General features: G+C 40.4%; 2 protein-coding genes across 2 annotated transcripts; both read right to left on the bottom strand.

Annotated features, from left to right (window-relative positions):
• KIAA0408 (KIAA0408 ortholog) lies at window positions 519-8,093 on the bottom strand. The gene is made up of 6 exons (XM_021391999.1): window positions 7,959-8,093; window positions 4,913-5,254; window positions 4,504-4,583; window positions 2,437-3,799; window positions 1,676-1,782; window positions 519-636 (listed from the first exon to the last, which is right to left on the bottom strand). The coding sequence occupies exons 1-6, from the start codon at window positions 8,091-8,093 to the stop codon at window positions 519-521; spliced, it is 2,145 nt and encodes a 714-aa protein (XP_021247674.1).
• SOGA3 (SOGA family member 3) lies at window positions 8,128-48,565 on the bottom strand. The gene is made up of 9 exons (XM_021391998.1): window positions 47,912-48,565; window positions 45,102-46,012; window positions 44,595-44,819; window positions 40,952-41,110; window positions 21,724-21,792; window positions 19,926-21,101; window positions 18,229-18,562; window positions 12,029-12,135; window positions 8,128-8,156 (listed from the first exon to the last, which is right to left on the bottom strand). Exons 2-7 carry the CDS (start codon window positions 45,954-45,956, stop codon window positions 18,452-18,454), a joined length of 2,595 nt encoding a protein of 864 aa, XP_021247673.1. The 5' UTR covers window positions 45,957-46,012; window positions 47,912-48,565; the 3' UTR covers window positions 8,128-8,156; window positions 12,029-12,135; window positions 18,229-18,451.

Here is a 59,191-nt window from a genome sequence, read left to right as displayed (position 1 = left end):
GTTGGCATATAGGTTGTAATTTCAATGTCAACACTAGCACAGTTTGTCTCTTCTAAATACAGACCTGTGTACTTCCTAGTCCAATGCATGCACCTACAAACACATGATCATGCATACAGCCTTATGTTCTGCTGTTTGCAGAAGAGTCAGAATATACAGCACTATACATTGTTTCAAATCAAAATTGATTGGCAAATTAAGAAAGATGCCACTCAAAATAAATTCTTTGTGAGCTAGTACAAAAAAAAAAAATGGAGAAAACCAGGGGTATCATTGTTTCATCTCAATAAAAACACTGAAGACCATGATGATGACCTAAGATTCAAAACGTTTTATCCAGCATGTGATGGAGTCACTCTTGAACAAGATAGGACAGTGTAGAGCTGGTTGCTACAACACATACCGAGCACAGTTTTAATGAGGTGCAGAGCTTTCACAACACCATCCAGCCCATTTCTGGGTTCAGACAACTGAGGTCTCTGACCGAAAGGAGACAGAGCAGTTGTATGCTGTCCTTCTCACAGCTGGCGGTGCTGATGGTGATCTGGATGCCCATCTGGAAGGTAGGCGTCGATTTGCTGGTCGGGCTGGCCGGGAGAAACCCTTCCCACTTGAACATTTAGCTGGCACAGATATCTAGAACACAAAAGCAACTCCTTGGTTTAATGAGTAACAGCAGAAAAGTCCTTCAGGGAATGCACTGGGAATGCAGGAAGACAATTAGGGTGACCACAGAGCAGGTGGTCCGAAGCTATTAAAAGGAAGAAAGTAATGCGCAGAATGCAAAAGAACAGTTATTTCTATGTATAGGGATTCTCACTTCAGTTGCAGTTTAAAATATGCGGACACAAGTGTCAGACACAAGGAAAGGGACAAAATGTTAATGCAAGTCAAAACTGAACACTCATTTTTCATTTCCTTTCATTTTTGGAAGTGCCAAAACTGAACATTCATTTTCCAGTTCCTTTCATTTTTCGAAGTCTTGTGAATGAACTCTCAGCATCTTAGAGTATGATCTATGTACTTTTTAGTTACTTTTTGATAGTTTCTATTTCAGCAGACACATTTTGCTAAGAACTCTCTTTCTATTAGCACAGCACAGAGCTGTTTACAGTTGGTAAATAATTTAGAATGATTATTTATTAATGCAGTGTCGTGTCTGCATGCCAAGCCTTATATGTACAGGAAAAGCAACAGACCTTGATCTTACCTATAGTAATATAAATCTGAAATAATGAAGATAAACCTCCATGCTTCATGCCAGGTATAGTTTTTCATATCTTTGTGACATGAAAGCTGCTGGACTGAGAATGAAACCACGAACAATCCAGGCAGTATTCTACACTTACTTTATACAACATAAATGGCAACATAAAGTGTGAGTCTGTGGAGAAAATAATCCAGCTGGTTCAGTAAAGTAATTCTGGGCTTGCATCAATGCAAATTCAGTCATTATCTGATCATTATTTCTTCCTTACATATTTATTGTCGAAACTCCATTTTCCTATCAAACTTCCATGGGATGAGAAAGAAATCAAAGGCTTCATGTGTTTTCCTCTTTGCTGTAACAAAGATTTTTCTGCTAAGCAAGAGGTTGCATCACAGCAAAGCTGACATAAAAACACGCAGAAGAAAATCTACATGCTCAGATTCTCAGCTGTTTAAATCCACATACCTCCACTGAAGTCTGAATTTGTGACAGCGTAAAGCATACCAGCTGACAGTCTGAATCCATCTAAGTTTCTCAGCTCTGAACATATTTACCTTCTCGTTTTTGAGACACTAAGGGGCACATTCATTTGTGTTCTTAGGCCAAGGAGCTCTTCAGGAAAACAGATTTTTCCTTCTCTGAGGCTTGTTAAAAATCTGTAACTTACAGTATATTTAAAAAAAAAAAACAACAACATCTGTTTCTTTTTTCATTAAGAATGTTGGCAAAGGCAGCACTTCTAAACTTTTGCAAATACAATTCAGCCAAATATAAATTAATTAGTTATGCCATACTCTTCTGTTCTTGTGAGCCTACGCTTGAATTTTATGACTTTATATGATTTATAAATCATTCGAGAAGGCTTATGAAACAAGTCTCCAGCTAAAGGAAGAAGGGAGAGAATTAAAATCTGATTGTAATTTTCACTAGTTCAAACCCTGAACTGCTGTTAACACCTAGTTTTACATAGAAGCAGCAGAGGCTACAATCTGGCACACAACTTCACTAGTCATGCCTACTTAACACGCTTCTGCCCTCTCACAACTCTATTATCTTTAGAGGAAATCCTTCTGATTCACCTAGATCCTGGCCTAAGGTATCAATTTTTATGTAATTCTTGACAGTATCATGATAGTCTGCCTCACTTTAAAATCTGAAGCTAACTGAATTAATTAACTGAATTAATAACTGAATTATATTGTTCTTGCCATTCTTCTGAACCTTACCTCTGGTAACTTCTGTCTCTCCTTTCCTTGCTTCAGTTGCTGCTCAATATGCCTGGCTGAATTTCTCAGAAATTCTTGCTTTCCTTGCTCAATCGGAAGCATTTCTAAATACTGATTCAATGTCTCACAACCCCCATCATTGGATTCAGAGTTTGCCCATGTCCACTTATCTTTGCAGTATTTTGCATTACATGGAGAAGTCACTGTAGATTTTTCATAGTTTTTCAAAAGCTTTTCAACAACACCATAGTTTGATCTTGAGTCAGCTGAACGCGGGCGACCGGATAAATTACTCGGCCTCCAGTCATGCTCATGAAGCATGTGTCTATAACCACTAGTATTTGGAAGTCCATTTGTTTGCTTTTGTTGCCCTACTGTTCTGACAGATTTGCTGGGGGTGCTAGTTTCTTGTTCTTTTGCTGCAGAGAATTTGGGATTTGAAACACAAGACGTATCTACAGTTTCTGTCCTGCTAACAGCAGAGTCACATGGTGGGCTGCAGGGTTTGTGATCTTCTAATGCTGTCCGAATCACCTGGTTTTCTTGCAAAGTATTGTTACGTTTATCTGTGTGAAATACAGTCCGGTTAAACTCATCAATCTTTGCTGCTAAAGTTTCATTTCTCTGAGTCTTTCCCAAAGTGTAACTGGAGTCTCCCAAAAGATCATTGTGCAGGGCAGCAGGGGCATAAAAGTCATGACTGTAATAAGGACTGCAATGAGACTTGGAATTTTGTTTCTGATGCATTCTGTTGCTATGGGCCATATTTTCATCTGAACAACTCTTCTGGGTTGACAGTGGGGAAGGCTCACTTTTGCTGTCTTTACCAACATCGTATGCCCATGTGTTGTGGCAGAAACTTGGTACATTGAACTCATTTTTGGTTACAGGTATTGCAGCAGTTACCATGACAGGACCTTTTCCAGCCTGCTCCTCATTTGCACAGGCCACTGCAGTTTCATTTTGTTTTATAGATGAAGGATTTGTCAGTTTCCTTCCAATCCTACAGTCCTGAACCTTGCAATTGCTTTTGATGCCTGGATCTCTCATTGATGCTTCAGAAAACTGTACAACTGCAGAAAGTGAGTTTGTTAGGTGCCGAGAAGTGCTTCGTGGAGGAACTGGTGGAGCTTCTTTCTGTTGCCGAGGTCTGAAGTCAGCTCCTCTGCTGCCAGTAAGACTACTATAAGACATGTCCTTCAAAACCTTGGTGGAGCTCATCAGATTCTTCCTATTGTTATGCTCCTCTCTTTCAAAAGCAACTGAAGACTGTGATTCATTGCTGGACAAATGGTTCTTCTCAGGCAGAATAACTGCGTTTTGGGTTTCTTCAAACTCCCCCAAGAAAGGAACTGACTTCATTCTGGGCATAAAAGGAGAGGTATTTCAGGAATAAGCAAAAAGGGTATTCCCTAAGGGAACCTTCAGCATGGATTCATGTCCCTATGAGCAGGTTATTTTAACACTGGCTGCTTAAAAACAGCTTTCGGGAGCTGTTTTGCTGCAGCTGATACAATTTATCCAAAACAAACAAGAAGAATTTGAAGAAATCTCAGCACAGGGAATCTTGTGTTCCTTTCCCTTGCCACTAAAATTATTTGCTTATTTTCTTAACTATCCTACAGCAAGGACTCCCTGTCAGGTATTCCCTGACACATCTCCAACATTTAAGGCTAAATCTGGGATTAATGTAAGAAACTTCCCAGCCTAACATACAATATTCTATAGAACCACACAACAATGGGATCAGGGCAGACAAAAATATCTGTTCCTTTTCCCAAGCCTCTATATAGCTATTATAAACATGTACAATTTAATCTCATACAAATACTTACCTCATTTTGTAAGTTCTATAGATAATCTTCATTTTACTAGTAAAACATGGCCTGTACCATATTTCAGCACATTTCATTTGAATGATTTATGCTGAGTACTGAAAGACTAAGAGGATAGAAACTGATCGGCTGCTGATAAATTCAAGAGCAAACCTCCCTTCAAAGTGAACAGGAACACAGACTTATTATTTGTTTTCTTCCTCTAAGATAAAGAGTCCAAATATGCTTTTACCTTCTGTGGCTAGACTTCTTCCGAATTTCCTCTTGATAGCTGCATAATTCTTCACTAACTCTGGCAAGTTCTTTAAGAGCCTTTGTAAATATAAGCATAATTTTTTAACATAAGCATTTTAAATAGCATCTCCAGAATTATTTTAAAAATTGTGGTGATTTGCATTTAATAGTCATAGCAGAGGAAAGCAACATAGGGAAAGATATAAAAATGCTCTCGGGTTATGAACTGAGGTAAAGTGAATGCTATAAACACATTTAAACAGTGAGAAAATGCACATCAATAGCAAACCAAGGAGAAAGTAGAGACAGTGCCTTGCTGGGAGAATAAAATCAGGTTAACCCCAGCAGGCCAGAGCTCTCAGTATTTCTTCACCCTTGTAACTGAAACATGCTAATACTTTACTTACTACATTGAGATCACCAATATAGCTCTTGGCATTTTTCTTGGAAGCTTTAATGCTGAGGCTGTCTTCAAGCTCCTCATGGTTCTCAAAAGCCAGGTTGTCCATTAACAAAGTATCGTTTTTTCTCTTGGCTTTGATTTCCTTGCATTCAGGTCCCGTTTTACTCAGCAAACTCCCCTTTTCCATCCCATCATTTACCACATTGTGTTGATAGTTCAGCTCCACTGTGTCGCTCTTTTCTGAAGTAGGAGAATGCACAGACAGCTGCAGCATCTTGCTCTGAATGGCCTTATTGTCATGGACATTCATATTGTTCTCCCTTCTAAGTTTTACCTCCTGGTAAAGCTGAAGAAACAACAGAACCTTCTATTAAACCACAGTACTCTGATGAACTTTTTGAAAAATAAAAACAACCATATATTAATCTTCTATTTCAAATGATGCTTCACTTGGTAGCACTGAGTGGAAAAATTTGATACATGTGTTAGTAGAAAAGTGTTGAGTCACACAGCATGATAGTCCATAGGATATTATTGTCACAGGATGTGGAAAGGGAGGTTACCATTTAAAACCCTTTGTCATGGCTTTAATAAATGGCTGGCACACATAGGATGGGATTCCAAGAGATCTCACGAGGCCAGTGTCCCACCAGAAACTGATTGCCTTCCAAGTTATATCAGTGCATTATGTGGTGAACACAGCTCTGACCTGCTGCATGGGGAATGTGAACGGATGTGAAGGAGAGAGAGGGCTCTACGTCACAGCCTGGTAAAGTATATTAGTTTAAGGCAGAGAAGTGAGTTCTCATCACATACAGTGCCATCTGCACTAAAGCAGACTCTTCTGGTTCTCAGACAAATGGAATGACTTCAGTGATAAATGAGTACTCCAGAATGGGAGTACTCATTTGGCAATGTGCCGTCACCATCCTATTTTCTTTCTATCTGCTGAGAACCAGTGGCTTTACTAGTAGATGAAAAGGTACTAATTCCTGTCACCCGGCATATTCAAACCAGAGAACTGTGATAAATTATAAAGTAGAAAAAATAGCAACATCATAAAAACCTCTTCTGCTTACATTATAATTTCTAGTGCCAAGAATCCCATGGTTCCTTATAAACATTCATTCTTAACTTGCTCTTAGGAAGAAAGAACAGAGCAAGCACCTCTGAACAGCCATCTGCCTGCTCTCTTGTTGTGCACTGTCCTTTTGGAAGGACAGTGAAAAAGAATGACAATGTGAAGAACATGGGGCCATTTCATGAGTAGCGCTGTGAATTAGAAGTACTCTCATATTCAGAGACTTGACACTTAACCTCCTCTGAGGCTTTCAAAATTCACTCTCAAAGCCCAACTATTCAAGAGACCTGAGGGCTAAACTTTGGAATATCCAGTAAATAAGGGCCTCATCTGGATTCAGCACAGCAGTAAGAGGGAAGGATACTAACTCAGCAATACAATCTCTTAAACCCCCATGGGCCTTCCTGGAGAAATCCTTGAATGAAGTTAGTATTTGGTGAGCTTAAGAAAACTACCAAACAAAATTACAAACTGATAAGGTAGCACAAGCCTGTTTAGGAAAACCCTCTGCAGATGACAGCATTTAAAAAGGGATCTCCTGTTTTCTCCAGACATGTCTTTCAGTGAAGAACTGCCAGGCAACTGAAATCAAGGGCACCTACAGTCATAGCTTAAAAAGGGACCTTAGGATGTCAGTAACCTGGGTATCATCTCTAGTTTTGTGTGGTCCCTTATTTCCTCTCAGCTCCATTCCATTCTTCATCTCTTTTCCTGTTTATCACATTTTCCTAATCCATATGCTAATAAAACATTGAACAAACATGGCCTTCATGTCCATTGTCACAACTACTAATAATGTGAACACCTTTTCACAACACATTACCATCATTCCAAAACAGCTCATAAACCTAACAATATTGCATTCAACTACATACACAGGTCACATTAATAACTTTTGAACACCTTTACCTGGATTGCGAAATGAGGTAAGACAGCACAGAACTGTCCTAACACAAGACATAACGTAGTGAAGATTGTCACACCAAAATTTGTAAAAACTTCAGTTAAAATATAGGAGAGCTGACATGAAGTAACATTGCATGCTGAGGACACTATATGGCTGCAGTTCATTTTCCATCTCATACTTCCATGTGAGCAGTCTCTGCCACACATTCCTGTGTTGCTCAGCCAGAGGGAGGTGTTGGCAGAGAGTAAGCAAAACTACTCCATGTGTATATCAGCATGAAAAATGTGGAACTCAGTGATGAAAAAACTTGTCTCTATGTACTGCCAAGGCAGATTAAATTTATGTGTTTCAGGATGCCAGAGGGTTCTACTCAAGTGACAATTTGGGGATAAAGAAGTAATAAATACTTATCTAAATTATTTCTGGAAGGAGACGCCTTAGAAATGGCAGAAACTGAATGTTTGTTAGTATGTGTAAACACAAGTGGTGTCAGATCTTTCGTGCTATTTACTGTAGCCATTTTCTCTATTAAATGTTGTCCATAAATGGACAAGGTTCTTGACAGAACAATTCTGCATCATACAGAGAATGATGTATTACATTCTTTTTAACATTACCATTTATCCTACCAGACTTGTGCCATGTAATGCCTTTTTTTTTGCCAGAGAATTGATACCTAGATTTTTTTTGTTACTGAGTATGCATTTTCCTATGCCTTGTACATTCAGATCTGTTTAGCATGTCTGTACTTGAAAAGGCATGTATAAAATGAGCACCATGGCTCAATGCCAGAAGAACTGGCACAAGTATATACAGCCAACAATACAGCAAACTTAACACAGAGTTATGTTTAACCTCCTGCTTCATATTTCTGAGTATTAAATGAGTAATTGCAAATACTGATTAACACCAGGCTCTGCATCCTACCATCAACTATTACAAAATCCCAGTGACTGACAGGAAATAGGATATAACTCAGAGAAAAACAGATTGAAAGTGGTCTCTAGTCACTGAAAACACTCAAGTAAAAATGTTAGTGTTCAGAGTTTTGTTTTAAAGTACCTCTTCAATTTTCTTCTGCATAACTTTCCATTGACATTCCCATTCTTTCCTTTCATTGTCAAATTTTTCCAGCAGTTCCATTTTCTCTTTATTCCAGTTCCTCTCAGTGTTCTCCAGTTGTTTATGCAGGTCCATGGTTATAGTCTGTGTAACAGCAACAAGACAGCTCTGCCTTTATCTTTCTTCCTTGAATGTTTCCTAAAAGATTATCAGAATTAGTCTTGTCTTTCATTCTAGCTTCCAGCAAACAAACAAACAAACAAAACCTTACAATAGTTAGTTTAAATGTGTTTGCAGGAGACAGCAGCGTAAGACTGCACAACATATATCTGCAGGGTGACAAGAACATGGAAGAACTAAGCATTGCAGGACAAAAATCCAGAGGCAGACAGATCCGATCTGAAAACTGGAGGAGGGATGCACAACCAGCATCACAGGATTCACCAGCATCTTCCACTTCAGGTTGTACACCATGGCGACTTCATATCATTGCTGCTACACCTCACTATAAACCTGCTTTCCGTGAAATCTGACTCTGTGTGATACTGAACGGCACCTCAGGACCTTGGGATCCTGTAAGGTCTGTCCTTGAGGGTGAAAGCTATATTTACATTTGTTCAAAAGACAACCACAACAGTAAAAGTATCATGTTTGCTGATGCACTCCTTTCACACATGCATTTAGCATGAGAAAGACTGACAGTCTTTTGGCAATTGAAGACTGTAAACTTGATACATGAGAAGAAAATTCTCATGGCTATACGGACACTTTAGAATATATGAAGAAAAACAGGAGAGAAAAGCTAGAAACAGGTAACAAGCACATACACACAGGCCTCTATTAAGAGTTTATGTACTTTGGGTTCACAAACATACACAGTAACCATCAGATCCAGGACCAGCATAGGGAAAACTGGAAATAATTATCTGATAGCACTAACACAAACTTAGTTCAAAACCTTACTCAGAACATTAACTCATTTGTGGTTCCGTTTCTTGATCCTCTTTAGGAATCTTTAGTTTCTTATTATGTGTTGATGAAAAATTATTAATATAACTACTAAATGTTTTAAGAGAAGTATTTTGGATCTGCTCATTTGACTTTGGAACAAAGCAGTTACAGACTTTATGGGCCTAGTACTCTTCCTGCTTTGTTAGGCTTGCAACAGAAGTTCCAGTACTGCCAGCACATTCACCATGTCAGCAAGGCCAAAACAACACTCATTCAGTCACAGTGGCTTCTGCAGTGTAACAACTGGTACATATCCATTGATGCTCAAGTCATTAACTTTGGCTCTCAAAGCATGCTGTTGTGTTACTTAGGTGGGCCTGGAATCTAGTTCTAGTCACAAAATGCCTCTGCATTGCTTTGGTCTCCTTCCAGAAGCCAAGTGTACAGGAAGGGAAATTAATTACCAAAAAGTGAACAAGGGGTGAGCTCTGGTTTACCTTTCTGGAACTTGCTCATTTCCCCAACTGATAGACAGTGACTGTCAGCTCATGGGAACTGCCCATTTTACCACCCACATCTTCTTTGATGTAGTACATATTCACACTTGAGCTTCATGTAAAGCTCTTCCTCATCCCATGTTTTATTGGGTGAGACTTGTTGATTCAGCTGTGGCTACTATGTAGTCAGCTCTTACCAATGCCTGCATTATTTCAGCTGACTGGTAAGCTCATGCCAATCCTGGAGTCAGCTTCTTTCATGAGCAAGCGAGCAGATCTCAGCTGAGCCCAGAAGGTACTCAGGTCTTGGTGCCACAGGAAGTCTTGCTGCAGCACTTCATCTGGCAGCCACCCTGGGGCCAGTCCTAGCCCACTGGTTGTAAAACCGTTGACCCCAAGCACCTTGGGACTGAGGAAGCAGTTGCCAAAAGTGTCTGTTAACCTGTTTCATGGCAACATAAATCAAGTCACCGTGTAACTTGATTTTGGAGCTTACTTTTTTGATCTCTGATTCACAGCTGCCTGGGAGCTCTGAAATGATCATCTGCCCTTCTTCTACCTGCCTAAAAATGCATGCAGTAGCTTTACAAACACCTAAAACTCCCTGAAATTAAGAACGGCTCAAAGACAACACAGCATTCTCATTATAACAGAAGTCAGGCACTAGTTCACTCATGGTTTCCTAGAGAAGATGGCCAGGCTACAGAGACTGCACCTCTCCAGGCCAAAGCTTTGAACCAGACTTCAGCATCAACCAAAAACAACTTACAAAAGAATTCCACTTCACTTGAGATCTGTTGCAATCTAAGCATCTATTGCTAAATAATTTTACAACTACTTCAATACTTTCCAACTTTCTTAGTTCAAAGGTTGTAATTTTTAGTAGTCATTCCTTTTTTTTTTTTTTTGCTACATTTATGCCCTTACAACTTTTCAATACAACTCAGAGAACTAAACAAGTAACTTCTCTACTTACTCTGCTCCACTGAAATCTTCAAATGCATGTCACAATGAAACAAAAAAATATATGTAAGCTCTGAAAAGTCATGAACTAGGGAGGCTGGCATTATCTGTCTGTAACATTAAGAAATTGTGATTTTACCAGTGCACCATTGGTAATAATGTCTGTGATTCAATGAGCAGCATATTACTTGAAAGAAACTCAAGACTATACATGATATTTATATATATATATGTAAGAATAAAGATTTACTCCTTTCGAGCATGCCTATCGCATCGAAGAGGCCTCTGGTGGTTTTTTCATGCTGGGAGCTACTACTGCTGTTTGCATTCGTCTTAACAATTTCCAAGCTGTTTCATATAAGACTGTAATTACAAAAAGAATTGGAGATAATCAAAATGTAGTCAAGTCTTGGATGTGGTGAAGAGGTTAGTTACAGAAGTTACAGGTAGTTACTTGTAGCTCTAAGATTCACAAGGAGCTTGTATTGCTTCTTATTCTTCTCTGATTTCCTGTTGTTATAAATTCTGAGAAGAGAACTGCTGCCATTGTACAGCGGGTAATTTCCTCAGAGAGTTTATCTCCTTTTCCTGCGGCTCTGTTCACTTTTTTCTTGGTCTTTATTGTTTGTTTGCATGCTTTTTTATTTTCTAGTAGCAGTAAAATCCCATTTGTACTTCAGACAGTATACCCTGTCTGTATGGTGCACCAAGATGTCCCCATGGGTACTGCATATGGCTTACGCAACACAAAAGGATGTCAAATGCCACATTTTAATCAGCCATGTGGATCAGAGCAGTATCTGTGCTCTTGCAGTATTGATATATTCTGCATGTCCTAGACAAGGTCAGAAGCTCATTACAGCAATCAACTTCAACCAAATAATTTTGTCTACATCAGCCGCATTTTCTCTTAACTTTTCCTTTAGCTCTCCCTCCTCTCAAGAAAGAAAAATGGTTTAAGCTACTATTTGACGTTACTGTTACTATTCCTCCACATCTTACCTGTGTCCTTTCTATCTAACTATGCAGAGCAGTCTGAAATCAACTGCTACCGACTTCTCAAAATAATCTGCAGTGACATTGTCTGAGGAGACATCAGTTTTCAGCAGAGATTGATTAGACTGGTTGTGCCCAACCATTCAGACACAAAAATCTTCCATTAATTTTACAAAAAAGAAAAAAAAGTCAATTAGCAATTAAACTGTATTTCCAACAAGTTGCTATGTTTTCAATGACTAAGAAAATCATAAAGTAATTATTGTTCAATTGTATAAGAAAGCTGAATGTCACAAATACTGAACACTTTATCATTAGAAAAAAGCTGCATTTGAATGACAGAAAAAGAGAAAGAGAGAAAGAGAAAGAGGGGGTGAAGAGGAGAAGAGAGAAAAAGTGAAAAGAAAAAAAAGGGAAAAAAAAGTGCTCAAAACGATACCTGTTGTCCCTGTTCTGTTGCTATATCTGTGCCTGTGCTAAAAAAAAACTGAACTAATGCCAAGTCTTTCTCTAAGAATAAAGAATATGTACAAGATACATAAAACATCAAATAACATATAAATAGCAACACCAAAGAGATATTTAAATAGTAATTAGCAAATTGAAGGTTTATTTTTTCTTAATTTTAACTACTCAAAGATTTCAAATAAGCCATAGCCATACCTTTCATGGAATTAAAAATCCTTGAGAAGTTTTTCCGTCCATTTGTAAACAGCAGCAAAAGCAAGGAAATGCATAGCTAGCTGAGATCCAGTTCTGCGAATCTTGATCTTTAAAAGAAATAAGAAAGCTAAGCAAGATACAACCTTTTGGTTGGGCAGCATTTGCAACTCTCTGTGAATAACTCCACAACTTTTGCAAACTGAAAAACAGTTCCGTTCAGCATCATCCCAGCAGCTGGCTTCCACGTGACGTCAGTGCACGGAGGATGGCTTTAAAGCCATCTCTTCCAACCCCCAGCTCTGTAACTTTATATCTGCTCATATTTTGTGTAAACAACTCCAAGTCCAGGACATTTTTAGGCTTTATAGTACAGTCCAGTCTTTAAAGCTTGCCAAAGCAGACAGTGTTAACATTACAGCTATGACAATAGGCAATTTTAAGTTGCTTTTATTAGAGTCCATGTTGTGAAGGAAGATTCTTTTCTGCTTCCCAGCCCCAGCTTCTAGGGTTATACTTTTAGTATGATCATTCTGAGCTTTGCAACTTGATCCTCATAAACTGCTTTGTAAGGGGAGTGTGTTTAAAGCAGTAGTTTTGTTGGCTAATAGCTATCTGCAAGAGCTAAAAGCAAACCACTCCTCCCTAAAATCTTTTTTTTTCCTGCATTCATGCACTAGCACTTAGAAAGGGCAGAATTACTGGGCATTGTGTAATCCTACTGTCCTGCATTCTGGAAATGGTGACAATGGTTTCTTTGGGATATACTCAAATATTCCTGCTACTTCATAAGGATTCTGGATTAGATTCTCTCTAGCTTCTTTGTGTCTCAGCAAAGCAAAGTACTTGAAATTGGATGGAGAATCTCCTTTGCACACAGAAACTTATCCCCTGACTAGGAGTGCCCACAGCAAGTGTTGGCATGAAACATGACAAAAATGACCCAGCCAGTGAACATCCACAGGAGATCCTGGAGCTGCTCCACAGGCAGAAGTAGCCCCAGCTCCCTATGTCTCTGCTGACGCCACACCTTGTGCAGCCGAGAAGCTTCGCTGTGCTGCATCATCAGACTGCTCTGCAGTGGCACAGCGGGGGAGGGGGACCCCAGCCATGGCTGCATACGTCCCACTGCCCTGTTGGTTACTCATACCTGTGGGCATTCCTTGAGACCCACCCCAGCCATAAAACTCACTTTAGGGAGTGTTCATCCCTGTGTGTACCTGGAGAGAAGCCACAAAGTACTTGACTGAGGTAGTATACAATTCTGGACAAATTCTCTCATCTAATATCTGTGTTCAAATACACTAGGCAGGAGTGACATCTATTTTTGGGGCAGAGCAGCTGATGACAAGAGGATCTTTGAGATGGAAGACACAACATGAGGTTTCACACCTCCTTGCTGAGTCAGCACTCTCCTCCTTAGAACAATACATGAGATCCATACTCAGCATAAAGACTGTAGATCTCGGTGCATTTTATAGGAAATAGCAAAGCAGGTTTCAGGGAAAACACATTTTTTCTCCTTATATGGTCTAGCTGTATTTATATTACTTGGGTGCTTATTCTGCCCCTACGTGACATAAATAATGGGACTTGGGCTATTAGTGGAAATTTCAAAGACAATCTCAAAGTGAACTAAGATGCCCAAGTGCATGACTGAACGTCCCTGAAGAAAAAAACTCAGCCTCTAACCACAGGGGAATTACAATTTCCCATTCATAATGCAGAAGCGTGACACTCTGGGGAGGTTGCTTCCCAGCAGGCCAGCTGGCATGGCTGACAGTGGGGTCACATGCCCAGGGGCAGCCCAGAGGCACAGCTGGAGTCTGGGTGCCATGGCTGCTCCTCCCCAGCACAGCTGCACCATGCAAAAAGATACATGATCTGAAGTCTTTTAATGCTGATTTCCCATCAGCATTAGCTATTATGCTTGTGTATTTAATACTGCTAACTCAGTGTCCCTCATTGTGCTATGTGAAGACTTTGAAGTACAGCAAAGCAAAATTAAAGGAAATAATGGACTAAATCTCAGACCTGAGGTCTTACTCTGGCAAAATCCTACATTTCCTTTGGCGTGAGGAATTAAAAACGCATGAGGCTTTGTAAAACAGTAGCTTGTAGTAAGCATTCTCTTAATTGACAAGAACATCCCTCTATGCTCCTCATACCTTCTGGTAACTGCAAAGACACTCGGAAAGACTTTTCCTCCTCCTTACCTGATGGAGGCCAGGCAGAACTACAGTCCTGCATGGCCGCAGGCTCTGTTTCACTCACATTGTTTTGCAGGATGATGCACAGAGAAAGGAAATTTCTTGACCTACCCACAGCACTGGAAGGACATTTCAGAGACAGATTTAGGCTGGGTAGGCAAAACTAAATAGTGCTGTGCATAGGTCAAACTGCCATGCTAAACTCCTTCTAATAAGGGAAAGACAAAGTGAAGTTGGGAAAAAAAAACAAAACAACACAAAACGAGCTATTAAAACCTGGGTTCATTGAACCTGATACTCCTAAGTACAGTAATAATGGATTTTGCTTTGGAGGAAAGTAAACCATCCAACAGAGACAGCCCACCTTACAATAAAACTAGAAAATGCAGTAAGACTGGCTTTCTGGGCTCTGGCACAGGCAAATTAAGTAGGAAGGCCATTGTAGGTTAATTACATGTGACAGTCTGCTTCCGTAAGCAAAGCATTCTTTGTCCATACCTGGTACCAGCTCTGCTTGTGCTAGAAGTCAGCACTTCAACAAAACAAGTGCAAGGTCATTTTAAACAACTCCTCAGCTAAATTTCTCTTCATTGTGCAAGACTGAAGACAAAGAAGTGTGAGTTTTAGCATGGACTATAACCTGACTACATACTCAGCAGAGTGTGCTCTAGTTAGCAGTTTGCATTCAAGATCATTTCAGAGCATCTTTGGTCTTGCTTACTAGCTCAGGGACAGCATATCCATTTTGCCCTGTAAGCATGAACCAGGTAACAAGAAAGAACAGCAGCACTGCTGCCATTGTAGTCAACACAACGTTACATCGGATCCCTATAAAGTTATGTTTTACACCTCAGTATTTTTGTGAAATACATCTCAGCAGTGGATATAGGTCAGGAAATGCGCAGCCACGAATACAAATTCTGTCTCCTCTAACCATCATGCACTTCTGCAATCGCATATATCTTAGTGGAGAAACACAGCCAACAAAGTGTTATGTCACTTCTCCAAGGGTACATTGGAAATTGGTGACAGATTCTTTAGATATTTACTTTAAATAGAGCCACTGTAATTTTCCCCATAGGCAACTGCATGTGTAATGGCAAAAGTTGAGTTTGAATATCACTACCCCCAGCATTATATCAGAGACAGAAATGTAAGCCAATGGGAGTTAGGCTCCTGCTACTTACGCCTTTAAAGTCTCCTACTTGCCTATCAAATTCTGAGGTGATTAAGGGGAAGGGCACATAATATCCTAAAGCTCTGCTTGTTTTTGTAAACAACTCCGAAAGTTCATGTGCAGTTCATCTCTTTTTATAACACATATTTAGACGGCCACAGTTTTGGCCATTTTTTTTTTCTGACTATGGGCACATTTCTGCACTATAGCACCTGCTCACTTCTGGTTTTGATACTGACGCAGTGGTGACATGTGTCAGCAGACACTTATGCTGTCTCTAACTGGAGCTTCAGGCATGGATATTTTTGGTTGAAAGAAATATCACTGGATCCTGGAGAAGATCTTTCTAATATCATGGGAATGTTTCAGTAAAAGTAAAGAAAATATTTAAAGAGGTATTTTCTCAGAGTATTCAGAAATGCCTCTAAATAGGAAAGAAAATATTTCTCTGGTTGCATTAAAGGAAAAAAAAAGCATCTATATTCTAAGTGACAAAAATTTGTCTGATTTAATTCCAGTGTATACAAATGTAAAAGTATCAGAATTAGATCAGTACATGCAAGATCTCTTCTTTTTGAAAGAACATGAAATGAATTCCCGGTGAACCCAGGAATCAAAAATCTAATCTTTCAGAGAAACTAAGGCAATCTTGAGCCTGAAATTCAGTAACCTTTTTTTTTGAAAGGATAGAATATTAATCCCAGTATCCAACCCAAATTCAGATTTGTATTACTTCTACTCCACAGAACAAAATTCTGCATCCATTTCAAAAAGATTTTGATTATTTTATGTTCCCTTCGTTAATAGGTTGTGCAGCTTTTTTGTGTAGTTTTAAGATTGTAACATTTATTCCTTAATGTAATGTGTTACCACATTTATTTTAATAGCCCTATTAGCAGCAGTAAATATTACATCTCTTGTTTTTACAGGACTCGTGCAAGTCCCTGGCTGTGCTTCAGAGGAACTGTATTTCATCAGTGAAATGCCTTGAGGTGACTTCTACAGGTAAGCTGCAGTGGTGATCTGTGAGAGCAAACGTACTTTGTAAAGGTTAGTTAGCTATGTGATGTACATGTTCTCACTTAACATCTGAGCTTTTTGCTATAAAAGCATACTTCAAAATATTAATTCTACTTTGATTAAAAAGAATCTATGATTTGTTGTTGAAGCACTTTCCCTTCACTTGAAAAAAACATATGTATTTGGTTAACTCAGCCTCCTCTCATCATGAGGATAACAATAAACATTTCTTTACTCTGCAATACCACTGTATTCTGCCATTGCAGCACAGTTTAAGAAGTTCTTTGTTTCAAAAATGAGATTTGTGAATCCACTATTGGTATAACTGAGATCTGAACTGGTAGGTGACGTGCCAGGTAACGTGCCATATCTGGCTTGTTGCCATATAAAAGCAAAATCTTCTATTTTTCATACTGCTCTTCAGAATTACACACTATGCGGCAGATAAGTTGATGAATCAGCAGTGTTCAGTTCGGCTCTTCTTTGCCTGACTCCCACACACTCCCGATAGAGGATGCAAATGTGTTCAGCTGAATTTAGCTACTCATCTCTGAAGTGGACTTTGCCCACTACCCCTGTAAGTGGGGAGAATCCGCAGCCTTTCTTGACAAGTAGAATTATCACATTTCTTTGTGAGACCAAGCCACTTCTGTTCAGCACAACACAGAGGACTTGTTTAGCTAAGTGTTATCTTCTGGCTATTGACAGATTCTGTACTGATTTTATTAGTTTTCTCAGAAACTGTTAAAATAGAGAAAAATGGAGGGCTGTGCACTTCTCTGCAATATTTGGCATGAAACAGATAAGCAGCTCCAATCTGTCCCTTAAGGCTGAATGCAGGACATGAAAAACATGTTTCATTTCTCACTAGGATTTTTCTGTATCAAGGTTTGCAGGGTTCCTCACCATTCTCCTTGCTCATCACAGACTTAAAAACTGTGGGAACCTGCTAAAATGATTTTGGATGCTTCAGGATCCCTTCATTTCAGATTGTAAACTTTTTCATTCTCATAAAATAAATTCTGTTGTCCAACCAGTGCCTACCTGGTAATGGGTTTCTTACAAAACATTGTCTCTCTGCTATTTCTTACAGTGGGCTACAGCTCTCGGCAGGATTCTGATCAGCTGGAGAGGCATGGAGATTAACTCTTCTCATGTGGGAGCAGGTTAAGTGATAGCATAGAAAGGGAATCCTTATTATCAGCTAGAAAAGCAGCTGCTTTATTTATTACCACTTATTTATTATTTTATTTATTGTTTTGGCATCAGACAAGGCAAACAGCATCACCATCTACAGTTCAAGTCAGACTGCAGTGTGGCCACTTTTCTATAGCACAGTGAGAATGCAGCCAACCTACATCTCTCAGCAGACTCCTTGCTTGCTCTGCTAGCATCCTCCTTGCGTATCTAATTCTCAGAGGCCCCAGCCCCTTGTCACATTTCCACACACAAGTATTCTATATCAACCATTCTTATTTTGTCCCCAAAGTAACTGTCTAATCTACATAACACAGTGCAGAAAAATACCATCAAAACCACACAAAATGTATACAAACTGTGAAATTCAATTGCAGAATGCATATGGTTTTACTTTTCATTGGTGGCTAGAATGCAAATTGTTTTTCTGGGAGTGGGAAGAGAAAAGGAACAGACTCCTCATACCAACTCTGCATAGTTCTGTTTTTCTTCTGATTTGGTGCAAATTAATGATTATTAAATTGGTTCCAGACACTCAGGAATATTTCATTCAAAAATGATAAAAAGCAGAGAAAGTGAAAAATATTCTGCTTGCTTACCTGGAACACTATGGTGAGCAGGTTTCCTATTCAACTGGATTTTTTTTGTATTTTTGTATTTTTTCCAGTTTGGGGGGGTTTGTTTTGGCAAACAAGTAGTCTTCAGTGTTTTTACAGCAGTGGCAATTACAGAAATTATGTCTCTTGCACGTCTTATCTTGGAGGGTGGACAAAATAAACAAACTGAAAATAATACTACAATGAACAGTAAATGATGAATGGGTTACAGTACAAAAAACAGTGTAAAAAGGAAGACAAGTTTAAATATTGTTGTGTATGAAAGGGATGAAAATAATACAAGGATGAGAATAAGTAAAATGATAGGCTGGAACATCTGGGAAAGTAAATACAAAGACAAAGAGAACAGTCAATTAATGGAATACCAAGTCCAAAGTTTTAACAAAATAAATAGTGATTCAGAGTATGCTTGTAGAGAGACCAAGTGCCCATCTCCCATTGACTTCAGTAGGAGTTCTGCATGGTTAAGCCCTGAAATGCCAATTTCACTATTGATGTTATTTGTTTAGAGAATATACCAATTGGATTGCTTTGAATTTGTATCAACCCATGCAGTGCTCTGCCTCTGAGTTAATGGGAACTCTACAAGCTCAGAGCTATTGCTAGATCAGAAAGTGAGCATGCCAAATGTCTTTTCTGTTTGATTTCATGCAGTACATGTATAGTAATTGATTAACTTTAAACTCACTGCGTCTGTGACTTTCTGATACAAGGAAACAAAAGACTAATTAGTCAGCATAGGGATAAGAAATAATAGCTTTCAGCTTCACCTGGCAACTAATTTAACTGCAAACTAGCAGGACAGCACACATAAATTAACACAGCAAGAGACTTACTAAAACATCAGGATAATACCGTGACCAATAACAGCATTTGCCAACTATAGGACTGCATAATAAGATAATGGTAGGTAATTTTCATTTTTCATGGCAGAAGATCTTGAGTCAGCAAGGAATTTGCTCCCCAAAACCTCTTTGGGACAACTCTGCACGTCACATGCAGGATGGTTGTTGGCTCTTTCCTTAGGGGATAAGAGAAGAATAAAAAAGAACTGCAGAAAAGATGCTAGTCACTGTTGCATGTAAGCAGTGACCCATAACCTTTCAATGAAAGATACAGCCAGTTACAACAATTCCAATATCCAGTATTCACACACCACCATGCAGTTCATGTAGATTTTTCACGGTTTATTTTTCTCTGTGGTTTGTCATATCTTTATAATTTTGGAAATCAAATGTTTTCTCCTGTTTAAAATTAATAAGATTTTGTTTATATTCATTTAACAAGAATCCAACCACCAAGAAAACAACCGTGTTCATTTATGTGCAAAAACTGCTATCTGCACTGCCTTTACTGGTAATCAGTGCAGCTTGATTGCCATTAACTCTGGCAAGTACAGTTGCAAAGCCAGAAGGAGGAGTAAATTCTTCCACTTCCTACAATATTCGTACCTAAACTATAATTCTTTCACTTTCACAGAGACCATTTATTCACCATTCACAAATAGGCCCCATGGTAGAACAAATTTGCATATGGCCAAATAAGGACTTCAAATAATTTAATAGAAATTTTTGTCCACGTTCTAGTTTAGGAATTTTAAGGTGCCATACATCAAATTTTAGTCTTAATTCATTTGGCCAAGGTTTTTTACCTGTAGGCCATAATAAGTAAAAGTCTACCTGACTCACTGACAAAGGTTCGTCTGCACTCCGATCATCTGAAGACTTTGGAACTTCGAGTCTGTCAATGAAAGTCTGGAGCTCTTTCCTGAATGCCTTCATCTGCGCGTTGATCCTGTAAAGAAGCTCATGCTCGCGTATTCTGCTGCCATCGTCTTCCTCATCCATCAGTCCAAACAGGTCCCCATTAGCAACATAAATTCTTGCCTCTGTTATGATGGTGCTCGTGTCAGAAATCAAGCGATCTATTGTCTTGCCCAGTCGCTCAGCTTCACAGCGAATGTCCTTCATCTGCTGCCTGTCAGTGAAGTTTTTCTGCCACCCAGATGGTGTTGGATAAAAAGATCTCGTGGGTGTCAGGCACCGGATATTTCTCACCTCTTCTGAGTCACTTTCCCCACCAATGGGACCTTCCCTCTTGCGGTGAGGGGGACGGGAATCATCATCGCTCTCCTTTTTTCCTGCATCGCTTTCTGCATCACTGTCTCTGGGGCTGCCACGGATCCCAAGATGAGAGGCTAAATCATAGCGTTGCATGTTGGACATGAGCACTCTATTCTCATACTGGAGCTGCATGACTTTGCCACTCAGCTCATTGATCTGCATTCGTGCAGCTTTTAGCTCCTCCTGCAGTGCTTCAGTCTTGGCGTTATCATGGTGCCTAGAGCTCTCATGGGCTCCGGACTTGTATTTGTATTTGTTCAGCTCAGCTGTTATGCGTTTGTTTTGTTCTTCCAAGTCAGCTACATTTCTCCTCAGCAATTCTGTCTCATCTTCTACTAGCTGCAAATGCTGTCTTAATTCTGACAGGGATTCACTCTGTTCTCCCAGGAGTGGATTAGCGGCCCCTGAGAAATCGTCTCCTCTTAAGTCATCAAGCTCTGCTTTCAATCCTCTATTTTCTACTTCTAGCTCCACTATTTTCCTCCCAAGAATGTTAGCTTCCTCCTCCACAAGTCTCAACCGAAGCTTGAGTTCAGCTTCTCTTGTGGTAGGTGGACCACCTGCTTCACCTTTTGGCAAAGGGCTGTCCAAATCTCCATAAAATGATCTGTATTTTTGCAGCTCATGTTCAAATCTGTCCTTCTCCTTATCAATCTTAGCCATTTTCTTCCTCATCAAAGCTGCTTCTTCTTTGACAAACTGCAGCTGGCATTTCAGGTCTTCATTGTCCTCCTTAGAAAAAAAAAAAAAAAAAAAAAAGGAAAGAGAAGCATTTGAAGAAAGTTGATGTAAAACAGGAGACATCCAGTGGATCATCTTAAATTACAAGATCAACAATTGAAGGTATATGGCTTTAGATACAAAGAGACTTTCCTGTGATCATTTTTTCACTGATCAGTAAAGTAAATAAGGGGAAGTAAATATTTAAATTTAAAAAGAGAAAGTCTATTTTACTTGCCATTAAACCCTGTGCAGCCCCCAGAAAAGACCCTTTGTGGGTACCTTGTAAAAACAACTTGCAGCACTGCAGTAGATATTACAGTGTTAAAAAATCCTGAAGTCTGTACACAAACGGCCTATAATCTTAATTCACTGGTGCTCCATTTACTTGCTTTGCCTAAAATATTTGGAGTACATGAAAGCTGGTGGGTTTTGTTGCAGCACAAGCAGTTCATTTAGGTAGTCCTCAACATCATGCCACCTGACTACAGATTGGGGTAAGAGTTCTCCATTTCTCAGCATGTAGAAAATCAAAGATCAGAGCAAACAAGCAAGTGCGAATCTGAAAATCACATTTCCAGAGTGTCCCTGAAACCTCCACATAAGGATCCAGATTACTGTTGTTTCAACATACCTCTGTTGGTGTTTGCTGTGACTTTTTTTCTGATTTTTGTAGGTCTTTGCTACCTCTTCTTTTCAACGACTGCTGAAACAAGAACAAAGTGAGAGGCACTGCACATTTCACTGAAGAGCTATGTAATTTAGTCATTCTGTTTAAACATAGTGAGACAAATACAAATATAAAGGCAGTAGCTTCTTGCAACTCCTGTGATGTCAAATACAGAGGGGAGACACAGCTGTCTAAAAATGACACAGCAGAAGTTCTGCATTAGTAAAGTATTGGTTTAATCAATCTGTTACTTTTTTTATTCAATACATTTTAAGACAAACACATAACAAATGCTTAGCACCTATATCATCACATATCATCAAGCAGCTACCTCCAGTGGTAACCCAAAAAAGTGGAAAACTGAGGCAAGCAGTAAAACCAGTGTCATAGGTAAGCCACACAAAGCAGTGTCAGTGACTTCCCCCAGCTAACCTGAGCGTATCTACAAGGACATCTTTCTCTGCATCCCACCCACAGGCTTCAAGCTTGCAGTATACTGCTGCTACAGCTCTCCTAGGCATATACTGCAGACAAAGCATGCAGAAAGACACATACATCTGGTCACTAGATTTGTTCTGTTATCCAAACATAATCAATGCCTATTTTAAGTTGCTTGGACTACAAATTCCTAATGAAAGGCAAAGCAAATTTACTTAAGACCAGCACAAGACAAACACATCTACCCACACCGTACAAGTGAGCTTTTTTGTTTGTGTGTTTTCTGCTAGGTAGCCAAGGTGAAAAGAAATTCCTGCTTTTTGAGCAGGATGCACTGTGTTCAAAATCTACTAGAAAAAAATCTTGTAACTGCTAACAATGAAAAATTCATTAGTGGGCAAGTGGTAGCCATGGAAAACAACTGGAGCAATTTCATTGTCAACATGCAATACAGATCACCAAGAAAACAGCAGGAGAGAGGAAAGTGAGTGAGAAAATATGTTAATACATAACATCTCACCTTCAACTGTTCCCAGTTTTTATGCTCCCCAGGTGAAATGTAGCCCTTGCAGCAGGCAGTGATACAACCACCTCCCTCTGTGACTATTCTCTGGTACAAGCAGCCTTTGTGCCACTGAGTACTGAGAAACATGCATTTCCCTGTGCCAGCCAGGGAAAACCCAGATATATCCAAAAGACATGCAGTTCCATCTAGTGGGAATTAAAATCTGTTCATAATTCTCAAGGAACAAAGCACAATGTGTGAGTATACTGTACACTGCTGTTAGTACCAATTATTCTCCTTCTGCAGATCAGCTTCATTACGAATACTATGCTCTGAGGACTGCTCCCTCCAAAGGAAAACTTGGAATATCACATAAGTGATTCACATATAGACCTAAGAAACTATAAAAGATGAGGCTTTTTGATCGAATTCACTATAGAGTTATAGCAGAATTAAAATAACCTCAGATTCAGAATTGGAACTAGAATTCACAGATGGAACCACCAAGAACCAGAATTGAAATTTTACATCTCTTGAAAATACACAGAATGCTCTCAATAGATAAAACAATAAAACCAATTAAAGATCATTAGTATGTCAGCTTGATACTTATGAATCAGAGGATTCCAGAAGAATCCAGAAAAGACACAAAAAATAGTTAAATTCATTCATTTTTTCCCATTTAAAACAAAGCCAACAATATAGGGATTCACTCTACAAATAAAATTATTCTTCTCCAGGGTCACCCATTAGTTACCCTACTGTAGAATCAGTATGCGCATCTGGAATTTTTTTTTATTGCTTTTCTTTTTGAATTGGTAGATTTATAAACTTTCAGAAGTGCAGATTCCTGCTATATGTCACCATTAATCATTCCACTATAAAAAGCTCATTTTCAAATCAGCTATCACTGCAAACTTTTGCTTGCACCAGGTTCTTGCCAATGCCATCCACAAATAAAGTAATTAGAGGATAATTAAACTATATTTCTGTTTGACTACCTAAATTCCTTCCTGCCAAGCCCAGCATGTCTTCAAACAAAATGAGGTTCTGAAATGCTGAGATAGAACTTCTTGTGTACCCTACAACAATTCAGAAGATATGAGATTTATGAAAAAGTTTCCTACGACAGAAAAAAATTTAAAAAGAGAAAGTTCAGAGGGAAAAATTATTTTCCTGAGTTTCACATAAAACTAAAAACTTGTTTTTCTCCTTTCAATATTTTTAAAGTTCTTTTTTGTTGTTGTTGTCAGCATAATAATACATTTTTAACTACAGTAATAGTTGTGACTATTTAATGACAAGGCACTACTTTCTATTCTGCTATACTCAAATTAAAACATCCCATACACAGAGCTTATATTGTCCATCAATGAAATGATGGTGCACAGTAACACAATTTTAAAGCAGAAAGCAATGAAGAATATACACAAGTCAATGAGCAGAATGACTTCTGTAAGTAGATTTGACCAACTGGTATTGACATAATCTCTTTTCTTGTGAAAAACACCAGGAGATGATTTCTGATCACTCGAGGGTAAGATATCACTCACACACCTGAGATAACAGATGACACCTTCAAAACCACACTGCCCCATAAACATCATTTTAGGACACTGAGGAAGTAGTCATGCTGAATAAAAAATGCTGCATCTCAATCAGCATATTCTGATATAAATAATCAATTTTTTAGAGATTTTTCTGGGGTACACATCACAATTTACAGTGGCTACTTTTTCTATCATTTCTCTCCAATCCTGTACTACTGCTGTCTTCCAATTTAACTGTCAATATGTGAAACAAATTATTTCCAGTAATGAAAAAAAATACATCAGGGCAAAACAGAAAGAGAAAAAAGTATTGAAATAAACATACTGCAAAAACAAAAATAGCAGTTCAGACTCTTGCTAGTGAATGTTCCCATTCTCCCACTGGATACTATTGGAACTGCACGCCACTTATTATGATATACTAAATAATGTTACATAAGGCCAGTTTAGCCACCTTCATGTACAAATGCTGTCTGTTCAAAAAGCTTCATGTCTGCTTGTCTTCTAATATAATTCTCCACTTGTTTGTATAATTCTCCTTTTTCCGTGTCACAGTGTACTGCAAGGAATATTGTTATGCCACTGAGGGCTGCCTCTGTTGTTTCTCAAATATAGCAAAAAAGTCTGCTCAACAAATTCTAGAATTTCTTTGAAAGTTTGTAACAAAGGGTAATTTAAATTATATTCAGTTCAGTCTATTTAATGATTATGAATTGAAAAAAAAAGAAGACTGCGTTTGCACTACCTAATCAGTAATGCTTTCCAGAGAGCTTTATGGTTTTAACAATCTTAAACCAAGTCACCCATCTTCAGGAGAAAGAAGAATAAGCAAAAAATGTACATCATACTGTTTCTACAGTGGAGATTTTTCTAAACTGCTAAAGTAGTAATGAAATATTTCAGCAGGGCTAGGATAATAAGACCAGCAGCTATGGTGTATATTATTGTGTTTGTGTTATATAAGCTCTGCTTACTTCTGGATGCCCAGGAGGTACAAGTGGGTTTGACCTCTTCTAGCATTCACTGTTGTGAGCACACATAAGGTTGCATTAATGTTCTGGCGATGCTGAGAAATTTCCACAGTGTAGATAAGGCCATAGACAATGTTTGCATTATATGCACACCTGATCACATGAAATGGGCAATCCTGTTGTGATTTGCAGGAGCACCAATTCTCCAGTGACCTTCACTGGCCTTTATCCAATGTCTTGCTGGAGATGCTAAGCACTTCTCAAGACCAGATGGCAAAATCCTTTTCTTGCCAGCCTTAAACTGCAATCCAAATGTGCAGTTCCAACCACCTAGGATGCTGAGTGCTTCAGAGTACAAAAAGTCCTGAAATCTACTTTATAAAATCACAGCTGAATGAAATAACAGCATCATGCTGCGCTGAATAGCAAAGCTTTAAAATGAACTCATTTCTCACTACTTGACTGTGCTACAGGAAATCTCTCTGCAATTAATAAAGAAAATGAATAAAAACATACCACAATTTTTCAAGACTCCTAGATTGATTATTTCAAGTCTGATCTGAGGGTAGGTGATCTAAAAATCAATGTAAGCAGTGTCAACGGTTTACGGGCGTTAGGCCCGATTCCGTGACAAAGGGGACGGGGGACCCAAGGGCCCACGTCCCGGGAAAAGGGGAAAGGGGAAAAGGGTAGGGAGATGGCCCTGAGAGCAAAGAACAGCGGCAACAATCTGAGGAGAAACAAACTAATTTACTAAATAAAATATCGGAATGCAAAACAACACACTATAATACAATATAATTACAATTTAAGCTGATAAATCCAATACAGAGAGAGAGAATGTCCCAAAGTCAAGGTAGGCCTTACTCTACTACCAACGATAAGACGGCTGGAGAGCAAGGTGCTGCCAAGATGAGAGACGGCGGAAAAAGGGACGAGGTCTCGTGATCTGCAAGTTTTTATACTGCGAGCTTCTATCTTTTCCCTCCGGCTGGAAAATGGTAACAAAGGAGCAAAGTACCGTGGGGACTGTAGTAGTCCTTCTCTTCTGAGAACTAGGTATGTCCACTACATGATGTTATGATGTGGAATACCAATAACCGAAAATCACAAAACCATGACAAAGCAGACGCAGGAGGAATTCTCAACATACAAAAGGATTTATGCAAGCACAAGGTTCCCCTGCGAGCTCTCATCCCTGCTCACAGAACAGGCCAAGGCACACGGTGTGCAGCTTCTGAATCTCTACAGCTGCAAGTCACCCTTCTCATTTCCCCATAGCTGTACTGCACACTCTTGTAGTTAGCTGCCTCTTAACCACTGTGACAGATCTACAGAGCTTTCAAATATCAGAGCAAACCCAACGCCATCTTTACAGTCCTTAAAAGTCACTGAATATTGAACAACTTTGGGACTGCATAAACTTGCCTCTGTCTGGCGCAGAGTGACCGTGATCAGGGAAATGGAAATTTGCCCCCAGACTTTCTCTGTCCTTGCCTTTCAGGCAAGCAGTGTCAGTTAGCTTGTGGAACTGGATCAAAGCAGACAAGACAGATTTTTCAGTTTACTGCCACCGACTAATTCAATGTATTAGCACATATAGGTAAAACAAAATAGACACTCTCCATGTTGGTAAACTGAAAATACACTTTCTCCTCAAAACAATCTTTGTTTTTAAAATGCCCTCTTTACTCTGCAACTCTACAGGTCTTTTTCAGATACAGACTCCTTAAACTATCAGCCACTTTGGTGGTTGTTTGCCAACAACAAACTCCACATACTGGCTTTGTCTTTGGCATAAGTACATAGAACCACACAAACACTTTTTTCTTTCTACTCTCCTTTAAGGGCAGTTGTCACAAGTATTCCAGTATTTGACTTGCTTCCAAAAGTGGCAAGAAAATGCAAGGGATAAGGGAAATGCAAAGAAGCATGGCATCCAAGTCCAAGAACCAAACGCAATGCTGTAAGTCTAAGCATATCCCTACCAGCTCTAGAAATGCTCTCTTCATATTAAAACTAGTATAACTGAAAACATTGCTGAAGAACAATATGAAATAAAAGCAATCAAAGAGAGAATAATAGTTCTTACCTAGTCTTTGAACATCTTCATATTTTAGAAAGAGTAGCCACCCTGCCATATTTGTATTATTTTACTTGCACTTATGAATTACTAGTTATCATTTTCAGATCCTTTGCCATTATTCATTTGTCAGATTAAACAGAAAAAAAAAAAAGAGGAAAAAAAGCATACATTTGCACCTTACCTAGAGAAAGCCTTTATATTTTGAAGGAAAAACACATTGATAAAGCAAATAATGAGAACTATGTGAGTACAATCAGGTAAAAAGCTGAAAGCTGCCTTTTAAAGCTCTTCATATGATCAGGTTAAATAGCCAGCAAAATCTGACACTTTGTTTTCTGTGACTGCACACTCCCTCATCTACCAGGATACCTGAAACTAGTGGAAGCAAGTTCTCGGAAAAGGAAGCTGTCTTCTGCCATTTGAACCAAATGGGCCTCATTATGGATGCAGAAATCACAGGCAGCCTATGCTCATCTCTCTAATACTGAAATGCAAGAGTAAATCTCAGAACACCATGAATACTTTGATGAATACTTTGGAGTGAAAACACTAGAATAACGTATCTTGTTGTACAGTGATGCTAGTTAAACCTATTCTCCGGGGCTTGTCTAAACTGCCAGTTATTTGTCAGCTCAGTTATTTGTGTTTTCAGGATGAAAAGAGTCAGTCTTCTTGTTAGGGTTTGCACAGTGCCTAATACAACGCACACCGGTCGTTATCTTGGACTGTCAGTATGACAGAGTGTATGTCAACCCAATTCAAAGCTCCACCATACAACAGCAATAATGACAAATCTCACTCATGGACACGGAAGTTATCAATTAAATATATTACAGATTTTTCCAAAATTAAATAGAGTTTTCTTTCTCACACCTATTTTCACATATAGAGTTTTTCAGTCTTATTAGAAGAATGTCTTCAAGGAGATGACAAATAAATTGTCACAAGAATACAGAAATGCCAACAATCTGATAAGGTTCATGGCCTTAGTTACAAAAATTCATGTATACTAACTAGCCTTTGGTTTATATATCTCAACAAAAAGGCTACCGTGAATATGAAAAGTAACGAGATGGAAAAAAGGAATGATTCTACACACAGTGTGCACCTTCACACAGCTCACCGGAGAAGTATACAGAAGTCAGTTCTGCAAAGTTAGGAGCCAGCCACATTTGTACAGCTGCACTCAAGCTTACTTCAAACTGAAGAGCTGTGTTATATGCACAGACAAGTCTTATTGGATTCACAGGGTAGGGTTACATCAAGAATACGCACATTAAGTTTGTAAACACACAACAGGAAAAGGAGCTTGGTAGCTCACCCTTCAAGACTGTGCACCTCAGACAGCACTTCTGGTACAGGAACATCTCACATAAAAATCAAATTTTAGAGTCATTTGAGAGGATGCAAAAACTTGATATATTTATTTAGGAAAAATGCAAGGGGCTGGAAGCTAAAATGGAAGGAAGACATTTTAGCAGTTTGGACATCCCCATGCCCACCTTTCTCACTCTGTCTGGTATCTGTTGATCATAAGGGTGTGCACAGTGCTTTTCCCACTATTTCTACCATGCAAAGATGGAGATGAGGCAAAGCAGAATATAGCAGCACTGGCTGGAGCAGGGGGTCCGGTGACTCCACTGACTACAATAGGCTCAGAAGACCTGTGACTGGCCCCCATGCCACTTCCTCCTAAGTGGAGATGCTTATTCCTCGCAAGGGGAGGGGCTTTGGATCTTAGGCTGACCTGAAATCATTAAGTAGAAGTTGCCTTAAGACTCTTATTTAATAGTTCCCTTTGCTATGACTGAAAATCTCATTCTGAAATGAAATTTGACAATCTTCACCTCATTATAAATATTTGATCACTGGGATGCATTTTTAACTAGCCTCCATGAGCAAACATCCAACCCTTCTGCATTTATCATAAATGTCACTGAACCAGTGGATCACCTGCAAATTAACAACACAGCAGTCCTAATGGGGTCTCAGAGGAATCAATTCTTGTCCTACACTAATTAACATTTTTCACTGCTGCCTGGAAAAAATATAAATCGTGGATAAAGCCTGAAGATAGAGTAAAGGTTGGAGAAATGCTAAATAGTGAAAAGAACAATCACTCATGTAAAACTAGATGCAGTGAAATAACATCTGTTTTAAAGGACCATCAGTTGAAATTATGTACAAATTTAATTTTGTGACTGTATTAGGCTTACATGGCAAGGTTTTGGTAGCAGGGGGCTGCAGGGGTAGCTTCTGTGAGCAGAGCCAACCACTACCCTGTGTCAGATCAGAGCCAGCTCCAGCTGCCCCAAAAGTGACCCACTGCTGCCAGAGATGTGTCATGAGCAACGCTGGTTGTGCATGTGGGAGAGCAGATTGAAGAAACAGAAAAAACTGCTGCTCAACAGCAGCTGGGAGAGGGGAGTCAGACACATGAGAGAAACAGCCCCGCAGGCACCAAGGTCAGAAGGAGGGCAGAAGGTGTTGCAGGCTGGAGCAGCAGTTGCTTGCAGCCCAGCAGAGGCCCATGGTGAGGTAGGCTATCCCCCTGCAGCCCATGGGCACCATGTGGAGCAAATCTCCCTGTGCAGTCATGGAGGAGCTTACAATGCAGCAGTGGATGAGGCCTAGAGGAGGCGCAGGCCATGGAAAGCCACCACAGGAGCAGACCTGGGCTGGAGTTGCAGCCCCGGAGAGGAGTCCACAACGGAGCAGGAGAAGAGGGAGACCGTGAAGGAGTGACAGAGACAAAATACTGTGGGTTAACCCCAGCTCCTATTTCCCATTCTCCTGTGTCTCTGGGGAGGAGGAGGTAGAAAAGGGTGGAAGAGGGGAAAGTAAACCCAAACACAGTTTGCTTTTATTTCATACTGCTCTAGTCCGTTGTCAATGGGCAGTAAATTACATTAATCTCCCTTATGCTGAGCTTGTTTTGCCAGTGATGGTAATTGGTGAGTGATCTCTCTGTCTTTATCTCAGCCCATGAGCTTTTTTTCATCAGATTATCTCCTCCTGTACTTCTCAGAGAGAGAGCAGTGTGGTGGTACTGAAACCACCACAGTGACCAAACAGCTTAATTTAGTCCTACAATGTAGATATAAGGGTCCCTGTGCAGTCTCTACAAATGGCTGTGATTCTCCACAGAGTCAAACCACCTTCACAGTAGTGAAATGAACGACTTCCAAGTAGTGCCCATCTTTCCGCTTTGAGGAAGGACAACTTCCTGACTTAGATTAACAACTTAATTTTTAAATGGCTAAATGATGACAACACTAAGCATGCAGATTAAAAAAAAAAATACAACCATAACAAACAAAGCATTGATGCTGGACTCTTTGGTTTAGCACAGTAATAAGAACAAAACTTTACCAAGGTCTGGGAACTCAGCAACACCATAAGGAAAATGAACCTTTGAAGTGTATCTATGTCTGTGTATCATCAAGGCAATGTTCCAGTTCAAAACTCTTTCTGGGGCACTGTTACTGGTGTTTCTAATGAGTCACTTAATCAAAGATCTAAATTGCAAGCGTCTGTAAAAATTAAAATAATTCAGCCAAGCCTGAATTATAAAACACTCTTCGTAATTAGGCCACTTTGATGTCATCATCAGTCATGCTTTACAGAGGCGCAGAAACCTCTCATTACACACAGCACTGATGGAACAGATGCCTTGCAAATAGATTCTAAGTGCAAGTACTCAACTGTGACCTAAGCAAAGAGCTTGGTTATTATCCTAACCTGAATTGCTGAGAAAATCAAATTCAATTAACAAAATCATACATCTACAATCACATAGAGCAAAACAGAATCGGTATCCACAGGCCTCATTCAACATATCTCAGTATGTGCTATTGTTAATACTAGCAATGGAAAAAGAAATTCACATAATATGTCAGTACATCTCAGCAGAAACAAACACTTCAGAAAAGTTTACCAGCACATCTAAAGGGTAAACCTGTTGCCCTTTACTTCAGAATAGTAAATGCACTCTTCAGAATTCATAACTATGGAATGTCATAAAGATCTGGATCATAAAATGCCAGCAGGCTGCACTTCTTGATGTTACAAATACTACAGTAAGTGAATAAAGATCAGAAGCCTGACGTTCTTCTTCCTATCTAGTATCAATTCCACAGAGTTTGGCTGACTCCAGCACTCAGCACACCCTATAACTGAGTATTCTCTCTGTCAAGTGACTCATCTCTATTTAATATGCACCTACCACAGAATATGGCTATAAACATATTCAAATGTAAGAGTCTGAAAGAAGGTGGCTCAAGATGCACCATTCTGCCTTCCTAAGTGTAGTACACTTACAGGGCAACTAAGAGGTAGCACACTGGTCAGTGTAGAATCCCATTCCACAATCACAGTCTGTACGCTCATACAGGCCAGCCACAGAAGCTTTTCACTGAGCAGTAATCCTCACCACTGTGGCAGGTATATTTTCTCTGCTGTGCTTTCATTTTCATAAATCATTCCCCTTAGTACACATGAGGTAACTGTCTGATAGAAGGTTTAATGCTCTGCACACACACAGAGCTATGATGCACAGAACACTAGTTGCACAAAACACTATCAGTGCAGCATGGAAACTTGACAGTACACACCTGGGTCTGACCTCCTGTTCACTGGCAGTGTTTTGCCTAAGAAAACAGCTTCACAGACTCCAAAGTCTGTTTTTGTTAAACAGGCAATCTGCAAACAATTTCTTTTCTCCCAGAAAGTTATCTTTCCTATGCCTGTGCGTTCTGCAGAAAAATGAGAAATTAGATTCCGCTTGTTATTGACAATCACGGGCCACAGAAGCGAAAAATATCAAAGAATCAAAAAATAGTTGAGGCTGAAAGCAACTGCTGGACATCTAAGCCAATCCTCCTGGTCAGAGTAGAGTCAATTAAAGGAGGCTTCCCTCTGTCACACCTTGGAGGGTTTTGAATATCTTCGAGGAAGGAGAGACAAGAACTTTGGAAGAGAAGGACCAAGATTGTTCTGTGACCTATTGAAAAACACCTGAAAGTCAGTGCAGTCACTGTTGATGACAGTCACAGATGACACACATTCATGAGAGGAAAGTCCAGTTTAATGAACTTAATCTCCTATGAAAAAATAATGAGCAGTATATTGAATAGTAAATGCAGCAATTTCTGTGAGAGTTTTATTGCACATGGCTCTGTAGTCTGTTTTCCCATTTGAGGTCTTGCCAGTCTCTTTTGCCTGTTTTTACACTGGAAACTACACTGACATCACTCCCTGAGGGACCACGACATGCTTCACAACAACAATCTGCATTATGACATGACAAGGTTATTATTTCTCGTGCTGGCAGCTGAGTTCAGCCAAAACACAAGAGCAGTGCTTACCTCCATGGTGCTAGATTCTTCTTACTCTCCTAACTCTGGGACAAACCACACAGGGTCATGAAGCTCTACAGAAGAGCCATCAGGAACACAGATAATTGAAAGATGCACTATGTGCAGACTAACTAATAAATCTACTAGGTGACAGAATGCCCAGTTTTTTGTTTTTTTTTTTAACTGTAGACTTACTATCATTAGCAAAGAACACTAAAACTGTTTCATGTAGATTCACTAAAGAGCTCAAGATAAGACTACGAGGAAAAAAAACCCTTGAAGACAATAGTGAGAACATGCACTGAAAAAAACAGCCATGATAATTTTCCCCTCAGTCTGAAACAAGCTCAGCTTTGACCTTTTTCAGCACACTGAAAACATAGGCGTTTCTTGAAGAGACTGATGAACTTAAGCAGAAGACTGAACACAGTGGTATAAAGGGCAGAAATCATTTATTATTCTTATTCGTCAAAGCCTTAGTAGGACTTCCAGTAAGATTATAACATTTGGTTTATATTGATTCTGTACTATAGCATGTATCTAGACTTCTGGTTCAGCACTCAGAAAATGATTCTATTCCAAGTGATAGAAACCAATTTCACAAAGTCATCTGGATTTCTTTAAATCTAGAGAATCCTGGCCTATATCTAGAGAATCCTATATTCGCCTTTATGCTCCTGTTCCAGTGCAAAGAGGTTGAATTTGGCCTATTATCCAATTTCTTTCTTTAAGAAACTAAGCAAATCATACATAGTGTCTTATGGAAAAAAAAAGCCTAAAACAACAACATATCCAAGGACTTGCCAAAAATGAAAAAATAAGTAAAAATAAAATTACAGTTGGAATTTAAAAAGCATAATCTATTATTAAAAAATAAGCAAAATAACAACCAAAGAATCGATGTGGATTATTTAACTTATACGTTTATATATACTTGAATGTCCACTTAAGTAAAAAAAAAAAGTACTGAAACAAGGAAATGCAAAACTAAAAACTTGTCTTTTGTAATGGAGCACCATTACAGAGTTGTATAAAACGAAATATCTTTTCCTAAAAAATACGTAAAGCTTACAAGTAGCACCAACGTGAGATTACAAGATGGCTGAATGTAAGCCTATTGACACTAGTTTTCCCAAACTTTCCTCCATTTGTTAATGTGGTATGGTACTTTGAGGCCATTACTGAAGTCATTAGCAACACTGCCTATGTAGGTAATGAGATAAAAGGCCTTCTCTCTACTTCAGATCTCAAGGAAATCATACCCTAAGGTCTGCAGTAACAGCAATTTGTATTTTCCAGCCTGCTCATGAGTGAGTTCACACTCATAAACTTTTCTGTGGTAACCAGTCACCATCCACCAACCTGAGCCACAGTTACCACGTTGTTCATTACTCACTCAGACAACTGAGCATACCAGTTCTGCTGGCATTGTAACTGCTGGTGATTGCCCCTTTCCAGTAAATCTCAGCTGTAATGAATTCACATGACAGCCTTGGATTGGATTTGATGTTCTGTGTTTCCCTTTGCCTAGTTTTTACACCAGTAAATGAAATAGTCAGGAACTGTTCTAAGGATCTGATGCCGACCGACACTCCACAATTAAGTCTATTTTCAGCTAAAATGACAACACAGCTAAACCTTCCTACAGCTTCCTACCAAACAAGCACGACTGCATCCAAACTGTCAGTCAGGAACGAGCTCTGCCCCAGGCTTGACTACAAACCATGAACAAACTCTGAAGCAGTGGTAGCCGACCCACGTCAAAACCATCCAAGGGGTATGCTGGCAACCACACATCAGTGTATGGGCCCATTCCTCAGCCCAGTTTATTTTACAAATATAGTTGTTGTATAACGGAAGCAAATCTATAGCAAAAACAACTTTGAGAAGCATGATCCAAGCAATAAAATGGTCTCAGGTGTTGACATGAGACCACGATGTAAGGATTCCTACCCTTTCTCTAACACTTGGATTCGATGTGTTTGGAAGCTCATCTCTGTGAATGGGAACAACTCTACATTCCCATTCTGATTAGCTTTTTCTAAGAAAGACATTACCCCTTTCTTTTGTTTTATTATATTTAGCTTAATACAAAGGGATTCCAGTTTTACCTGGAGACCTCATCAATAATAACCTTGACAGGTGAATTTGCAAATCTAAGGCTGCTCATATCCCTTGCAGGAAAAAAAGGCAAACAAAGTAACATCCTGCCAAAAAGAAGGAACTGCCTCGCCTCCATCAAGCCAAATCAATAGTAGTACGTTTACAGATTCAAAGAGTTGCTCAAAATCAACTTCATTCAATGACTTCTGTTTTAAACTTAAGCCAGATACACTCTTTTTTCACTAGTTACCTCTTTTATTACTAGTTCCCTATTAGAAAGCAAATCAGTCCCTCCTTTTGCACATCCTTGCAAACTTTATGACAATTTAATAAGAATCCATGAATTAGCACATCAGCTTCAACGATCCTTCAAAAATCCCTTCCAGGAATCTTTTTTTCACAGTAAGATATCTTTGGAACTTCATTCTTTTGAAATCTTTCACTATATTTTATATGTTTTGGAGCTTATTATGATTGACCACGAGGCCGTTATTTTCAGTTTTGATAAACTCTCTTTGAAGCAAACAACTCATTAATTGCTAATGGCTAATACATAATTAAAATGTAATTTTTTGAGGTTTAAGTGTAAACTGATTTGCAAATGTACATCATTTTTTCCTTCTTATGGCATGATATTTTCAGTGAACTACTAAAACAGATTTTATAACGTAAATTGATTTATTTCTCCATTTTTTTTTTCACATTCTCAAAAAACTAAACTTAAGTAAAATCTTCTTATCCTGCTCACTGTGAAATCAGTGGAGTTGATCACAGTGTGCTCTGAGCAATGAAGTCAGAATCACAAATTCATAATTATGAATAGCATCCCTGCTGAGAACTGTTTATAAAAGAACAAAATATTGAGGCAAGATACCAAATGCAACAGAATTCCACATAGGGCAGTCTGAAGTAGATGGAGGTTCTGTCTCTGCAGGATGTAGCTCTTAGAGAATCACTCAGCTGGGCTTGGAAATAGAGAAATTCTTTTTGCCCTTTACTATACAAGCACAGATAGAGATTTGTTTTAATTTTTTCTGAAAGAAGCCTTGTCATCACACTGCTGTTCATTCCACCAAAGCAACCTGAATTTTCATGAAGCAACAGATTCCAGATCACTAAAACATTCTGCTTAAAGGTAATTCTAGTCCAAGAGTTGCCGATAGACTTGATATTCAGGTCCTCCAAAAGACCCAGGGCTTATTAAAATTATTAAATCCTACCCTACTGCCATCTGGTGCCTAGAGTAAGCAACTTACTGCAACTCTTCAAAGAGTCCCAGTTTCCCATACTGAACCTATGAAGCTGATCAGCTACATTAACTGGCATACTAGCATCTCATCTCTTGCTCTTTACCTCGTCCCTACTCCCTCTATTACTAGCTGTTTCAAATGAGGCTAAAGCAGAAACAGAAGCATGGGGTACAATTAGGAAGTTATTAGAGGGCAGCATGATAGAGAAAACTCAAACTTTCACTGTCAAAGCAATACAACCAAGTGTCTATCTCCAGTAACACATGCACACAGCATAGGAAACAAGCACAAGCTAGAAATCCATGTTCAGTTACAGAGCTATGACCTTGCTGGGATCACATGTGAGGCATGACAGGATACCTCACATGCTTGGAGTGTGGCCACAGATCTCTGAAGGTGAAGAAGTAGGGTTCTGTTCTATGTAAAGTTGAAACGCATTGTGCATAGCCTTGTTATGGGTGATGGGCCAGTTGTGAGCTATGGGCAGAAATCAGAGGACAGAGAAGTATGAGTAACACTGTTTTGGGCATCTTCTATAGACCATTTGATAAATAAGAGGAAATAGATGAAGCCTTTTTCAGACAACTATAAGAAGCCACATGATTTGTGCAATGTGTTGACTTAGAAAGAGAGTTTTATCAGAGACATGGAGGCTGATACTGGGACAAAATCATCCCTTGCCGGTTCTTTACAAAGAACTCCAGTTTTGTTTTTCTGCATGTGTGTGTTTTTGTGTTTTGTTGGTTGATTGGTTGATTTTTTTTTAATAACAGCTTTTGTTGAGAAATCTCCAGCTACTCTATTGATTTCTGCTCAGCCTGTGCACTCAGAGATATAGGGAGATGTAAGTTCTGCCCACAGTTTACATAAACATTGCAAGAGTAAGCAGAAATGTATAATTACTTCCCTGTGGTCCCACAGCACGTTAGTATCAAAATCAGCGATAGAATTTAGATTTCTCCTTGCAAGTCCTGCGCCAAGCTTCCTAGATCATGTTGCCTTCTTCCATTTTCACACAAAGCACAGAACAGTCTGACTGACAGACAGGCTCCACTCCAGGAAAACACAGACACATGCAGAAAGACAAACTCTTCTGCCTACATTATGAATTCAGTGAGCACAAGAAATCCCTGGTTCAAGCCACGTAGCCTTGGTTATCAAAAGCTCTTTATCTGACCTAATAACCTAAGCTTAGAAGAAGAAAATGCCAGCTTGACGACATCACTGTAATGTAGCTGTAAGAAATGAACTATCTCGCATCTGCCCTGCTTGGAGCAATAGCAGAGCAATCTGTATCTATTCATAAAGACATACATCTCTGAAAAACACCGTGCATTTCTGCATTGTAATGAGGATTTGTAAAGCCCAGGGTCCAGTACATCTGTCATACTCTCCACCTATCTTATTTATCTCACAGCAAACAATCTAAAGCATGGTTAACTGGGCATTTCCTACATAGCTACAGTAAAAGAATGAATTTTTTTTTCCCATATTTATTCATGAAAAGCTCTACAAGAGTTAATTAGGCTTCAACAAATGCTTGCTATATTTTGAATTATTAAACCTTTGTCAGTAGGAATATTATTTCCAGTTTGAATACTACCTTTGCTTAATGCATATCTAAGATGAGTGTAAGAACTAAAAACAAATTTATGAATATGTTAAGGAATGCTAGTCATTGACAACTTCAAACTATGTATGCAAGAATAACACTGCTAAATGAAATAGCTGCAGGTTGGAGGTCTCCAAGAAAGGGACACCAACAGAAAACATACAGTTTGTTGAAACACCTTCCAACACTTTGGGTACTTGCAAGCTTCTTCTGCCATCAACAGCTACTTCCATTTGTCATACAATGCAATGTATCTTTTTTTTTTTTTCCTCCAAAAGCTTTGAACCAAGAAAGGAAATTGCAGATATATCTCTGTACTAACAGACAAATACAAGTCTACATTTACTCAAATGTTCAGCAGATAAATCTACACAAACATATCTGCTAGCATTTATCTTTTATACATGTTTGCAAAGGCATGTTTATTAAAACAATATAGGGTTTATAGAGAGAAAACTTTGGCTCTTGTCATGCTCTAGAGACTACCAGATAAAAAACACTGCTTCTGCCTCCAACATTTTCTACCAAGTCTTTTAAACATTCTCTGCTATCTCACACTTTTCATCATAAAAGGAGAAAAAATTTCCCATGGCAATTATAAATAAATGGATTTTAAGAATGGGAAATTTTACCAGCCAGTAAAATTAGGTATGTGTTTTTGCAGTACACTTGATAATATAAAAGCACAGAAATCAGTTATACATACTCTGAGCACTGCTATTATGCTGTAAAATAAAGAAGGTTCATTGACCTTGGAGATTAATTCTGTCATTAATTCAAAGCTCAATTAATTGAAGAATCCAGACAAAAGGTCTTGACTCTGCATTCCTATTTATGTTGAGCAGCACTTACTTAAGCAGGAGGTTCCATTGGTTGTAATGGGTGAACTGACATGAGAAAGGGTTATAAAACCACAAGACCAGAGGAAACAACTCACAAGCAAACAGAAGATTAATGTTGTAACTATCTGACAATGATATTTAAAACATGTAAAACCTCCAGTCAATGAAGAATAAGAAAATATTTTTCACAGAAAAATTCTAATTTGGTTCAGATTGCCTTGAGTTTCTTTCATGCTTGTTTCATGTTAACAATTTCATAGCTTCTTCACAGATTCTAAATTTCCAATTTGTAAGCATTAGTATTCTTCAACAGCATTGTTCCATTGGTTTCCAAAGTTGTGGCATGCTTGCAAAGCGCGTAACAATTTGGCTTTGCTTCAAACTTTCTTTTCTTCAACTTTTATCTCCTCAACCACCCTCCAATACCCCCTGTCCTATGCTAAAAGTCCTAGCCTGAGAAATTGCCTCCTCCTACTGACTGAGACTCAACAGTCTATGTGAAATACATAAATGAAAACTCCTGCCTAATTATGCTGAAAAACATAATGATTGGGGATAGCCATTCTCCCCAGCTCTGTATAAGGACACATTTCTGACTCGTTATCCACCCCATCTCTACTCTGATGTACAGAGTCTGAATGCATTTTTCCATTCTAGCTCAGTGCCCCCACTGTTTGTCAAAGGGAATCATTCATTTGTTTCAGCTTCAGGAAAACAGTATCATGTAGAAGAGCTCCTGGCTTAAATACAGTATTTTTTTTTTTTGTCTTTCTGGTGTCTCACATATCTTTCCATTGACATCAACAGCAATAACAGAAAGAGGAAAACACCTAAGCTATAGAAAGAAGGGGAATATGAGCAACCCTGCCTGTGACAGAGGGGTTGGAACTTGATGATCCTTGAGGTTCCTTCCAACCCAAGCCATTCAGTGATTCTACGAGAACAGCAGAACCACAGTTCAGCCTAGTGGGCTATAGGGAAGAGCCAGGATAAAGAGAAAGAGACCACTGATGGCAGAGATGAAGAAGTCTATTTATTGGGTAATTTCCTGCAGGTACATAGCTCCCCAAAAAAACAAAATATTAAACTGCCACTACACTTTACTGTAATCCAGAGACCCATATGAAGAAAATAAGCTACCTTTGGTACAATCATCAACTACAGGGCAGGAAGAAAGCATAGCAATCTTCAAGAAAGTAGAGTTTGAGACAAGAAAAATGGAAAACTTGGAGTAAAGTCAAGATTAACAGAAAAACTGTAAGGATAATTACAAAAAGATCATGCTCTCATAAAGAGCTGGTCTCAGAAACTGAGAGGTATGTGAAGGCAGAGACCAAAGTGAAAACAGAAGATCTCAGACATAGGAAAAGGAAGCCAAATAAGGCTCAGATGTCATCTTGCTGTTTTCAAATCTACAATTATCTGGAAAAGCAGCAGAAGGTGACAAAAAAAACACCTGTTTATCCTCTACTAACATGTTTGAAATTTAGTTCCTGTAAATAAAACATATGAATATTTTTAATACTATCTCACTTAGAGTAAGCATTTGCAACTCTTAAAAATGCTGTAACTGATGGAAAACATACACTTGGCTGGAATGTTCTCCAAACCTTGGGTGCTTGCAAGAATACAACTGAAAATCTCCCAGCTTTCTTAACAACTGAAATACATCTTTTCCGCTTCACATAAGATCAAAATAGACATTGGCATTTCTGCTAGGGAATATTACTGAATGTGAAAATCAGTGTCATCCATTGAATTTTAAACACTGAACACGAGAGTTGTTTCTAAAATCTATTCTAAGAATTCACTCTTAGTCAACATTTTCTCTTTTCACTGCATGCTTTATTATCTCTGCCGTCCAGGCTATTATGCCTTAATACAATTTTCTGCTTACTTAATGGAATGGTATATTACATCAGTATAATGACAAATTGAGTAATTTTGAAGATGAATTAGATACAATATAAAGTTATGCTAAGACTGAAAGCCCAGGTAGAGTTTTCCACTCTCCAATACTCCAGAAGAGCATGCCTGAGTTGCCCTGCCTCAATGTGCCTGCTTGTCCCTAGCAGAAGTTAGCAAAGGAAAAATACTGTTCTTTGTAAAAATATGTGAGGAACATCATTTGCAAAGTCAGATGCCTCTGACTCCTTTCAGCATTCTTTCTGTACATATTCTGACATAAGCACAAGGTCTCAAGGCTTCTGAACTCTACTACTACCAGTTCTATCTTTCCTTTCTGGTACGGGAAAAACAAAGCCACCATTTCCTTTCTGTTTCTCCTAGAAACTTCATCTTTTCATTTGTCCTTAACTTCCCAGTCACCAACCTGCACTTCAGCACTCTTTGCTACTTTCAACTTTTATCTGTCATATTTTATGCTCCCAAAACAAGTTGTGGGAAGAAAAATAGTTAGTTGGGAATAAGAATTTGAGAACTTCAACATTTTACATAGAAATAAATAGCAATACCAACCTCTTTCATTTTTTCCAGTTCATTCTGTAGTGCCTGTTTTGCAGTTTCAACCTCTATAAGTTGCTGTCTTAATTTTTCATTTTCATCCTCTGTTACAGTACGCTTCTCTTCCACATTCTCTAACTCATGATGAAGTCTCACTGATACATCTTTTGCAACCTAAACGTAAAGATATTTCAAAAGAAAGAAGGAAGAAAAACACAATTACAAAAGAATCACTGCTGAAGTGCTTAGTGTCTAAGCATCCATTTACAAGTTAATTCTGGATGTTTTTATTGAAGTGATATGTAAAGAAACATGTAGACAATGACACATACAGAGAGAATTACAAATTATTCAAAATTCAAGACAATCCCTACAAAAAAATTGAATATTCTGTCTATGGAATTTAATGGAAAGCACTGGAAACCAACTCTTTCTTAGATTCTGTTAAATCAGCAATGAAATATCTTCATTATTGCTGGAGACAGCGCAGCATCTGTTTTCTCTCAACCACTGCCAGCTTATTCTTTTCAATGCAGTAAAGGATATGTCCTTGAAATGCTTGACATGTGGAAGCACCAGGTTAAAAGGAGAACCCACGTTCTCTAGACCTACTGTACTTGTGCACTGTAAAGGACCACAAATGGGAAAACCTTTATTTCGACCCTTCTAGTTTCTCTCTCCTTCATGGATAGCTAGTCAAAATATATGGCATACAGTTAATTTACTACTTGTTAATTTAAAGAGTAAAATGTGAACAAACATTTTTACTGACCTCATACTTATCTAAACGATGTCTGATATTTTTAAATTAAAATGAACACAAGCTAAATTAGGGGGTTTGACGTTTTCTTTTTTAATTGCATTTTCACAGGAATATAGTTAAAAGGAACACAGCAAGATCTAATTCCCTTTCTTTATGTAAGACAATAAGAATTTTGCCATTTAAAATCATTTGCATTGTATTTTGTGAAATCACCAGAAACTATAATCACACATTAAAAATATTTAAATATACACTAATCACTGCTATGGTGGTGGTTTAGACGTATAATTTGAACAGGCTAATTTGATGATTTTTTTTTTTAGAACATCAGAAAGCAAAATTAATCCTTCTTAGCATTACTTAGGGGAACTCAGAGAGCTTTCACTATAACAATCCTTATGCTTACATGTCAAAGAGCTCTTATTGACATACTAAAACACTGGAGAAAAATAATAATCGCAAGCAAGCAGTCTAGAAGAATCCAATCTATCAGAATACAGCAGCAGCCCATGAGTCAGCCTCCCCCGACAAGAAACTGTGTGTGTGCATTACTGATACAACACTGCAGTGTAGCACAAGATCATTCAGTAACCTCCCCCACTGCACGCATACTCAAGACACATAATGCCCAACAGGAAGAGAGAATGGAGGGGAATTTCAATGATGAGCATAGTCCAAAGAGACTGCAGGATGAGCTGAGAATCACACCACAAGGCTGCATCTTGATGTCTTTTTCCCCACAGTCAGTATTAAGCTGCTCATCTGGTTGACCAACCAAAGCAAACAGAAAATCACTGGGGACATTTTTAACAGCATCCTAACACAGTCTGCTGTCTGCAGTTATATTCCCTATCAGCAAATACAACAAAACAACAAAATCATTACTAGAAGTGATTTTATGTCACAAAACTTGGTGGAGTGGCAATTAAGGCAGATTGGTAATACAGAGCATTCTAGATCACCTGGAAATTTGAATTCACTTATGCAAGATGCATTTAAATACAGCTATGTGAAAGCCTGTACCTCTGAAGAACTAAGTCCTCTAATATTTTATGCTTATAAAATGGAGAATGTTATTTTAGACAGAAATTCTTCAGAAGCAGACTTGGGAAAATGACTAAGAATGGTGCACGAGTTACAAATATGGCTACCCAGAACCAGGCATTCAGTTTGGTAGATATATGGCATCTGACAACTATCCCTGTTTCAAAGTAGAATACAATCATGACCTGTGGGAAGGCTTAATAAAAACATCATTCCTTTCCAAGCAGTCAGTTATGTACTCATTAGGAAAGACATGGGAGAAGTCCCAATTGAAATGAGCCCTTTGTTCAGCTTAATCTGAGGCCCTTGGATCTCCTGCAAGGACAGGGGAGCACCTAACTATAGGGTCAACTTCCCTCCCAGCCCTCTGCTTGCATTCCTGTTAATACAAAGTAGCATTGAGCCAACTCTTCTTTCTTTAGCCAACCCAAGAAGCTGGAGCCACAGTGTTCACTTGGTACATGGCTCAAGGTTCATGTTCAAATTCTGCCTACTGAAGTGAGTGTCTCAAACATTCCCCTAAACTCAATTTTGACTGTGCAAAATGTCCTTTGTTTTGATCAGAATTTCCACCTGACCCCTGAGAAAGATGCATCAAAAAAAGCATTTCCACCAGTTTTGTTTCTGACCAGGAAGACACTGGTTTGTCCATAGCCATGTGACAGCTAGTTACAGAACTGCTGTGGCCAAAACAGCAAATGTGGCTTTTGAATATGCACAGAAATGGAATATCAATAAATACTGAAAAGGAAATTAACATTCTAAATGGCATTAGTAAGAAGATTTCTGGAATTTGTCTTGGCCTGGAGTCTACATTTTAATAAGAATGATGATAAGCTGGAAATTTTTCAGAAAAGATGATCCAAGTCTGAATAACAGGGCTGGAAACAACAGACTATCAATCCATTACACTTCTCAGAAAGAAGTTTAGCAATGATCTGTTCATGCCATGTATTAAATTAGCATTTCCAGCTGCAGTCCACAGAATCCAACATGGGTAACTAGTCCTCTGCAGGGGGATGGTCAATGAGCTCGAGTTTGTTACACAGAGATCTGTGGTTCCTTGAGAAATGGCTGGGAGGATCCTTCAGTTGGAAAAGGTTTCTGAATTGTTGATTTGGCAACAGCCTTAACAAAATCTAGAGCATGGAAGCAAAAATTAAACAGCTTCCAACTAGCACAAGAAACTTTATTTCCCTCTAATTGGAGCAATCTAGAATGGAAATGATACATTATTTACTAATGTTAATATTTAAACAAACGCTGAAACTTCTCAACAATGGGCTGTGGTTCATTCAAATGCCATGGATTAAATGCAGTTGATGACATACTGAAATTTGATGGGCTGTGTCTACTGTTTCACGTGGATGTGGCAAATCCTGGCTTTGCTGAAGGTCCAGTGATGCCAGCAGAATCAGGATTTCGAGGCTGCGACTCTGCAAGCATTTAGTCTAACAGACCTCTGCAATCTTTACCAAAGAGGACACTGATCTCCTAAAAGTCAGCGGGGCTGTTCAGTGAGGTTGGTTTAATTTTGCAGTGGGCGAATATGGTCTGTGTTCAACTTAAAAGACCCAAACCTCTGGACTCCAACTGGGATTTAAGTCACTTATTGCACAGTAACTTCACAAAACACAACTGGACTAAAGCTGAGAACAGTCTGTTTGTGGGGCCTCACTGCAGAGCTGCTTGCTGGAGATCTCCCATTACTAGTTAAGCTGCAACCCTACATGCAGCACTGAGCACACATTGTACAACAGAACGGATGGAAACGCCAGTCACGAGGCCTGAAGAGCACAACGTGCCTCCACCTCCAATGCTCTGTCTCCCCAACACTCCTCACGCCCATACCTTGAGGTCCTGCTCCATGCTGCGCAGCAGCTCACCGTCGATCTCACCAGTCTGCGCGTAGCGGAGCCTCTTGCGCTCGGCCTTGCGCAGCCGGTACTGGAGGATCCGGCAGTTCTTGTTGGCTCGCTCCAGCTCATGGCGCATTTCTTGAAGCTGACAAGCGTCCTCCTCGAAGAAGCTGTCCCTCATCTCATCCATCTCAGTCCTCAGCTCATCTATCTCGTTCTGACATCGGGCCGAGAAAGGGTGGGGATACCAACAGGTGGGTCAGAAACAGAGGTCAGCAAGGGTGGGGGAAGGCACCTAGACGGAGCTCGGAGACGGCCCTTCTCCCCGCGGGGATCCTCCTAGCTCATTAAAAGCACCGCAACAAGAAAAGGAAGCGGCGCTGCCCGCACACGCCGCGCCGATACCATCTTCCCACCGCCCCCAAAGGCCTCCCGGGCGGCAGGGAACACCTCCCGGCTCCCCCAGCCCCAGCCCCGGCTCCCCGCCGCCTCCCCTCACCTTGAGGCTCTCGTTCTCCTCCCGCAGCTTCTCCATCTCCTCTTGCATCTCGTCCTGCGGCTGCGGGCTCAGTGAACCCTCGGGTGTGCCGCTCCTGCCGCCCGCCTCGCCCTGCCGCAGCCCCTCTGCCCCGGCCGCCGCCATGGCAGAGGGCGAGGAGGCGGGGACTGCCGAGGGAGGCTCGACCGAGGCAGCGGTTGTGCAGGAGGCAGCGGTGGCAGCACTGGCGCTATGGTTGCTGCCCTTGGTTTGCATCTGGGCGGCCGCCGCCAGCCCCTTCCTGAGGTGGAACTGGATGAGCTCACTCTGCAGGCATCCCTCCTTCCAGTACCCGCCGCCGCCGCCCGCCGCCCCGCGGCCCTTCCCCGCGACCGCGGAAGATGGTGGCGCAGAGGCCGCCTCCCCCGCGCCCTTCGGCGGAGCCCGCCCCGCTTTCCCCCGCCACTGCCTGGGCGGCGGCGCCACCGCCCCCTCGCGCTCCCCCGCGCCGCCTCCCGCAGGGGGCGCCTCCTCGACGGGCTCTTCTGCCGCGGCCTTCCCGCAGGCAGCGGGCGGCGCTTCAGCACCGGCGCCGGGATGGACAGCTCCCGGCAGCGCCGCACTCCGCGGCTGTTTTTCGGCGGCGCGACCGCGGGCGGCCCTGGCGGACTGGCCCGGCGGCGGCCGCGCGGCCCCGGTCTTCACGGCGGAGGAGGCGGCAGGCGGGGCGCGGGAGGCGGCAGCGGGGGGCGGCGGTCGCGGGGCGGTGTCGCGGGCTCTAGCCGGGGAGGAGGCTCGCTGCTGCTTCCTGCCGCTGCTACCCTCGGGATGGAGGCGAGGCTCGGCGGCGGCGCCCCCTGCGGGCGGCTGGCTCATGGCGGCGGCTATCGGCGGGAGGTGGCCATCCCCGGCGGCGTCCTCCGCGCTGCCGACTGGGGAGGAGAAGCGGAGGAGACGATCGGGAGAGTGGGGTCGCGGTGGCGGCGGACAGGGACTGCCCAGCACCCAGCCTGCCGCGCCCCGAATGCTGCCAGCCGGCCCCACGGGCACAGCGGTGACCGAGGGTGAAGGCCAGGGCACGCGTCCGAGGGGCTCCAAAAGGCTGAGGCCAAGAGCGGTTCCCACTCCTCTTTCACCTATGGACATTTTCACTCTCTGATGCTAAATCCATCCCTATACATGCTGCCACACCACAGGTGTATTTCAATCCACAGACACCCTTCCCTCACGCTTATCCTCACTGCCCATCGTGGTACCAGCCCGGGCTGCTGCTGCACTCATCTGCCCGAAGGCCTCCTGCAGTCACCTGTCGGTGGGCCAGGCTGCTGCACAAACAGCTGCAGGTGATAGCGGCAGCACGTTGCTTTTCGGCCTTGGCAGGGGCCAGGCCTCCGGAGCACACCGACCAAGAGTCCTGGAGGAAAAGGGCCCCTGAACCAACTTCTAAGCCCATTTGGGTTTGGTACTGGTTATACTCAAACAGGAGCAAGGCATAACCACTCCAGCAAATTTTCAAAGCAGAGGGAATGAGGAACCCCAGCTCAACAGCAGTGGTTACACAGTATCCACATAAGTGTGCAAGGGTGGCAATTCTGCCACACAGTGACTGAACCAGAGTTTTCGTGATCACAAGAGATGATTAAAATGGGCTGCAAAGATGTTCCTTAATGCACTCTGAAAATAACGGCTACGATAAATTGTTTTCAACATAGCCTTCATTCATCTGCCCTTAAAGGGAAAATGTGGGCCAAAGTAGAAATGACAGGATTTCTAACGTGGCCTAATGATCTTACCTGGCCCACTGGAGGATAGGGAATAAAAAAAATCCAACTGAGAAAGTCAGGATAGACTTTATTCTGCACCCTGACAAATGCTTTGCTTGCTGGAACACACCAGGTGCTGACACTGCTCTGTGCTCCTGGGCAGGAGCTCAGAGCTTTCTCCCAAGTGCACTGTCATTATATCCCTCATTTTAACCAATATGCTTAAAACTAATGCTCAAAAAAACCCCATAATTTGGCAGAATCTTCCCAGGCATTAAACAGTAAAGGGGTAGAATGAGAGTGTAAATCTAGTCACACGTGCACAATGCTGTACAAAAGGTTTGCTTTGTTTCTCTATCAATCATTATAACTGCTGCTGTTCAGAGCTGTACAGGTACCAAATGTCACTCTCGAAAACCAGAAACCCTACAGAAGCTGCAAGAAGTCAGGACAGGACTTGGCTTAGAACCCATATTCTCCTGCATGCTCTGACTCTTCCTTACCATTTTCATGCCCCCAGTTCCAGGACTAGCAGGACTAGCTTCTGCCTACAGTTTGCTTGGATGTGGCTTGGGGTTTTTCTGGTTTTTTTTTTTTCTTCCTTTTTTTTTTTTTTTCCTTCGTTAATTGCACAGTGAAAGCCCCGTTTGAGCCCAAGTCCGAACCCTGTGTCCCAAAGAAAAACCCCTCCATACAATCTTCCCCCCCCCGAAGCAAATCCACGTGGCGACACAACACCGCATCTCCACAGGTTTTTCTGCCGGGAACAGGAAAAATGCCCGACCACAGGCGGCAACAAAAGGCTCCACCCGCAGCGCGGGGATGCGGCGCAGGGCATCCCTCTGCCCTCTGCTCCGCGGGGCTCCGGACCCAGCCCGGCTTTTGTGCAGAGTCTAGGGGCGGGGGAAGCTTTTCTCAGCTCCCCACTTCTACCCGGCTGCTCTGTTGGATCTGAACCTTGAGTAACATCCCCCCTCCCTTCTCCTTTTTTCTTCTTTTCCCCTTTTTTTCTTTTTTAAAGAAAAGAAAGAAAGAGAGGCTCGAGCCTCCAGCAGCCGCATTACTCACCGTCGCTCTGTCCGCTGCCCGGCTGGAGAAACGCGTGCACGGAAAGACGGGCACCGCACCCGGGGTACCCGGCGCTGCCAGAGCCTCTCAAGAAAATGAAGCAATATTCATGAGCTGACCTCACCGGGCCTGGGAGACGGAATAGGGGGAGGGAGGAGAGCGGCAAAGGGAAGAGAAAAGAAAAGATTAAACGGCGAGAACCCCGCCCAGGCCTGGAGACGAGTTGCGTCCCCTTATCTGTCTGCACATGGTGGAATTGGGTTACAGCGCAAATGAGGGAAGGAGCAGGCTGCTTGCGGGAGATGCGCCCGCTTTTCCTTCTCAATCCATCCCAGCAATCGATTCCGATCAATTATTTAGTGTCCCCATCGGGGAGCTGGCTTGGAGCAGCCGCGGATGCCAGGCGCCTCCTGCACCGGGGTAATAGGATTTCCCTTTGTTCGCTTCCTGTATCTGCGCTCAGAGGGCAGCGATCACTCCTCGTGTCCCGTTGACAAAAGCCTGCTACAGCTGGGAAAGGGAGAAACAAAGGCAAACCACGGTGGTCTATTGAAGATAATCCCTTAGTGCTGTCTACTCGCCTGACTGTAGGACTAACGCGCCGCTGGCCGCATGCTGTGCCCAAAACCCAGCCACGTCCGTTTGTTTCACCTAAGGGAGCTGCACCTGTTCGTTTTGTCACCAGGTGAATTTGTTTTAGATGACCGGAAACACTTCTCACCTACAGCCGATTAGAAAGAGAAGCCAAAAAAAGGCTTTCCTTCCTCTCCTCTCCTTTTCTCTGGAGGAGGACAACACTAGTGGCTGAGGGTTTTCCCATCTGACAGCCGCGTGTGGGAGTGCCCACACCTACCCCTGTGTAGCATTCCCGGCAGGTCTCTGGGCTGCAAGTTCCTCTCCTGGGATCTTTAAATGAGGATTTCCAACCTATAGTTATACTGGCATATAAATACGTGCATAAATCTAAATGCACAATATGTATACAGAAATATTATATACATATAAACACATAAGTGTATGCATACACAAGTGTGTATGCATATGCACATGTACAGCACACATAAGTAAGTATATGTATATATACTTATACATGGTATGTGTATATATATATACACATTTATCCATAATGTCTTTATCTGCTGGGGGAAGGTGATCTGAAGAGAGATAGCTGCACCCTTTCTAGTTGTCTCTGCCCCACCTCTTCTGAATAATAATAAAAAAAAGACCAACCACAACTGAAACAGCAAATCCTGAGATGTGGAAAGATGCTCTCCCTATCTGCATGGCCTACATACAGTCTTGAGGACTACATGATGCGGACATACGTAGATGTGATGAGTTGAGGGCAATCATAAAAATAAGACATGAGAGATTTGTACTGAGGGATGTGGTCTTTGAAACCCATCATGAATATTGACTGCAGTCATACCCACTAAGTCATAACCAGTCATAACTGGTTGAAATGTGAGGAACAAAAGTATAAAACAGTTCTCTAATCGGAGCTGAGAAACTGAGCATGTTTTAGTTTTCCAGACAAATTTACTGATAGATCCTGATAGAGGAACTGGGATTAAATCCAATAAAGCAATATAAATAATAGGTGGCCCCACTTTGTATTTTATTGGTCTTTAACTCCCAAAATTTCAGTGCATCACCCATGACATTAGGGACATGGCTTAGTGGGCACACCGGTGACAGGTTGATGGTTGGACTAGCTGCTCTCAATGGACTTTTCCAACTGTCATGATTCTGTGATTCTAAGAACATCTGGACTCCTTGTCTCAGTAAATATACAGAGTAATGGTGATGAAGCCATCATAACAACAAAACATTTTATCTATACAACAATTGCCATAAGGAAGTGCTCAGCAGTTCCTACCTTTAAGCACAGAGCAGCAGATAACATCCTTTCTGCTTTCTCCATATTGCCTGGATAGACTTTTCTGTAGTGAAGCAAAAATGGGGTACAACAACATCCTATGCTGCTTAATACGTTTTACTGCATTGTTGGAAAGATGCAGATCCTAATTGTCCTAATTGTCTTATATTAGTATTCAGACTGAAAGAAAGTCATCAGATAATCTCCAGGATCTGTGTTGTCTGCTTTTAAAAACATAGTACCACTATCTGTAGTAGAAAAATTTGTCCATTTCTAGGTTTCACTGGGATTGTTTATTCTCAACATTTCTATTTTATCTGAAACCTCACTGCTGACACAGTAAAAACTGACATAGGTACAAAAATGATTCTTCTCACATCATTCACTTTTTGGGAGGGTGCAGGTATGCATAGGTCTCCATAACACACCATTTGCTGATAAAGGCTGTATTTCCAATAGGCACTTTGTTCCTAGGTCTCTGTAGGCCTTCTACAAGACCAGCAGACTGATCTTCCAGAATAATTACAGCATGAAGAGACCTATACAGAAATGTAAATATAATGAAAATTTGATATATATTCAGTTTTTTTGCAGATTCTCTAAACATCTGTTGGTGGAAATGATCCACAGAATGAAAGATCTTAACTCTCATAGAAAGCAAGAGTCTCTCACTTGGCCACCACCATTCAGGAATGGAACAGTGAAATGAAGCTGAACTGCTTAGGATCATCATTATTGCTCCAGAACAATTCTATGGTACAGAGAGATTTTGAATTCCCAGTGAAGCTCTGGTCCCCCATCTCATAACAGATATGGTGGGAGGGGGTGAGGGGCAGCCAGGTTATGATGTGGCTCTGTGCAAGGAATGGTTTCAGTCTGGATGAGCATACTTTGGGCTGGGAGAGGGATGACTGAGAAGAAGTACAAAGCAGGCCTCTGCAGACCTCAGAAAAGAAAATAAAAAGTGTTTGTTTTGTGTTACGTTTGGTTATTCACAGTCTCCTCCCATGAAAGGCAAAGATGCAAATATGAATGAAATAAGCAAGTAAGCGATGCGTTCTGAAACAATAGTAAGGAAGATAGTTCTTGTGGTTAAGCTCTGCAATTTCCTGCTATGAGGTGCTCTGAATTTAAGGATCCACATGACTTTAAAAAGTGGTTGAAAAATTCATGGAAGGAAAATCAGCTGAGGGCAACAAAGGCAAAACACATAGCTTAAAAAAAAAAACAAAAACACAACAACAAACCCAACCCTCTGCACTACCAAGATTTTATCTGGAAAATAGCTGGGGAGAGATATCGTTATGTGATTTTGTGTTGTCTTCTAGCATCCACTAGTGAGACACGTATCACTGAGCTACACAAGTCTTTGGTCTGTCTCCGTATGAAAATTCTTAAACCATTTCTCTAATTTTGCTTCTTTTTACCTTTTTTGCCATTTCTTTCTTGCTCCTCCACCATAGATTTCTTGTCAAGCACAACATTGGTAACGTGCTGCACCCTGACTGAATGTTTACATGATTTTTTAGTACTTTTTCTTTAATAGCTAAAAATATTTTGGCCCAAATTAAAATTGTTAATACCATATTTTCTTGTCTCCGTTACTGCTTGTTCACAGAGATTATTTTTATCCAGCTTGCAATTACATTTGGTTGTATGTAGTTGTTGAAAAGATGAAAAAGCACTGGATTGAAAGAGGGAGAGAAAGAGAAAGGAGATAGAGAATTTCTCCTGCAAGAAGAGTTTCAGTTTAAGTCATGTGTTTTTTCTAAGGTGAATTTGAGAATCACCTTATATAACACCCTAAAAGTACAGTCCAAGCATGGCCTCTTGCAGTAAAAAAATACTTTGCTAACAGATTTCAGAAGCTTTTTGAAGAGGATGCGTTTCCAGGAAGAGCTCTGGTTGCTGTACTTCATCCACATTGCTTACTCACCTCTTCTGCCCTCTTGGGAATATGCTGGGTTATGCTGGGGCAGAAAGTGGAGGCACTGGAGCGTGCTGTGCTAACTGAATGGTGCTGGCACCACCCCAGTTGGCGCAGGCTCCATCTTATCTCCCTGCCCAAGGAGATGTGCTGGACACCACTAATTATACATCAGAACACAGTCCTTTTTCTCTGTCCTTGGAAAAAATTGAAAGTCTGAGACTTTAATTCACTGATTTCTAATATGTTCACTAAATTGCACTAATGTCTATTGTACCAAGCAGTAATGTGGGGATAAACAATTAATACTTTATCATGGTCCTTATTTCCTATTTATCTGGAAATAGAAAAGCTTTTTAGATATACTGCATAGCAGAACGGTACAGCACCAAATCAAGATAATTGAAAAATAATAAAATAAGCAGCAGAAAATAGTTCTTTCAAGCATGCATATTTTGGCATACACATGTGACCAGATCATTATGGAAAATAACAACGATCCTGCTTGTCACATCTTTCTCCCTCTTCCTCCTCCTCATGCTCCGTAGCAGCTGCTCCTCAGCCAAAGGCTGCTATAGCACAGCACACTGAGGTTGCACCTTCTGTTCATCCGCATCTGAATACGCACAGACCCCACCAAGGGCACAGGGATGCTATCTGCACCCTTCCTGAAATTCTTACTAGTGAGAGAAGGAGGTAGTGTCACTTTTTGCCACTATGAAAAAGAAACTGTTAGAAATGATCCACTGGCAACAGTCTCCATATTCATAATGAATCTCTCATATCCCAGCTGAGGAAGGCTGCTTGCCACGTGCTGTGTCACATAGGTCTTAGTCTGCCCAGTTCATGAATTCCAACACCTGGGTGATTTCTCAGTCCCATGATGGATTACACAATACAAGAAATTAAATCAAGATTAAAGGAATATTTGGCTCTAATGGTAGAGAATAAAACTAGGTGAAATTAGGACTGTTGATTATTATAACTCAAATTCTTGTAGTCATGAAATAAAGGCTTTCTTCTATTTTTGCTGTCCAATATTTTGTTCTGGCTTTCTGAAGGCTAAAGTTTTATGTTCCTGCCTTTTTTTCCTAGAGAAATCAGTTGTACCTATTGTTCAGAAATGAGCATGCCCCGAAACAGGCCAGTGCCTCTCAGCCATTCCTGACGAAAAAAAAGCAGTTCATAGCAGGATCCGTCTGCCTCTCCTGGACTTATTGTACCTTGTGCTACAAGAATGATTTGATTTTTATTTTTAATGATTTATAAATTTAGAACTTAAGATATTATTTACAATGAAAAAAACCATCAAAAAAACCAACAGCCTTTCTGTATCACTCTTTCCTGTAACATTCCTTCAGGTCTCTTCTATTTTCTTATTCAGAAGCTAGGACTGCACCAAACTTGCATAAATCCTACCATGCATACATACATCTACATAGACTATATATTGCATTTGTTCCTAAAGCTCATTGGTTATTTAATGAGGCTGACAGGAGAGGAACTCTACAGAAAATTTAATGGCTAAGAATGTAGGAATGAAAGCCAAAATATACAATTTCTTTGCATTAATCAGCCTTGTCCCTTGTCTCACTGTAATTTATAACACGCTCAGTGAGTGCTAAAGAAAAACAACATTATTGTTTAAACACTAGCATGTTACCTGTAGGCTCAAGTAGCCATTTCCAGAAAGAGGTTTCAAATATGAAGGAAAATGATTGAAGACAGCCTCAGAGCTCTTTCATACTGCTAAAAGGATGTTCTTAAGAGAAGTTACTGGTGAGCAGTTTGAGCTTTGGGGTTTGCCTTATTCCTCCCTGAGGAAGCTCTGTGGACAACTCTGCCTGGTTTTGCATTACCAGCCAGCACTGCTGCACCATACTGAGCAGTGACCTGCGTTCAATACAAGGAAGTTGTTACTCATTGTAATGTCTGAAATCCTCATCATGACTGGCTCAAGCAGGCTGCAAATATTCTTATCCCATCACACTCCACAGCTTAAAGTTAGTGATCACACTGGTTATGGCACTCCTGGGCATTTACAGACTCCTTCTTCTGTGCCTAAAGAAAGGTTGTAAGAGAGAAGGTCATGCTGTGGATGGGTGATGTTTCTTAATTATTCTGTTACACTCCAGCAGTTGGCCTTTGTATCTGTCAGGTAAGTGTAAAATGAAGCTGTGTGACTGTAGGGGTGCTATGGTGTCCAGTTCCCTCTGAGTATGAGGGGACTCAGGCCTTGATCTTGAAAGACAGGGAACAAGTCAAGAAACAGCCTATATTTTATTAGTTTTGCTTTATTGGTTCATACCGCAAGTAATTAATTTTTATTTCCTTTTTGTTAATTTGGGATGTTGGCTTTGATTATGTATGGATGTGCATAATTGTTCAGGATGGGACTATATCTTGTTGTTGTGACTTTCAGGTGGCATCACATTACCAGAATCAATGGATTTTTGTCCACACCTAAGCCATTTTTTAACTTAATGCTATTTTTTGGAGATAACTTTTGGACTAGAATTTTTGAAAATGTTGGCAATTTTGTCTCTGTTCTTTATGCTCCTGAATGCCTGTAAGAGCTTAGCATAAGTCATTTTGAAAATAAGTTTTCCATTCCTATGTCTTAATGGCTATTGAATATGATGAGTAGAGCTTGACATTTTATTTGCTAATTTATACTTGCAAAGACTAGCAAAAAATCACTGTACTTACACAAGATAAAAATTAATAAATCAATAGTGAATCAGTTCCTTTGTTTACCAGTTTGCTGGACTTTCTATCATTTGTATTATGATATTATCTCCATCTTGGATCATATCCAAGCTTCTTACATAATGTCCTGTTGCTTGTTGAGAAATGAGAGAGCTTCTGGCACGCATTAAAACAGTAAAACTAGGATATCAGGCTTTCCACCTGGTGCATGTAAGCATTCCTGCGTGGAATAAGCTGTTTCCAGAATTACACATAAGGGGTTTGATGCGTGGCTTCTGATTCAGGGACTGTATGTGAGAAAAGCAATTGAGAAAATAATTTGGCTCAATTATACTTCCTCTTGTACACAAGTTTTGCCTTGTAAGGCTCTGAGTTGCAGACAGACTATGCCTACACTGGCTTCTGTTTTCTCCCCAGGCTTCTAGAGAGCAGTTTTGTGCAAGCAAGGCCAGAGTTGTTGCAGTTTCTATGGTGACTTCACCCGCATGTCACCCACTGGCAGCCCCTCTCCACAGGCCTCAGTGAGCTGTGCATGACATTACGCCTTGGTGGAGGTCTCAGTGAGGGAGAATTGTTTGCAAGGAGCAGTGTGGGAAATCAGAGGTGGTATGTTGCCTTTGTAGCTGCTTTCGTAGTCTCAGATGGTCTGGAAATGGGAATAGGAGAGACCTCATTCTTATGGGGTGATCTCCAGAGGACTGCTTTATTTTACTACCTTGCTCCCTTGTGAATGCCTGGCATCTAGAAGAAGCATAGAGAGACAAGTACCTGTAGCCTGAAATGTGTCATTCCGAGTTCCAGTGGAGTAACATTACTCAAGGCAACACATCTATCTGCTGCAGTTCAACTAGAGCTGAAATAGCATTTGGGTTAGTGGCACGGGGGCAGGGCAGGCAAGATGGGTGCTGGGCTATGAGTACCTGTGTCCCGCTGGCACAGCAGCACTGCTGTCCATGGGGAGCCAGAGCACTGGGGACCATGACTGAAGAGTACCCTTAAGTTTAAGGGAGAGCCTTCGAGTTGGAAAGGGCACCGAGTGAAAATTTCTCTCTCGTTCTCAGAACCTGAGCTGTGGAGTTAGTTTGGTATTCATCTCAGCAAAGATAGTAATAACTCTGAGTGCTTCTAACTGTCTAACTAATTAGTTATTAATGAAACATGTATGCATGAGAGGATGCCCCACAGGTTCTGCTCATTCCTGAGGCCCAAGGAAGCACACAAACCTACCCTATGTCAAACCCATGCCTGTTCAGAGCCTATAAATCCACTCTTTCCAGATGTGCCCTCTACCCCCCTGCTCGAGGCTGTGTTGTGATTGTGAAAGAGGCAAGTGCAGCAAGCAATCACACCTGATATTGCAGGGATCTTCACAGTTCAGTTAAGATCCTCTGGAATTAAACTTTAACTCTACAGAGATTGATTGCAAATGCCACACAGTCCCAAATGCTAAGTTTCATCGACCATTTTATTCGAAGTCTCCAGTTAGTAGGCACAGGACTGTTCATACAATTTGGATACTGACAGATTTAATTTAGAATTGTTACTAAATAAATTTCTATAAAGTCAATGCATCTTTTCAAACCACTGATTATTTCTGCCACAGTTAGAAAAAAAGAATGTTCGGTTCACTTGAAATGCTTCATATAATCTGAGGATTGTTGTGAATCACGTTATTGAAGTACACTACAAATTCCTACGGTGTCTTTAGAAATGAACTTTATCAAGGTAGCAGTTGTCCTTGCTTTTTTTGCATGTAGCTGGGGGCACGGTTAGTGGGCATGGTGGTGATGGGTTGGTGGCTGGACTAGATGATCTTAGAGGTCTTTTCCAACCTTAATGATTCTATGATTCTACATAATAAACTTTTGTATGATAGAAAAAAGAAGTATAATCACAATAAAGCTCATTAAATGTAGCACAGCAGATGCTCTGAATTTTATGATGAAGCTTTTATCTTGCGAGAAATTACTACAGCTTCTGGAAATGAAAGGTCTCTGTACTCACTTGGGAATGCCAAGTCTCATGCACAGAGCAGAGATATTCCTTCTGCTGTCCTCTTTGATTCTGGGTGCACCAGATGACTTTCAGTGTTACAATTTCATAATTGCATAATAATGTTAGCTAACATCTATTCCCCTCCTACTCTTGATATCTATTCCTGGAAAAAGTTATAAAAACCAGATTAACTCAGAGAAGTTAAGTCTTTTCTCTCATATAAGATTGAGGGTTGATTTTTTTTTTGTTTGCTTATTTTTGTTGGGTTTTTTTTTGTATTTAAATAATCACTTTTTACCCAATTTTCATTTGCATGTACTTTGCATTCATCTGTAATAATTAAAAAAAGCAAACAAACCATGAGTCAAGGATCAATTCTGTAATCTAGTTTAACATATTTTTAATAGCTTGAAATACTGAAAACTCCAATGCTGAAAGCTTCATTGTCATTAAAGCCCACAAAAAGACATGTGCACACTTCTTTTGAGTCCAGGATCTCTTTCAGAAAGAATAATTGGCTTCTTCAGCTACTGCTGCAGTGATGGTCTCTCTCATTGTAGGATGTTTTGTGAGCCACTGGGGAGTCTGAGCAGTGAAGCATGAATCCGATTTGATTATGTTTATTTTTTAGCCTTTCAGCTGTGATTTTCTAGGCTGTGAGAATTTCATAACTACAATAAAGCAGTTATATTGGATTGCACATTGGGTACAGTCTGTATAGTGCAACAGAGACTTATACCAAAACAAAGTTGAGCTTCTGCAAAGAGAAATTGAGGAGCTATGAAGCAGTCTCATTTTATGACTTCACAGAGTAAGGAAAGTTCTTGCTAGCATCATTCTTAGCACACTAGCAAAATCTAATAGTTTTCCCACATGCACAAAAGAGGACATTGATCTCTCCATAAAGCATTTTAATACATACAGAGGAAACTCTAAGGTAGGTGTTTGATGTGTACTGCTGATGTAGTAATACTGATGGAAGAGAAAATGGTATCCCCAAGTGCAGATAAACTTTATTTACTATCATGGGAATCTGAAGTTGTATACAGGGATTAAGTGCAAAAGGTCATTTGCATATTAAAATATTCATGATAAGAATGTGAGTTTAATACATCTCAGATAAAAAAGTCTTGCTGAGAGTGAGAGCATGGTAAATCAGAACTCCAGTTCATATGAAAGAGGTAGCAGTTTCTGTTCCCCAGTTACACTCTTATCATCATACTTATGATCAGGCTCAACTGAAAAATTTGACAGCAGCAGTGCCTATGTGATGTTCTGTCTGGTGTATGATCAAGCTGTCTAAAATCAATATTAAATCCACTTCCAAAGAAGTTGGCAGCTCTTACAATTGCTCCCTTCTCTCTGGATGTCCTGAAAGAACAAGCACGCTCTTTGTACTAGGATAATAAAAGAAATGCTGTGCGTTCTTTTAATGAAAGCACAGCAGCAACTGGTCACCGTGGGCTGATGCTTACATGACAGAATAGAGTGCAAGAGTCTTTTTAAAAATAGTTCTAAAAATGTTGAAAAGTTTGATTTCCTCACAGCAGATCTAACACACAATGGGATTAAAAACACTATGATTACTAAATTTTGAATCAGTAAAAGGCCGTAAGATTTTAATCACATGCAAAACATTTCTCATACAGGCACAACTATTTTCCCACGTGTAAAGCAACAGAAAAATGCACATAAATACTTCTATGTCTTAGTAACTTGACAGTGGAAACACTTTCTGTGATTTCTATAACATATCAGTGTTGTTAATGGATGCTTTTATTAACATTGTTTTAATTAGTTGTATTTTTTATTTTTTTTCACAGCAACATAATATTAAAGACATCTGTCAGATGACATTGCTTTTTAGAAATGGAGGCCTCTTGAACATCATTTAGCATCATCTGGCCTTGCTCTGCCAATCAAGACCTAAGGGTAGTCACTCAGTTCCTGAATGCAATTGTGGACAAACTTTACACAGCAAAGATAGAGCAGTGGTGGTGGACCAAGGTCTGTCAGAGCTCTGGAGAAGAAGCACAAGCCTTGTGGGAGCAGGCAAAGGCCAGTACAGCTCTTTCCTGCTGCAGGTGTATTTTCTTCAACTCTTTGGGTGGGATTTAGAATCTGAATTCATCCTCAACCTCCTTCTGCTCCTGACTGGAGTAGAAACAAAAAGGGAAACAAGAGGTGCTGCACAGAGGAGTAGCACCAGACTGAAACAGAGGAGTCTGGGCAGGAGCAGACTCCCTCATCTTTCATTTGAGCAAGGGTCTGCAGAGAGCAGGAAGGGAGATAGAGGTCATTCTGGAAATGGCATGTGACAAGCAGGGAGTAGGGATGCTGCTAGCCTCCACATGTTGTTTGGTGCCATCTGAGAGCACACAATGGATGAATTATGCCAAGCAAAACAACTGTAATCCAAGTGCCTTAGTACTTTTCAACCTCAAACAAATGAGCAGATTGCTTAAATACATTTATGCTTGAGGGAACAGGTAATTTTACTCACAAAGACCTCTAATACTCAATCAGTGCTTTATAAATCTTGGCTCAGTTGTATTCCTGAAAACTAGGAATGTATTGTGCATCCATCAGGTGAACAGAATTTCTTTGACTAGTTTCCTGTAAAGTATGGCAGATGAAAAAGTCTGCTTTTCTTCAGCACAAAAACAAACAAACAAAAACAGGATACCTCTCCCCCAAAAGAAAGTAAGAAAGAAAAGAGAAGAAAGGAGAAGGAGAAGAAGGAGAAGGAAGGAATGAAGGAAGGAATGAA

The sequence above is a fragment of the Numida meleagris genome, chromosome 3 (assembly GCF_002078875.1).
Source record: "Numida meleagris isolate 19003 breed g44 Domestic line chromosome 3, NumMel1.0, whole genome shotgun sequence".
Classification (NCBI taxonomy): domain Eukaryota; kingdom Metazoa; phylum Chordata; class Aves; order Galliformes; family Numididae; genus Numida; species Numida meleagris.
The sequence above is the reverse complement of the archived record's forward strand: the minus strand, read 5'-3'. Positions and strand labels throughout refer to the sequence as shown.

Bases quoted from the DNA above. Each gene is read 5' to 3' on its own strand.
- KIAA0408 (XM_021391999.1), bottom strand. From the start codon at position 8,093: ATGGACCTGCATAAACAACTGGAGAACACTGAGAGGAACTGGAATAAA. The intron at 5,255-7,958 runs GTACTTTAAAAC...TTGTTTCTTCAG, and splicing joins TGCAGAAGAAAATTGAAGAG to CTTTACCAGGAGGTAAAACT. The intron at 637-1,675 runs GTATGTGGATTT...TTTGTGTTCTAG, and splicing joins AAATTCAGACTTCAGTGGAG to ATATCTGTGCCAGCTAAATG.
- SOGA3 (XM_021391998.1), bottom strand. From the start codon at position 45,956: ATGAGCCAGCCGCCCGCAGGGGGCGCCGCCGCCGAGCCTCGCCTCCAT. The intron at 41,111-44,594 runs GTATGGGCGTGA...CTTTACGTTTAG, and splicing joins GCATGGAGCAGGACCTCAAG to GTTGCAAAAGATGTATCAGT. The intron at 18,563-19,925 runs GTAGACTTTTAC...TTACTTTCCCAG, and splicing joins AACCTTTGTCAGTGAGTCAG to ATGTTCCAGCCTATCATTTT.